The sequence below is a fragment of the Solanum tuberosum genome, unplaced genomic scaffold (assembly GCF_000226075.1).
Source record: "Solanum tuberosum cultivar DM 1-3 516 R44 unplaced genomic scaffold, SolTub_3.0 scf00004, whole genome shotgun sequence".
NCBI lineage: Eukaryota > Viridiplantae > Streptophyta > Magnoliopsida > Solanales > Solanaceae > Solanum > Solanum tuberosum.
In genome coordinates this window covers 2,909,179-2,972,941 of record NW_006238930.1, presented here as the reverse complement: position 1 = coordinate 2,972,941, position 63,763 = coordinate 2,909,179, and the positions used below count along the sequence as shown (strand labels likewise).

The following is a 63,763-nucleotide window of genomic DNA, read 5'->3' as shown; positions in this document are numbered from 1 at the left end:
TAATAATAATAATAATTATTATTATTATTATTATTATTATTATTATTATTATTATTATTATTATTATTATTATTATTATTATTATTATTATTATTATTATTATTATTATTATTATTATTATTATTATTATTATTATTATTATTATTATTATTATTATTATTATTATTATTATTATTATTATTATTATTATTATTATTATTATTATTATTATTATTATTATTATTATTATTATTATTATTATTATTATTATTATTATTATTATTATTATTATTATTATTATTATTATTATTATTATTATTATTATTATTATTATTATTATTATTATTATTATTATTATTATTATTATTATTATTATTATTATTATTATTATTATTATTATTATTATTATTATTATTATTATTATTATTATTATTATTATTATTATTATTATTATTATTATTATTATTATTATTATTATTATTATTATTATTATTATTATTATTATTATTATGGTGGGGCCCACTTATATATTTTATATAGTAAATATTGGACATTTGTAATGATTTTATTGGAACAATGGTAGTAATCCTAGACTCTTCTAATATATAGTAATTCTTCTGGTTAGTGGGTAGCCTGTTATACTCTATTTGGATCATTGTTATCTATTGTATTGTATTATATCGTTACTATACATATAATTTTTGTTTTGATTGTTACTTAAAATGTATTGTATTGTATTGTATTGTTAAATTTCGTTGTTATGTAACCATGAAAACTCCTATTTTATGGAATAATCGATTTAGTGTGTTTCCATTGTTACTTAGTTTCTTTTTCCAATTATATCTTTACATAATATTTCAAATTACTATTTTACCCTTTACCTTATATTATTTAATTTGGAAAAACTACCTAGTTAGACATACTTTAGTATCATATATACTTAATAATTTACCTCTAGTTTAAAAAAATTACGCACAATACCACTTTTATTTTTTATACCATATAGTTTAAAATATTTAATTAGATACACAAATCTCTTATATATGATATTAAATAATTATCTTAAAATTTAAACTCATTAATTAATGGTAAATTATCAATTCAAAAAGTTTTTCTCTCACTTCGATCTGTTGCTCCCTCCCCAAATCCCATTACCTTCCGTATCTCTCACCCCCAGCCCACCCCCCACGATCTTCAAACACTTTCACCATCTCCCTTTCTTTCTTAATCCTCTCAATTCCATGTCCCTAATTCAAAACTAAATCTTGATAATCACAAGTATACAAAGATGTAAATTACTTTTTTTTCATTATTCTAATGTATCTTGGTTTTACATCTTATTTATGTATCTGAAATAGAGTTCATATTTCTCTAAAGTTCTATTGTATAAACTTTTACAAATTAGGCTACGAGATACATGCTCGAGATACATATAGCATTATTAATGGAGAGAAGCATCATCCACCTTTGTAACGAAATGAAACTAGCTTGCACAAAAGGTAACAGCTTTTAAGACTGAGATACATATTGATACATGTATCTGAGATAGAATTCATATTTCTCTGAAGTTCGATTGTATAAACTTTTAAAAATTAAGCTACGAGATACATGCTCGAGATACATATAGCATTATTAATGGAGAGAAGCATCATCCACCTTTGTAACGAAATGAAACTAGCTTGCACAAAAGGCAATAAAGAACCTTTTTGGTTGATGCATATGACAAGGATTTTGGTCGTTCAGCCGAGATCAATATCAAAGGAGAAAACTACATGATTCTCTGTACTAATTTCATTCTATTCAGTTCCGTTATCATAATTAGACTATTTTAAATTGCACCTCAACCTACCGATGTATTCCTCTTTATATGTGTTTTAAAAAGTTGGCGTAGGATTCAGGCGGATACAAAGGAAGGAACCGATGAAGAAGATGAAGAGTACAATAACAAAATTATTTGGGTTTATGATTTCGTTATTTTAGGAAAACTTGTTAGAGTTAATACTCAAGATCCTGTAAATCTGTTGGGTTGTTAATTAGTCAACAATCAATCCTTTAATAAAGGAAATAAGTTACACCCCTTTAATTCAAATTGATAAATTATTTATCTTAGCTTTAAAAACTGTTGGATACTTGTATCTCTGCCCTTAATGATACATGTATCTCGAGGTCAAAATATGGTATAAAAAGTAATATTACAAACTATTGGGATTTATAATAATTAGGATCTAAATTAATGGGATTTATGTAAGATGCCCATTTAATTTTAGTCAAACCTCCTATCCTAGAATAATTAAGGATATTTTAGTAAATATATAAATTATAATACAGTACATATAATCAAACCAAACAATTAAAATGTTATTAAACAACAACAAACAATATAGTCTAGCCAAATATTGTATCTATCATACAGTACAGTACAATAGAATACAATACAATACAATACATTATGAAACAATGGATAACAATGATCCAAACAGAGTGTTAGAATTTTAAATTTATAGATTATGAACATTAATTTTATTAGATTATTAGATTTGAAATTGGATCTCAAATTAACTTCTTATATTTTTTTTTTTATAGTTTTTCCTATTTTGATTTGATAAAAAAATTAAAATTTAAAATTAAAAATACCAAATATATTAAGATGCATCCGCCCCTGTTTGAGCGGGTCTATTTTATTTTCTTTTTCTGGCTTTTGGCTGTATTGTCATGCATAAAGCACCTTTAACAATGTTTGGCACAAAGGCTTGCTTTTAAGCCTAAGCCAATTTTATTGTTTCTAGTTCAGATTTTAATTTTGTTATTAATTTCGCAAACACTAACTTGCAATCAGAACCTCTTTATTTGCTAAACATGTTCACTAACAAACATTGTCATTCTAATTTTTTTGTTGGTTGTGTGTAAACACAAGTATAAAGGAATCGCTTATTGTTAACTATTTAAACTCTTACTTAGGTGATTCTGCGTAATTCTAATATATTATATGTGAAATACTTATTCTTTTATAAAATTTTAAATAAATAATAAGAATTAACTAGGTAAATACCAAACTTATTGCTTATACTATTCATGGATGATGAGATTCCTCCACTCTTATTTAAAATTTTAGATTTATGTTTTGAGAATAGAGAAATTCATGATCAGAAGCTTTTTTCCGTTTAACGACTACATATTTTTGAATTAATTGGGTTAATGTGTAATGAAAATCTACGATACTTCAAATATTTATTTAAGGAAGTCATTTTCTTGATTTTTAAGCTAAGCAATTTGGGAGTAAAAACCAAAACAATAAATTAACACACTAGAAAAGTTGTTTAGGGCAATAAATAGCGAGGGCTGTACATTGCTAGAATGATGTAGAAGTAATGTTTATGGATCATGGGTGTATCTAGGTGGGCTTACCTTGTGAATCTATATATGTGTGTATTTTAAAAATTACTTAACTATAACTATGTGCAAGTCTCAAAGTACCACGCAATGGATGAAGATTAAATGTATCTTCTAATTGAGGTTAGAAATTTTAAATTTTATAGTTATCTTTTTTTTTTCTTTTAAAATTGTGTGGCATCTTTCTAAATAATTATTAGTAGCTCCTTAAAAAAAATTAAGTCTGTCACATTGGAGATTCCTAAAAAATAATAATATTACTATAATTTTTTTATATAATTAAATTAATTGTCTATATTTACAACTAATACTACTCGATTCTATAACATATAGTCAATATGTTAAAGCGATCCTAACACCCATGAAATGAAAATAACTATATTTATTATTTTTAAAGATAAATATTAATTTTGGACCATAGTGTTTAAAATTAATTAGATTAAATGATAAGAACTTAAAAATCAAATCGATCAAATTTATATCTTAAACTAGTGTACTTGGCCGCGCTTTGTGCGATTATGAAAAGAATTAAAATAAAGTTACATACTAATATCAGTAATATCTTTAATAAAAATATTTTTTTATTAATCACATAATATCATAGAAGAGAAGCTGTGAAAAATATTCAGGTTAAATATGAAATTCATTAAGAAATCAATATATGTGAACTTCTGAAAGGTAAATATTAAAAATAAATTTCATAGAGAAAAAGAAAAGGTAATATTAGAACTACTGGAATGTAAACTTGAGATGGGGTTGTTTTTTTCTTTTTTATTTGGGATCTTTTTTAGCATAATTTATCTATTTTTATGTAAACTTGAAATCTGATCGTTCTTTTCTGCTTCTTTGTAATCTTTTTAATTATATTCTTAGTATAATTTTTCGTACAATGTGTAAACTCAGATTGCCATTAATAGTTATCATCCATGACTACATTGTTAGCCAACACTATTCTTAATCATTATCCACAATTATTATTACTTGTCGTCATCATCACCCAATCATCACATATTTTAATTATTTTTATTGTAAAATATTAGATTAATTTAATATTTAATTAATAACTTTTTAATAATTAAATTTTAAATAAAAATAATCTTACATATTTAAATGATGAAAAATAACAATCTTAATTAGTTAGTTTCCATATCTTAATATATTATTATTATTATTATATCTAGGTTGAGATACCCAATTATTTTTTGGGACAAGTTATATTAGAAAAACAAAAGAATGTAAGAAAATAAATTTTAAAATGAACATAAAAGAGAACAAAAGAGAGAATTCACTACGCAAAAAAGATTCAAAAAAATGACACATGCAAATTCCTATTTCTTTTAATTTTGCTTGGCTTAAACACAGAAATATTAAAAAGTATATTTGACATTTAAATAAATATTACATTCAATATAATAAATTCTAAGAATAAAGAGTCACAATAATTAAGAGGATTAAGAATGTGGCTTTGGAGTTGTTTGTAACATAATAGGAGTAATATTTGTTCATTATTACACTAATGAAGAACATTAATTATAGAAAATGAAAAGACAATCAAATTAGAGCTATTGAGACAAATATTTTATTATAAGTAACTAGAAAGCAAGAAAATCAACTGTATTTTTAAAATTATAAATTAGTCGCAATTTTTAAATAACTTGAGAACTCCTAGAAAACAACAAAAATGAAAAATATAAATACTGCAACTTGACTTATTAATAAACAACTTGAAATCTCTTAGAAAACAACAAAAATGAAAAATTTAAAGACTGCAATTTTACACATTAATAAATAATTTATTTTTAATAAAACAAAATGTATTTTCAAAATTATATATTAACTTTACATTCTTATGTTCTATCATTTTTGTTAATAAAATTTGTTACACCAAATTATGGAAGTATATGTACGTATTTCTTTAAGTAGCATATCGATATCCATTGACTCGTTTCCTGCTTCTATGTTTTAAAATATTATAGCCCACAAACACAATAAACTAATATTATCAACAAAAAAGTGAGAGATAAATTTATTTGAACAAATATTTTTTTGAAGAGTGTTATCAATATAATATAATCAAATTATCTAAGAATTACATAGAGGTCTAAAGATAATAAATAAAATATTTTTTAAAAAAGAACTCAGAATTTATATCTTCACGAACACAAACAAATAATATTAAATGTATGATTTCAACAAAAAAAGAGTTGTAATTATATTAGACATATCAAATTATTTTACCTTGTAAAATCAAATTATGCAAGAATGTCTAACCATTTTCATTATAGATATATCTCCTATAATATGCAAAATATGATCAAATAAGTTAAAAAATTATATAGCAAAAAAAAGAAAAAGACAAAGAATAAGGAGAGAATTGCATTTAATCATAAGTCCTGTTACACATCTAATCATTTTTGACAAAACATAAATAATTCAAAAGGAAATAATATAATAAAAACACTACTTCTTAAGCCCCTAAAAAAATAAAGAATAATCAATCTATATAGTGCAAAATCCATTAATCTCCATCTCTGGATGATTTCATTTCATCCTATATACAAGAGTCAAGAAAAATAATAACAAATTGTTAATCCTAAAATGAATCTCCATCTTTATGGTTATAAAGAAAATCATAAAGATGACAAATCAAAATAATTTATCCAGAAAAAATAAAAAAATACTTTGACATATTAGCCTTACTTGCTAATTAAAAGTAATATATGAAATTATACTTGGAAAAGATAATGCACCTCAAAGCTTAAAAATATTGTAACATATCTGCCACTAATTCTCTAACCGAAGATGACTACAAAATAACACACAATTTTAGTGTGCTTTTATAGTGTTAATATAACCTTCTACATTAAATAATTAAAGGTTATGAATATAAAAGACTTGAGAGGTTATGAATATGAAAGGTTTGGGAGTTATGAACATTATATATAGATATATAGAGATTCCATATACGCCTATCATACGTAAATAAATGATGAGTAAGCTAAGTCGCCGCCAAGTACCAAAAAAGTTATTGAATGTTTTTACAAATAGAATCCTCCAAAAAACTTTTCAGAACATTAAGTGTTTCGATTTTATTTTATTTTTGAGAACGTCTTGCAAAATGTTCATTTGTAAGTTTAATTTTCCTTAATATGTCAAAATTATTATTGAAAAAACATTTTATGAGAAGAAACAATTAAGGTTTCTAATTGAGTCACGTGTAATGACCCTCAACAACCAGGTGGTTGATGAGTGCATTGACAGATAGAATGGTAGATGTTCACTAGGAGATCTATACCGAATGGAAAAACGTACTTTTTTTTCTCACATTCTCTGGCCGGAGTTATTATTTCTATTAAATATATAAAAAGTTGAATATTTCATATATAAAATTGGGAATAAAATAAATGTTAAAAAGTAAGCAAAAAATTGAGGAGGAACAAAAGTGCACCAATATTGCAAGCATGAAAGACTATTACTGCTACATATGAAAACTCAATGATGACTTTGAATTTTAACTCAAAGATAATAGATTATTTTGGGCTTTTCCCTCTGCGGGGAAAATACTAAGACCAAATGATCTACGCTGAACCAAAGTACTAGTACTTGCATATTAGAAAGAAAAAAAAAACTTTCACACCTTTATATCAAATCAATAAATATATATTATTTATTTTTATTTATATTGTACTTTTATCACATAATGATAATCATAACTAATTTACATAAATTGTAATGAATTAACACAGTGTTAATCATTGAATGCGGATAAGATTTTTCGTGTATAAACTAATAATGGCCTGGAAAATACTTCTCTTTTCTTAATTTTTTGTCCTTTTTTTTTTACTTGTCCCTTTTTATCTGTCCATTTGACAAATCGAGGAAGTAAATTTTTTTTTATCTATTATACCTTCAATTAATTATTTTGAAAAAAATAATTTTTTTAAAAAATCTTAAACTTTTAATTCATCAATTTCATAAGCAATAGTGGTGAAATAGTAAATTCACTGTTAAGAAGTCTCACATCGGTAGAGGGATGGGAAATTGGTCTCTTTATATGTACTTGGACAAACCTCCCTCAAGAGCTAGCTTTTGGGGTTGAGTTATGCCGATGTATCATATCTTTACATGGTATATTATATTAATAATTATTTTTTTAATAGGTATACCAATTTAAAAGTGGGCAACTAATTAGAGACAGAAGTAGAGTTTGAAAGGAAGCTTTTGAATTGCTCACAATCTTTGATTGTTTTGTCTCTTTATAATTCCCACTTGAAGTGAACGTGATTGTTAGCTGACAGCGATTAGTCATATGGGGGTTTCTTGTTGCTTAGTTGCGAGTCATTTTCATGTCATCCTCATCATGGGGGTTAATGTTAACGTGGCATCAAATGCTCCTCATTTTTACTTGATTCAAAATGTGTACAAGAAGAGCCCAGGTCTTTGTTATTTACAAATTAATTAGTTTTGTGACAAAAAATATATTATAAGAGCGGTTAAAATTTCACATTGGTTGAAGAATAAATTGACGGTCTTTTTATATGAATTTGGATAATTCTCTCTCATAAGCTAGCTATTAAGATTGAACTAGATTCAATATGTAATATCTGTATAGAGTATAAGAATCAGGTCCATTCATATTTGAGCTCTCGATCCACATTTCATTTGGGCCTTTTGGACGTGACGTGTATGTGGAGGTGTATGTTATAGAGTGAGTTAATATCGTACATTGATTGAAAAATGGATTAATAATCTACTTATATGAACTTGAACAATCGTTACTGAGCTACTATTTTTTAGAGTTAAATTAGACTCAACTGTTATTATCCTTAACCAAGATATAAGGTGATTTGAGTTTTGGACTCCCTTTGTCTTTTCCTTTAATCCATTTCTGTTGTTTTTATTATTCATTATTAACACACACACGAACAAAAACCGAAAAAGAAGAGGCAAGAACCATTTTGATTTACACAAATATCCATAATATCCATTTAAGGCTATTTTTAGAAGTCCTACAACTATTGCCCGTTGAAATAATAAAGGAAAGCATTAGAGCCCATTTTGATTGGCTTAAAAGTCGGTCAAATTTATTTTTAAATTAATTTTTGACTTCTGAAAGTGTTTGACAAATATAAGGCCTGTTTGGATTGATTTTTGGCTTATGACTTATAAGCCAAAAGCCATTTTTGTTATTTTGGCTTTAAAATAAGTGCTTATAAGCACTTTTTGACTTTACCCAAACACTTCAAAACTGCTTAAAAACTATTTTGGCTTAAAAGCACCTAAAATAAGTCAATCCAAACGGGCACATAAAAAATGACTTAAAATAAGTCAAAAATAACTTAAAATGAGTTATGAAGTGTTTGACAAGGTAAAAAAATGACTTAAAATAAGTAAAAAGTGACTTAAAATAAGTCAGAAATCAAAAGTATTAAGTCTCCCCTACTTTTGATTTTTTGACTTAAAAGTTATTTCAATTTGACTTTTTATTTTTGACTTAAAAATTATTATTTTTAAGCCAATCCAAACAGGCTCTTAGACTGACGTCTTAAATTTTCTTTGGTTATCCCTTTAGGATATCTATTTAATAAATGTTCCTTGTTTTTTTCTCATAATTTATAAACTTCTAAAACCATATTCTAAAGTTTATTTTTGATTAAATTGAAAATATTAGAATATAATCTAAAATTTTGTAACTTACTGTAAATATTAAACGACAATATAATATTTTATTTGTAAAGTTGAGCAATATATAAAGTGTAAACAAATAGTATTTTATAATTACTATATTTTTAATAAATTGGGAGTGGGGAAGGGGAAATGGGAGAGAAGATTACAATAGTAGGATCAAATCCTCACCAACAAAATGAGAGATCAGGTAGCTAACCAATTAAACTATTAAGATTTCCCTATAAACAAATATTATATCAGAGTCTAACGTACAATTTTTCAAGTTATATTTCCACAGTTTTTAAAATTGGAGGAAAATTTAAATAGTAGCCTAAAAAGAGACAATTGTGTAAAATTAGCCGAGTCCCTCCACCCCCTCACCCAACTTGGGCCTATGCATCCTAAATGGGTCAATACTTTGGGCTTTCACCAGTTATCACCAATTGCGAGGCCCAACTGTTTCGGTACCCGGCCCATCAATGCGACTCAGTACTTCTCCCTTTCCATCGCCATTGCTAGTCTTCAATAACACGCCAAGCTCAGAGCCTTTCGAATTTACCACCTCCATTTTTGCTTAAACCTCAGTTCTTCCAGGTATTTACATAAACCCTAATACGGAAAATGGAAAAATGAAGGGGAAAAAAAGCTATTACGTAGACAAATTGGAAGTTCTTTTCGTTTTTTCTTCTGCTTTTAGGAACCTTTTTGTTAATGTGAATTGTTTTTATTTTGTAAGGGGAAGAGGAAAGGAAGCTATGGAAATCCCAGTCCAGCAGAAGAAGCTTTCACTCGATATTAAGGCATAACTCAACATTTTACCCTTTCTTTCACATTGAAATATTTCTATTTTTTTGTAATTAGCTCTGTTGATTTTTGTGTAATACACGATTGTTTGAATTTTTATGGTCTGATTAAGTTGTTTCAAAATGAATGTCAAATCAAAATTTCCAAAAAAGGACTATATTATGGACATAGTTGATTGATTGATTGATGTATTTCTCCGCATTTGATGAAAAAGAACAGTAAAGCACAACCATAATTAATTAAGAGGAAAAAAGAAAAATTCTGCAAGGGTGATCGAGTTGGTTTAGCAGCTGATCTCCCAAATGATTGAAAATCCCCTCCATGCTTTCCTGGTGGAGTTAATCACACATGTTTGCATAGGTGGTTTAACTATCATGTGTGGTTTGCAGGCTATTATACTTAAGTAGGGTTTAACTTGTGCGCATTTGAAGGGTAGTGACTGCAGGTTACCTTATCAACAAAAATAATAAGAAGAGGAAAAAGGAAAAAAAAGTAAAGTAAAGGGATCTTGTGATGGGAAGTAAGAAAGAGGGAGGACTTGGAGTGAGAAACCTTAGACTTCACAATAAAAGTCTTCTTCGCAAATTCGCTATGGAGAATGAATGATGGGAAAGAGACTTTGCGGAAGAATGTCATTGTTTATAAATATGGTAGAGACGGGTTTTGTGAGCCCGGATCTATAAGCTCTCCTTATGGAATTGCACGATAGAGGTATATTGCAAAATATTTCTCGTTTTTCTACTCTCTTTTGAGCTAAATCATCTTTCATGTATGCAGGGAAATAAAACAGATGTAGTCATATGTGCCTATGATGACCATTTTATGGTAAGTCAGAAACGCCTGATTTGGTTTTTGCCACATATGAGCATTATTGAGTCTTAATTGTTATTTTCAGGTTATAGCTACTCAAATAGGAAGCATGGGTACAATATTGCAGGCCAGGTATGAATCGTTTTTGTGAAGCTGTTCTTGCTTATATATTGGTGTTTTCAGATTTCTTATGATGAGCATGGATTTGGTTTGTGCAGAAAATGAACTTCTAAACTGAAGCCTGTAGATGCTATTTATGTGATCTATACTATATGAAATCAATCAATCAATCTATCTTTAAGTTGCTATTAAGCCATATTTGCTTTTGAGTTTCACTTGTTCTGTCTATTGTTGTACTCTGAGCATGACTTGAGAGATCTTATAGCTTGTAGTTGATTTGTTTTCATAATTGGATCTCCTCACTCAGTTGGAAAGAGTTTTGTCATATAAAAGAAGTAAGGTATGTAGTCTTGCTGTGCAGGAAGGAGGAAGGGGTGTCGATCCATCCAACCTTTAGTGTTTCTGTATTACTGGGTAAACGCGATGAGGTATTTTATAATATACTGCAGTAATTTCATGTCGTTTTGTGTATAATTATAAACTTGATAAACTGCATTTTTCTCTGCAGCCCATGCTGGTTGCATGTGCTCGGCAGATTATTGAACACATAAGGTACTTATGGGAACTGAAATTTATTAAGATTTCGACTCTCTGTGAGGGATGATACCTGAATCAGATACTGATATTTCTCTACTAATCCAAACCTTGCTTATTTGCAGTAATGCCGGATCTTCTAGGTCTTTGGTTTTATCTCTTGGACTACGCGACCATTCTCTGGTTAGTAACATGCAGATATTTTACTCTCTTTGCACGTAGAAGTGTTTCTTCCCTTTAATTCATTGCATTCTTTTTATATGCAGCCCACTTTGAAGGGTATCGTTTCGGCTGTCACTGAGAACTGCCTTTGGTGACCTATACTGTCAATTTTGGATTGTTCATAGTTGTAATAGCCAGAAGAGAGAAACTTAATGATTAATTCAGTCCTGTGAAGTGTTTATGCTTACTCCTTAATGATGTTCTATTATCAGCAAGACTTCTCTAGACTGTAAAAAAAGTGTTTCTATTGGTGTCCTTATTGAAAGAGGGGCTTTACGACTCGTCTTTATAAATGCATTTATTGTGATCATTCTAGTGTTTTGGTGCAAACGAAGATCGCGATTTGTTCTCTCTTTTTCAAGCAATTCTAACGAGGATTATCTTTTTATGGTGCACAAACCGTAAAAAATTACTTTCATGTCAAAGAAAAGATGGAACTTTTCAATACATTTGCGCCACAAGTTTTCCCTATCACTGGTTATATTATCCAGTTTCACGCATGAACTTATAAATAGTTATTTGGCCATGATTTCGAATAATCAAGTGTTTGTCAGAGTAACTCATTATTACAACTTTAAGCATGAAGTATAAAATTTGGTAAACACATTTTAGAAATTTTTACCCACAAAACTTCAACTTGTTTATATCCATATGTGACTTCAACTTTCAAATAACCATTTTTCGATTAACAATAGTCTAATTTTTTCTAAAGCAGATGTTAGACAACAATGTCGTTGTAGTATAGTGGTAAGTATTCCCGCCTGTCACGCGGGTGACCCGGGTTCGATCCCCGGCAGCGGCGTCTTTTTTGATTTTTTAAACAATCACGCCAAAAAGGATCTTTGATGGACTTTTGGGAGTAACAAAGGAAAAAAAAACAGCTATCTTTAACATAAAAAATAAAAATCTGACATATAAGTTACATAATCAACAACTCAAAATATCAACACTAGGAATATCAAATGGACCAAACTCCTCCATAGAGGTTTATTTCGGAACAAGGGTCTGGGTTTCGCAAGGGTGATTTACACGAACTGCATTTTTTTTGCTCCTAGAATTTCAATTAATATTGAAGGACAACTTAAATACAATACCCAATTGGTATATTACAATAGATAATCAAGATTCTGACAATGAATAGCATCTCAAAATTTGGGTGCCTACTTTACATTCACACATATGGTACACAAAAAATACAACAACCCACTCGCCAAGTAACTTAACGATGTGCCCCAGCACAAGCATGTGTAGTAACTTCACCAACCATGTAGTGTAGCCTTCATATCCTCTAGTTTTTATCAGCGATTCAATTTCTTTTCCAACTGCAAGCCAGAAATGACAACTTGAGAAAAACATGTCATCAATGGTTTCTTGGAAATTTTATAATAACAGTGCAAGAATAAAGCAGCACTGCATTTTCATTTTCCGTTTTCAACTTTGTTCTAAAGAAATCAGATCTTTGGAAGAAAATAAAGGAAAGGACTTCCCCGACAATTGTACAGCACATACCTGAACATTTTTCATCTTTTGTCTCTGCAACTCTTCCACAAGACTTCCAATGCTGAAAATTGATGAGCCTTCAGTTTTCCATAACAAGCAACCAAGTTCAAATTTGTCAACGAATATCTTACCTTTGTTGCAATTGAATGACCATTGATTGCAGTTCTCTCTCCCTAACAGAAGTAGCAGGCATCTGCAGAATGGAAGTGCTGATGTTAGGAGGATGCAGGAGCGTGACATAATTCAGACATACACCATGCATTTCTTTTACACACTCATGCATGGGATAGGGCACATCACCCCAACCCCAACCCCTTCCTTTAGTAAAAAAGTTCTAACTTCTAACCCCTTAGGCCTTCATGGAAAAAGAGTCAAAACTCAATATAAACCCCACTCTCACATTATAATAATGGTCAAAGGGATAACTGGTATCCCTACAACACTCTATTTCCTAATTGCTTGGTCTTATCTCTTTTAATAATTAAAAATACGTTATTTTCAAAACAACTTGGCACCATTTCTAGTATCATAGTACATAACAAACAAACAATTACCTGCGGAAGATCACTGGTCCCAGCTTCAGCCAAGTCTATAGGGTTGACTGAAACAGATGTAAATAACAAGCCGGTCAGGGGCAACACATAAATATAGTTAACATTCATCATCGAAAGGAGAAGTGGTCAAATGTGGACCAAATGTAAATAGATAATTTACCAGATCCTCGCTCTGCGAACTTGATCAGCTTCACTAATTCCTCCTAACAAGATGCAGAACAGATTAGCAACAGGCAACAGTGATGCACAAAATTTTGATGTAGTAGAAATTACCCTTTGCAAAGTATTCTGCTGTAGAATGCATTGCAATGTTGGAAGTAGTGAAGCAGCTGCTAGACCTAGATTAATTGCACTAGTAGAACCTCCCTGAACTGGGTTAAAGAAATAGCTTGTAGGTTCCTGAACAAGTGAAAAAAAAAGAGGCAATGGTTACGAAGCCATAGCCTAAAGTGAGATAGCTAAGTTTGATACTTACCATGAGAACACCAAACAGGGAAGTCAATGCTGAAAGTGAAACTAAAGAAACCCATGCAGAATGAAACTTTATTAAGGAAATAGAAAGGAGACAGAAGCAGAAAGAACTAAAAAGCAAATTCCCTGACAAATCATTTTATGCTCATGTCACAAAACAAACGGTCTTAACTCTTTACATAGAAAGTTTCACTCCTCTTAATTAAGAGATCTTTAATAGAAAAGCTCAGAATCCGACAAAAACCAAAGAACAAATTTTTCCCAAACCAACCTGGAAGGATTTTTCGTTTCTTTTTTTATGAAGAAAAAAATGATTTTATTGGATAAATCATGAACAAATATTGCGCTCTAAATGCACTATAAACTCAAGTATGTGGAAGGAAAATATTGCCACTAAATGCTAAACACAATGAAGGAAATTTTTTTCTTGGTGATCAACAAAGCGGCAAATCTTCAGCTTCACTTATATTAAATGGGATTTGGCACAGGTAACAATCACTTAGAAAGGTATGAGGAATGCTTGTAACAAGAAAACAAGGCATGGTCATCAAAAAACACAACAGTCTAAAGGTTATCCACAGTCTACCCCCTAACCCAACCTTTTCCACTCTTGTTGTTCATATCCTTGAATAAACCAATGTTTGTATGCACTAGTGATTTGTGTGTGTGTGTGTGTTTTTTTTTAAAAATTGCAAGTGATTTGGTGTTAATTAACATGTATTATAGACGGAATCTGGTCACTGAAGAAAAATCCCCCTCATAATGCATTATTATAGCTGACCTGACAATCAATTCAAGAAGGCACAGTATATATACCTTGGGACTTAGATCTGCTGATGTGACTTGAAAACGTCCCTTGCGTTGGACAACAGCTCCTTCTGATGAATCTTCTCCTGCGACAAGCATTATCCAGAGACTCAGAAGGGAAGGTAACAAAACAAAGTCATTTAGAAAATCAGAACTCATAATAATCTGGAGGAATTTGTGTTTTTTAAACATCACCCAGTCTAAATTCATTGTCAGAAACCGGATTACCTAAATCTTTTTTATGTCGGTACTGCAATGGGCCGCTATAGTTTCGCTCAGACTGGTACTTCGGATGTTGATATTCCCTACATATAGAACTAAACAATGTAACACAGCTTGAAACAACAATTTACTGCTCGAAATATGGAAAATGTAGACTGAACACCATTGCCAATCATTGCATGTGATTTTAAGATGACACGGACTCCAACAAAAAGTTCTACATGCAGCTAACATCAAAACTCGAACCATGTAGGTCGTAGATGAAGTGCATTCTAGAAAAACTATCATCACTGATGTCAAAATTATAAGTAAAATTGGCAGGAACTTGAAGCACCTAAGTACTCAAACAATTCACCCGCATTACACAATTAGAACACTCAGAATATTCAGAACCCATAAAGCACAAGAATCCCACTACTTCCTGGTTACTGGTTAGTAATCTTTGCAGATGTTTTTTTTTAGAAAATTTCAACTGAATAACATTTACTTCAGGAACAAGCATCGACTAACTTGGGGTTGCGCATTTTCAATGCCCTTCCTTTCTTTTTGAGAGAATACCATGATCTACTAGCAAATTAGTAGTATTACCATCCTATAATAGCTATCTTCATCCATATTGCAACTGTTTTTTGTTTTCAGAAAACGTTGACCAACTCTAGCAGTTCAATTGTGAACACAACAAATAAATATACCTCTCTCCATCAGTAACAACTTTTTTCGGTGAAAGAGCGTTATCCTGTAGCAGTGAACCACTAAAAAACTTTTTATGCCCAGGAATAACAGAACGTGGCAAGGAGCTACTCTGTCGCAGATTCTCACCATCATCTTTTCCACCATCTTGGTCCTCAATTTTCGCTAGTGACAGCATATCATTCTGCTGAGTAGACTCTGATTGCATAGTATCTTCCCAACTTGGACTACTAGCAGTTATGTCATCTTCACACATATCAAAACATCCCCTGCATTGGTACAACATTTTATATACACATAAATTTCACAAGGAACAAAAAACTTACAAGTCGGAAATATAATAGTTCCACTTTTTCCTTAAAAAGGATTATTAATAATAATAATTCCACAATTTCTGGAACTTTTTTGCTTAATTGACTTTCCCTTTTCTTCGACAATGATTCCTTCAACAAACTTATCCTCACTTTCTACTATGTGAGCAGGTAACTTCATTCATCTGTTAATCTGATGCAAGCATGCTTTCAAGTCCAATCACAGGAGGAGGAGCTAGTTGAAAGATATTCCAGACAAAATGAAGGTTGGACCACATTATTTAACTCAACGAGAACCAAAACTTTTAAATCTTTCACATAGGAAAATCGGTAGACCTTGATCATAAAACCAACTGGCTAATTCTGTACCTTTAACTCAATTATTGGCTAATTTTATACACATTTAACTCAATTACTAGCATGACGGCTATGCTAATTCTATACCTCGGATCATTATACCCACAGCACTTGAACATCAAGAAAGGTTTTAATATTTCAACATCACTTTCCTTAATGTACCAGACTCAGCTAGACATACCTATAATGCAAACAGGGTTGTGCTTCCAAGGAATACCACATTCCAAATAGCAAAATATAACTATATATGTAAATACACACACACACATCTGGATAATGAAACCAACTGGTTATAATTTGGGTTGGTGATGATGGATTTACTATCAAATGCCAATAGAAGAAGCAGAACCAGGAGGAAGACAAAATTCTTACTTGAGTGCTTGAAGAGGCTTAATAGGAAATGCAGCAAGTGAACCATCCAAATCATGATTGTCATTCATCTCATCCTGAATGGAGATATCAACAATCATAAATTTGATAATGAAGGACACATTTGAATAACTTGTAAAAATATCCAGTCCAAAGAGATATCAGACTGGAGGCAATTGAGTATGACAAGAATTTTAGAAGGCTTATATTGCAGCATCAATCCATCGAGAAGGAATAGTATACAAAGAGAAGTAATATAGTTCTTCAACATGGTTAATATGAATACCTCGTGAGATAGGACACTCGACTGATTATGCCTTTCTGCTACAGAACCAACGTCACCATTTCCCTCCCTTAGCTTCCCCCTGGTACTTGAATCTTCAGCATCTGGAATGTCGTCAAAATCTGGAAGCTACAGACACCATAAAGAAAGGATAAATAAATTTAATAAACACTAGACATTGTTACCTAAAATCAATTGTTCTAAGTGAATGGACAATAAGTACATACAAGAGCAGCTTGGTTCTTCAGATCCTCCAGATTGAAATTCCAAGCACTGATACCACGAATATACTCTTGCTGCATCAGTGAATATACAGAATTACATTAGGATTGACCTTGAATATATCTTTGTGTGTATATTTGCATAAGCTACACAAACATCTGATGCCAAATTTGATTTCTCAAATACGATGGAATAAAACACATCAAGGTTCTTTCTCAAATAGGATCACTCGCCTCAATCTGTAACATAGTTGGTATCATCTCTAAGAATCATATATTTCTGTTTTGCTCTATTCGGGCCCATTTCGTGCTAATAATAATTTTTTCTTACTTAAAAGAGCTAGAAGTATATTTACAACAAAACACAAAACAGTCATTTGTGTACTTTGACCTCCCAACTAAAACAGAAATAGCTATTTTAAGTGATATAGTTTGTGATGGAATTATATCCGGTAGCAATAACAAGCCTCCCCAAACTCATTGAAGTCTTCTCAAATTTGTATACACATTCTAGCATTCTCTCAACTATACAATCGTAAACAAGGTTACAACTCTGGGTGAGCTTTCAAATACACACACCACTGCTAACTATGGTTCTCCAAAATCTTGGTGAATGTATGAGAAAAAAGAGGAAAGAATACAGCCTCTCACCTTGCTTATTATCCAGATTTGCTGTATACTCGAATAATAGTAGATATTTTTGACACACTCTATGTATGTGTATAATAATAAATAATAATAAAAATGGAGGAAGTAATAATAATTAGCAACAACGATGATGATAATAACTTTTGTTGTAGTCAGAACTACTAGGTTACAACATTGTTATGAAAGTTTCCCAAAAAAAATTAAGAGCGAATTAAAAATGAATTCAATGGGATAACACGTACAAAATCAAGTGTAGTTCAGGACCTTCCTCTTATCATTTCTAAAGTTCTTGGTAGTTAGAATAAAGGAGGCATTTTTTTGCTTGCTTATTCAAAAAAAAAAAAAGGAGAGGAGGGGAGGGGGAATTTTTCATTTTCATTTGATATACGAAGTAAGCTACTTTAGAGGATTGAAGCTTAACAAGTATAAATATAAAATACAGACTCGCAACCAATGGCCAAAAACCCAGAGCAGAAAAATGCTTTAATTCCAGCAATGAAACACAAAAAGATGCTGTGGACACATTTGTGAATCGTGAGATTTCTCTACCACGTTCTGCAGTTTAGGCACATTCAGTTTTCACCTGTGACAAATGGTCCTTGTCCTCATACATTGCCTGGTTCTGTAAAAGATAATCTGCTTCTTTAGCCTGATAGAGCAGTTCAAATTGTACAAATCAGAATCACATATGATTTCCGTATAATTGGGAAATGCTATCAGCCAGAAAAGCACAGTATAAGATGGGCACAAGACCTTAAGCATCCTAAAACGATCACCTAGAGGTGGAAGGCCATCAAGGATTGTACGTGCCAAATAATCATGTCCTCGTGCTTGTTTAAAGAAAGGGTGCTTCAAAAGCTTCTCAGAAGATGGACGCTTCTTTGGATCTTTTACTAAGCAAGCAGCAACCATTTCTTTAAAAGACTGCAAAAGCACCAAAAATTCAGAACCAAACTTCAAATGAATGAAAAGTTTGTCAAACACACAAACCTTAGAGAATCTCTTGTCCCGTTCATAGTCCAGGCCTGGAGGTGCATTCTGTAGGGTCATCAGCAGAACCTGAATTACAAGGAGAAAGAAAGGATCACAAAAGAACGAATTTTCAGAAAACTTGAAACCACTTCCTTGATTGTTTTGTATAGCAATGAACATCCATCAACCTTCATGGGTGGGTACTTGGAGAATGGTGCATGGCCATGAGCAAGTTCAAGGGCTGTTATTCCAAACGACCATATATCTGCTCTGTTAATTTGAAACAATTATTTGAAGGCATGAGACGTGACCTAGAACCAACAATAGAACAGATATGCAGATCAGATACTTACTTAAAATCATATCCATGCAGTTGCTGCATCACTTCGGGAGCCATCCTATTTAAGAATTCAAAAAAAAAAAAAAATTGCAATTACAAGTAAAAGAGTTGGTCCCTATAATGATGACACTAACAAATAAAAATTACACCTCACCGCAGCTAGGGAACTTACCAGCATGGAGTTCCAACAAAAGTATTTCTTGAACGCTGCCTATCACCAGTATCAAACATGCAAGCAGCAACTCCAAAATCTGCCAATTTAATAGCACCATTTGAATCAATCAAAATGTTCCCAGCCTGCAAAGAACACATACCAAAATATAAGTCAAAGCTGAAAGTGGCATCAGTATGCACGCTGGAGTCAGGAAAATGAGAGTAGCTCAGATAAGATTAGTTAAAAACTATTCCCATGCGCTAATAACTTTGCCAATTTGGTTAACAATGAAGGAAGAAAATGTTATTGATGGGGAGAAAAGAAGTGGAGGAAGAAGGGTGAAGAGAAAGAGAAACTTAAGAAATTTGATCTAGACCACATGTGAATTTGGATTTTCTGCAGAACATAACACAACTTGATATCAAAGAGGCTCAAAATCCTAGACTAAAAAACATAAGTACAAAAAAGAAGCATCATCTCTCTTCTTCAGCAAACAATTAGTAAAGAATGCTTAAACTGTTATTCCACAAAAGCAGATAACACAGTGATACCTTTACATCTCTATGGATGTGTCCATGGTAATGAAGATATACAAGGGCTTTGAGGACCTCGCACAATAATGTAGCAATTACAGGCTCTTCAAAACCATCAGGATAAGAAGATTTCATGATATGAAGGCACGATCCTCCAGCCATGAATGGCATGACAACCCAAAGACTGTGACCTGCAGTGAATGAGCAGTGTGCACGCAATACATTTGGATGATCAATCAAGATCATGGTCTGGACCTCTCTCCGGATTCCATCCTATTCAAATCACAAAAAAATATTCTGGAAGCTTCAGCAATTGAAACGAGGCATACATTAGGCCCACGAATGCTCCTTAAAAGAGTTTCTGTTGAAAGGAGTATTAATTATGAATAAATGTGGCACATTCTGCCAAAATAATTACTGGAGATGATGTACATTCTGCACAAGTGAATGTCATAACTTTAATTTCTATATTTAATTAGATTAATCTGTTTAATAAAAGATGATAAAATATGAGAAAGACGTATGTAAAAACTAAAAGAGTCGATGGTCTAAAAGCAGACAGTAGAATATAGTAACACACTAATGTAACCCTATCTTCATTAGAACTAGTAATACAAACCTGAGAACACTGTGCTTCAACCTTTAATGCATGAACAAGATATTTACTCAAAAGAGTTGGGGCTTTATTAATAGTATAGACTAGTACAAGTCTGAATCTATAGTAGACAAGAGTCTAGGAGACTTGCCTCCTTATGTAGATGGATCAAATAAGTATACAATCATGCAACCTTCAAACAATATACCCAATTCCTTTTCAAGAAAAAAGATACTTCATAAAAAATAACCAGGTAACAAGAACATATCTAAATCAAAAAGGAGGTTCGCAACACCAGCATTCTGACTTCTGACCATATTCAACACCAGGGCGTTTTCCATCTAGCGTATCTCAAAGACATATATAGATAGCAGACTTACCAGATCATTGTTGCACTTCTCCAAATCTAGAACCTTGATTGCAACAATTTCATTAAGAGGAATGCACAGAGCCCGATACACAGTTGCACTGACACCATCTCCAACTTCCTCATATAATGTATAATCTTTTGCGTTGACAGGGAACTTTTTCTCTGTTAGCTGTTCCATCATTGCTAGTTATATTGCAATATAAAAACCATCAAGCACTGTAGAGAAAAGAATGTGAGGCTTCTTCCAGTTATATAACATTTTGCTTGTGATCCACAAGATATTTTATAGCTCCAGCTACCTCATGAGATGAACTTCCCCTACCAATAACTTCAACAGGAATAAATTCCTAAAATGCACTAGATATAATTGGTCGACTTTTATCTCTCAGATTGACAAGTTTTATAACCCAACAACCTTGATCATAATGACTTGCCTTGATCACCTTCAAACACAAAATTGCCGTCAACGATTCTGAACAATACTTGAAAATGTCCGCGAAAATAAGACAACGAACCTTGGCCAATATATTCAGTGAGACCGCTCACAGAGATAATCTAATATTCAACCTGAGTACAATCCAGAAATGCAGTGGAGTACCAAAATAGTCGAAGGCTAGATGCAATCTGCCACTAGGAGCTGAGGCCTGAGTACACTCCAGAACTGACAAAGCAATCTGCTGGGCCAAATGAATGAAGATAATGAAATGAAGAAACAAGAAAACTGAAATAAGATGAGACACACAAGAGTTTGTGTGTGTGTGTGTGAGAGAGAGAGAGAGAGAGACAAAATAAAAAAATGAATAAATTGGTCCACAGTTCTAATCCGTGACCTATAGGTCACACGGAGACAACTTTATTGTTGCTCCCTTCCTCAAGAAAGAAATTATAAAATGCCACTAGGTTTTTAGAAACATTTTGCTTCTTCAATTGGCGGTGTACCCTATGAGCTTCAATATGTTAACAAGAATAAAGTAAGGACACAAGCATTTTGGCTGGATAGATCCCAAGTGAACACTATCGTCATGTAAAATAGCAATAAAACAGAAAGAAAAGTTGAAATATGCAAACTAGTAAACAGAAGAGAAAAACAATAAAAAAACATAGAAATTCATGTGATACGAATTAGTTCAGCTAACATAGCAAATAAGTCAACATCTAAAATCATGTATCACAAAACAAGTAGAGTCGGAATAACTTCAAGTCCAATGCAGCTGAATTCAATAAATCGTCTCAAAATCTAACACTTAGGTATCACATCATGGAATTAACACTAAACGAATCCAATACACAAGCAAAGGAAACAGATATTGTACTCTCGCGAATAAATTTGATCTTGATCAAACTATAACAGCTATAAATCTGGTATCCGGAGAATTGCAACAACAAATTTCAATCAGAAATGAGTACAGACCTAGGGTTCCGATGCGAGCTGATATGCAAAAGAGGAATTTCGAGGACTGAATCTGACTAGACTTTGACCGGAAAATCCAAATCCAGATAAAAACGGCGACGTTTAAGGAAGATGAATTTGGGGATGAAACGATTGGACTACTCCGCCATTGATGATTAGGAATCGGAAGATATTATAGTTGTTACGTTGCAGTTAGTCGTCCCCGGCTACTCTGATCGAATCTTCGCCGTTTATTGAAGAGAGAGAAGGGTAATTTATTTATACATTTATATATAAAAAAAAAATTATAGTAAGTATTTTTTTTTCCTTTTTCTTTTATGGGAGAAACAAGTTTGACTGCACGACAGTACATTAATGGACTTTAGTTTTACCTTGGATGAAAAAAAGTAACACATCCTTTTAGGGGGAAAAAAAAGGAACAGATATTTTGACAATAATGTTGAAAAGGCACTCGGAATTACAATTTTTGCTTTATTTTCCATTTTCTTTGATCGTCGTTTACAATTTTGCCTGAACAAGACTTTTGACATAAATTTTGGCGACCTTTCGTTGGTAGCATTGAGAAGTAATCTCAACGACAATAACAAATTAACAATAATAAATACGGGAAGTCTAATTTTATAAGGGATAATAGAAAGAATAGAATATACACAGATCTTAATCATATTTTGTAGAGATAGAAATACTATCTCCGAGGACATATTAAATTGAAACGGAAAGTAATTTCATGTATATATATATATATATATTTAAAAAAGGATATCATATACTCAATATTTGATTCTTATTTTTCTTTTCTCATGTCATTAATATGTGTATTATCTATTGTAAATGTAGTATTAGATTCTTATTATTTTTTTCACTCATTAATATATGTATTATCTATTGTAAATGCAGTATTTGAATTTTTTTTTTCTTTTTCACGTAACTAGTATATCATATATGTATTATCTTAGCTATATTGTTAGAAAGTTTAACATTTTATGTGATGATTTTTTCTTCCTAATTTTTGTTTTTAGCAAACTGATAAAAATCATAAATGATCCATTTTGCAAGAAACTACAAATCCAGCAAACTTCCTCTACTGCAATATTAAAAGTTGTTTCACCTGTTTCAGACTCAACAAAATTCTTAAATGTTTAAACCTTTTCTAAAAATAAAATAAAATTGATATTTAGGAAATCTCAAGTGTGGAGAAACAAGAACATCAACAAATATTTTTTTTGTGGTACATAGGAGAACTAAATTGATTTCTTAATATTATTCCGTATCTGTTTGGATTGATTTATTTTAATATTTTAAAATCAAAGTAAATTTTTAAGTATTTTTACAGTATTTAGGTAAAACTAAAAGGTGCCTATAAATACTTATTTTAAAGCTAAAATAACAAAATAAGGTAAAAAGTTAAAAGTTAGAAAATATTAGAGAAAAAACATAAAGTCACCACTAAAGTTGTCCCGTATTTGCGTAAAGACACCTTAACTTTGGAAGTGTCCTATCATCCACAAAACTATTTAATATCTTTGTAAATGGGCCATTTTGACCCATTTTCTCGTCTTGGTTGTTACCACGCACATGAGGCGCGTGACCTAGTCTTTTCACTGCCATTAACCAGTTTTAAAGTGTCATGTGTCGTTTTATTTCTTTATTATTAATTATTTAATTAATTTACATCATCTTCCTCATTATCTTCTTCACCCAAATTCAAAATCCAATTATCTTTTCTTCATCTACTTCAACTTAGAAGATCATTTACTTCATCCATTTTTATCACTTTTTTTCTTGTCTCTTGCTTTTCTTTGTTTCTTTTTCTTCTTTTATCCTCTTTTTAAAAAAAAAAAAAAAAAAACAAATGTGAACTCCATTGATTAGAGAGTACTATGAAACTCTATTTTTTTTTTGGTCTCATTACCCTGCTTTAGTAACTTGAGAGTTGAATTGATTTTTTTTAGTGATGTTTTAGTGACGGAAATAGTGTTGTAACAGGGAAGCATCATGGATGCTACGTTGAAGGCGACAATGGCTGCTACTTTTGGAGGATTTACAACAAAGAACAAAGGATTTTAGTTATGAAGATTTAAGAAGAAAGAGGGAAAAAATGAAAATAAAGTTAATAAAAATAGAAAAAATGAAAATGAAAATGAAACTAAAAATTAAAAATTAAAAGAATTTAATACGTGTCAAACAACAATTGGTGCGTGATTGCACCTCTTTTCTTGCAATTGAGGTTGGGTGAAAAGTGGATAATTTTAACACTCTTAAATTGTTCAATGAGGAAATAGGACACCCACAAAGTTAAGGTGTCTTTTTGAAAATTCGAGACAACTTCAATGGTAACTTTATGTTTTTTTCTCAAAATATTAACTTATGTCTTACAAGTCATAAACTAAAAGTCTATCAAAGCATGCTCTAAATCTACCGGAGAATAAACAATATATCCTTAGTGTGTCTTTTCAAACTAGTAAATTTGTTGCATGTTTGTAGCTTTTGTTCATCGAAAAATCTGCACATTTATTTATCTCCCTCCAAATATATGTGTTATGATATTGTTCATTTTCAATAAATATTGACAATTTTTAATAATGACCTTAATATATTCTCCTCTTCGATTAATTTGACCACAAATAGATAGTTTATTCCCCCTTCCAATCCTCGATAGCCCCTTTCTTTTGTTGATTATAGACCTTGTTTGATAGTCAATAATTCCCTTGTGAGACTTGATGTATGTTTTTTTTTTTGGCTTCTCGATTGATGTTTGATATTTATATTGGAGTTCGATTAAATTCAAATACGCGTCGAGAAGTTTCTATGAGGTAAAACGCTATCTACAAAAGCGACTTTGTACCGAAACTCAAGACATCTGCTTAAGGATGACTCCTACATTTACTTTGGTATAGCTTGAAAAATATTAAACAACAAAGAACAATTCAAAAGGGTTAGAAAGCATTGAAGAGAAACAATGGAAAAGGGTAAACAAAAAAAATTATATTATGTGAAATTGAATAAAATGTCATTAATTAATTGTGTGAAATTGAAGTAAAATGTCATTAATTAATTGTTTAGTCTCAAAGTATTCTTACTGGTAATAGTGATTAAAAAATGTCCTATTATTCTTTAATAGGTAAAAAAAAAAGTAATTTTCCTGATAAAATTATTAGTATTTTTTTCTTTTTAAAATTTTATATTTCTAATAAAAAAATTCTTATTAAAGAGTTCAATTCTTTTTTTTTTTTTTAAATCACTTTAATGTATAATTAAGTAGGAAATAATTTATTCCCGTAAACACTTTAACAATTAATATAAAATAACTCAAATAACTTTTTCGTTGATAATATAATTCGTATATATAAGATCATAGCAAATTCATAATTAATTTTTATTTAGATAATGATAAAAATAATTATAATAAAATAAGATTTATTTTTTATCTTTTCAGATTGAAGTAGAATAAGTAATAAATCGGGACATTTCCGCACCAAACTAGTGACGACGAAGACATTTTAAGATCAAATTATTAACTAAAGGCATTTTAGTTCAATTTTTAAGATCATTTTTTATTATTACATGTGGAAATAATCTCAACATTACTAAAACTAGTAAAACTAATGCCAACATTATTAATACACCATATTCAGTACTCCCTTTGTTTAAAAAAAAACGACCTAGTTTGACTTGACATAAAGTTTACGAAAATAAAAAAGACTTTTTAATTTTGTGATCCTAAATTAAAGTTATGTTAAATATACCAAAACATTCTTAAATTTTGTAACTTTAAACCTACCACGTGAAAATTTAAAATTAAAATATTAAAAAAAAAAATCATTCTTTTTTTAAATAGACTAAAAAATAGATTGCTTGTCCAAACGGTTACAATATATAACGTTGTCCTCCACAAAAGTACATTATAGTCGTCGCTAATCTTGACCCAAATTTTACATCAATTTATATCAACCGCCACATGTACGGTAGGATGAATTACGATATTTAGTCAGTCCACGTAAGTCAAAGTTCCGATAAAAGCATCGCTATATCTAGTACTAGTACAATAGTTCCACGGTTCATTCTCTTATTAGTACTCTCTCCATTTCATTTCATGTTAATTTTTGAGGTATTTTTTATTTTTTAAATTAATTTAATTGTTTAATTTTTAAAATTATTTTTAAAGTGTTTTTTTAGTTTTATCTTTTATTAGTTAGTATTGGAATTAGTGATTAATTAATATTTAGTTATTTTAATTATAAATTTGATAATATAAGAATAAAAATGGAAAATTAGATTTAATTTATGTCTTAATCTATTTTTTTTTAAAGAGTGTGACACCTCAAAAATTAACTTAATATGAAATGGAAGAAGTATTTACTTGTGGAAACAGCAAAACATAAAATTGACACATTTTGTTGGCCAACTAGAAAGTCCTTATTTCTTTTTTTCTCTCCTAATCTTAACCAAAATCACTTTCTTGAAAAATTTATGGAAACAAGATTGTCTGTATTCCATTTTGTGGATGTTTCTAAGTTTCTTGTTCTTCTTGCAAGTAAATGTAAGAAAAAGTTGGAGTTTAGATCATATTTGTCATTTCACCGACAGTGGAACTGTGCAAGTAAGGGATCTTTAGTAGTAGTAGTAGTACTAAAGAACAAAGATAAGAATTTTCAGGAAAACTAATTGTTAGGGTTTACTTTTCTTGAAACCCCATTATCAGTTTTGGTATTTTGCTGGATTTTTATGGCAATTTTAAGTTAAAAACATGAGAAAAGAAGGATCTTGATGATAATAACTCTTCCATTCTTGTTTTGTCTCAGTGGCAAGCCGTAAGCAGTACTGGTTCAAATTCTTGTTTTTAGCTTTAGACCCTTGTGGTTCGGCCTTTCTTGAACCCCTGCATAGTGGGAGCTTAGTGTATTGTTTTTTTTTTTTTAACAGAAAATGGCAGGTGGTAAGATGAAAATATGTTTTAGTAAGATATATAGTTTTTCGTGCATGAAGTGTTCGTTTAAAGAGGAACATGGTCAAATTGGGAAGAGGGGTTTTTCAAGAATTGTGTATTGTAATGATCCTGATAATCCAGAACAGGTCCAGCTAATTTATAGGGGGAATTATGTTTCTACTACAAAGTACACAGCAATTAATTTCATACCCAAATCATTGTTTGAACAATTTAGAAGGGTTGCAAATATATACTTTCTTGTAGTTGCTTGTGTTTCATTTAGTCCTCTAGCTCCCTATACAGCCAGCAGCATTTTAGCGCCTTTGCTGGTTGTGATTGGGGCAACGATGGCCAAAGAAGGGATCGAAGATTGGAGGCGCAAAAGGCAGGTATATGCTTAATGTATTCTGATGCTTGAGAATCTTTTGTGCTAGCTACTGGTTAATCCTCTTTCATAGATTTTTATGCTCTGTTTTCCTCGGCTGGGATCAAATAGCTCCCTGGTCACCAATCACGATCAATTCTAGCTAGGGTGAAAATTAATCACTAAAATGGTTTTGCTTTTATGAATGGTTAAATGAACTAGGATTTAACTTGGCCAATGTGGTTTAGCAACTAAGGACAATGACTTTGGGGGGGTGTTGATTTCATAATGAGGCTGATAGACATGTTAAGTAGATTCTTGTAATATATTTGTAATGTGTCTAGGCAACAATGCTTGTGAAAATAGAAAACAAAGAGATGTGTAGTGACACTTTTTTACTAATAGTAGTGAAGCAACTTCAAAAAGAAGAACCTATTTGGAATAAATAAATAAATGCAGTGCCTTTCTTGACGCTCGGGTTCATTGCCTTAATGAACATGTTCTATAATTGAGCTTCCCAAAATGACTCGTAAATACAAAGATATTTTCTCAAGCACAAACGTTGACTACTTGATACAATTTTTTAAAATGAAATTTATTACTTTAAAACATTTTGTTTCCCTATTGGTTGAACACAAGTGTTTCAACTTTTTTATTTCCCTGGTGAAAAAGATTCTTTGAAAAGGATAATTTACTTAGAATAGTTACTGTTTGTTGCAGCATGTATCTCAGGTGTAAAATCAGATGTACTATAATGTGAGTGATCTGGATGTCATGTCGAAAAGCATCACTAGGACTTTCTGATGTCTTTAGTTGTGTAATTGCAAGGTTGTGCTTTTACTTTCTGATCAATAGTTTGCTCTTAGTCTATGTTGGCATGCCTTTGGTTCTGGCAGTCTGACAAAAACAAATGTTGGCAACTTGGCATGCTTTTGGTTAGTTGTAAGCAAGTTCAAAGATATATTCAATGGTCTTTCTTTGTAAAATTTTAGTTCTTTTTTATGCAATCTTTTTCAGGATATTGAAGCCAATAACCGGAAAGTAAACGTATACACTGAAAATCATACTTTCCAAGAGACTAGATGGAAAAGTTTACGAGTTGGTGATCTTATTAAGGTGTACAAGGATCAATATTTCCCCACTGATTTGCTTTTGCTTTCATCAAGCTACGAGGATGGGATATGTTATGTGGAAACCTCCAATCTTGATGGAGAGACTAACCTTAAGGTGAAGCATGCACTAAATATCACATCCTCCCTGCAAGACGATGGTTCTTTTCAAAATTTTAAAGGTGTTGTTAAGTGTGAAGATCCAAATGAAGATCTTTATACTTTCATTGGAACTCTGTATTATGATAATCAGCAGAACCCTCTTTCAGTGCAGCAAATACTTCTGCGAGGTTCCAAGCTACGCAATACTGATTATGTTTATGGTGTGGTCATTTTTACTGGTCATGACACAAAAGTCATGCAGAATTCTACAGATCCTCCTTCTAAGAGGAGTGGAATTGAGAAAAGGATGGATAAAATAATATATGTTCTTTTTGGTACCTTGATTACAATAGCTTTTATTGGATCTATCTTTTTCGGGATTGAAACTAAAAATGACATTTCTGGTGGGAAACTAAGGAGGTGGTATCTTCGCCCAGACAAGACAAGTGTGTTTTATGATCCCAAAAGAGCTACACTGGCTGCATTTTTCCATTTCCTGACAGCCCTTATGTTGTATGGGTACTTGATTCCTATTTCGCTATATGTGTCTATTGAAATTGTGAAGGTTTTACAGAGCATATTCATCAATCAAGATAGGGAGATGTACTATGAGGAAAGAGATAAGCCAGCTCATGCAAGAACATCTAATCTGAATGAGGAACTTGGTCAGGTTGACACAATACTCTCAGACAAAACAGGCACCTTAACATGCAACTCCATGGAGTTTGTTAAATGTTCAATAGCAGGTGTTGCGTATGGACGTGTTGTGACAGAGGTAGAGAGGGCCCTGGCAAAGCAAAAAAGAGATGGAGCACAGGAAGTAGGTGATACTTCCAATGACGTGAAGGAATCAACTGACCCTGCTGTTAACTCGGAGAAGTCTATTAAAGGATTCAACTTCAAAGATGAGCGTATAATGAATGGCCAATGGGTCCATGAGCCTAATCGAGACATGATACAAAAGTTTTTTAGAGTGCTGGCGATTTGTCATACTGTTATTCCTGACGTGAACAAAAAAACAGGTGAGATCTCCTATGAAGCAGAGTCACCAGATGAAGCTGCCTTTGTCATTGCAGCAAGGGAACTTGGGTTTCAGTTCTTTGAAAGAACACAAAACAGAATTACACTGCATGAATTGGATCATCAGAGTGGCAAGATGGTTGACAGGTAAATCTTTGATTTGGTTTTTCCTGTATTGGAATCTTGAATATTCAGAAGTTCTGTTCAAAGATGTGAAAGTGGTTTGCTCATCCAGTAGCCAAGATTACATCCACATTTCCCTATTTTGTCCTTTTGGGATGTGGTTTATCTACTCTGTTTATTTCATCTCTTTTAGTTGTGTGGTGTTGAAGAATCCCTGGCAGGGCTTATTTCTGTTGGTTGATATTTTCTCAGGGATTAAATACTAGTTTTGTGGCCTGCCAAGTGCCAACCAACAATAGTAGCTTTGTCCTTCAGATTTGTTGAAAACATAATACAAATAAATAAGGTGGCAGTTGTTTCAGAAACAGGCGACAAAAGTTCATTTGAGAAATGTTTTAAATTTTTTTTAAAACATGAAAAACTTCTCTTCAATCTTGTTTGTTTGAAAAAATCTTTATAGAGAAGTTGAAAAAGTTTTTTGACAAGAAATTTCAACATCTTTTGAAACCAAGCATCAGAAGTGTCTTCTGTATATGAAAGATCACATGTTATCAGAGTAGAAAGGTCCTTGGTCCTGAAGAAAAAAATCAGACCTGTACCTAAAGGGACATGTTGAGGACCTAATGTAAATAAATGAAAGTTTCACCTTTCAAACCTCTTGTGCTTCCTTCAGAGAAAAAAAACAGCTTATGTTTTTAGATAAGGCGATCACACAATTCAACAAGAATTATTGTCTAAATTCCAAACTGGGATGCTATCCTCTTCCTTACTCTCATCCCCTAATATTCTCAACTCAGATGCTTTTGCTTCAACAGCAAAGCAAGATTCATTGTTTCTATAAACCAGTTATGTTTAATCTGCTTTGATACTGAGATAAAATGATATATGAATAATATGCTGCAACTTATACAACTCTACGTTTCTTCAGTTTAAAAAAAATAAAATGCTGCAATGAACTTAAAAATTATATCAGGGCGTCGTCAATTCTTTACCTATCAATTGGTTATGGAATTATTTGTACCCTTTTCCTTTATTAGTTTTATTGCTTTCTGCATGACGTGGTCTTCATTTCAGATCATATCAGCTCCTTCATGTCTTAGAGTTCAGTAGTTCGCGGAAGAGAATGTCTGTAATTGTAAAAAATGCTGAGAACCAGTTGTTGCTCCTCAGCAAAGGTGCAGACAGGTCTGTCTCTCCGTGCACTGCCCTTGCATGTGTCTAGTTTTTCTTATCAAGTGATCAATATGATTCAAATCCTCCGATTCTGTTTAATTTAGACTGATATCTTCTTGCTCGTAATATTTCCTTTTGTTAGTGTGATGTTCGAACAGCTTTCAAAAGATGGGCGGGTCTTTGAGGGTATAACAAGGGAACATCTTAAACAATATGCTGAAGCAGGATTGCGAACTCTTGTTGTAGCTTACCGTGAGCTTGATGAGAAAGAGTTCCAATCATGGGAACGAGAGTTTTTGAATGCCCAAGCTTCTGTAACAGCAGATAGAGATGCTTTGGTGGATGCTGCTGCTCAGAAGATTGAACGGGACATAATTCTCCTTGGTGTTACTGCTGTTGAGGACAAACTTCAAAAAGGGGTGAGCTTTAATCTTGTGTTGCACATTGCATGCGATTCAGAGTAGCTTGCAACCTCCTTTTTTCGCTTTGCGTTGTACATGACTTGCTCCAATTCCAAACTGATTGCTACAGGTCCCTGAATGCATTGATAAACTTGCAAAAGCTGGAATTAAGATTTGGGTCTTAACTGGTGATAAGATGGAAACAGCTATCAATATTGGGTAGGTTTTAATAGTAAAATGATGCAACTTCTATAATCAAACGGTGAATGGAGTTCTCATCATCTTGCTGAATGTCCTCTAGGTATGCTTGTAGTTTATTAAGACCAGATATGAGGCAAATCATAATTACTTTAGATTCTCAAGACATATTGGACTTGGAAAACCAAGGAAACAAGGAGACTATAGCAAAGGTACAGGATTTTGGATTTGTTTTGCCTACAATAACACAATTTTTTTTTTTAATTCTATGTTTTTCACCAAGTTCAACTGTCTTAGGCTTCACATGATAGCATTACAAAGCAAATACGGGAGGGAATGTTACAAGTAAGCTCAAGCAGAGGAACTACTGCATCATTTGGTTTGGTCATTGATGGCAAATCATTGTCATTTGCTCTTGACAAAAAACTAGAAAAATCATTCTTGGAGCTTGCAATAAATTGTGCATCTGTTATTTGCTGCCGATCCACTCCTAAACAAAAAGCTCTTGTAATTACTATCCCTTACAGTTTTGTATTTAGAGAAATTTTTTCATGAGCTGTATACAAAGTTTGTTCAATATTTCATTTTGTTGGCCATTTGAATAATCTGACAAAAATATTTGAAGATATGCAGGTTACCAGACTGGTGAAAGTTGAAACACACCGAACTACATTAGCAATTGGGGATGGGGCAAATGATGTAAGCATGCTGCAAGAGGCTGATGTTGGGGTTGGCATCAGTGGTGTTGAAGGAATGCAGGTTAAATATTTTTGTCTAGTTCTTCCTCTTTTGTATTATCCTTTTTCCTTCCTCCATTTCTCAGCATTTGGATCCTCCCCTTCCCTTTTCTTCGTTTTCCCACTTCACTTACCTTTTCCTTGTCAAGGGTGGATATCTTTCCTCTAGTGTGGGGGTTTGGGTGAGGGATTAGGTAGTAGCTTTGGCTGTCCTGTTTTTTCTGTACATATTGCTGTATCTATTCTCCCTAGATTGTGAGCACATGTAATTTTGATATCTTTTATAAGGTCTGTTGGAGGCCTAAAAAGCTACTGAAAAATGAGGATGCAAGTACATCATGCAACTGTAATATATTTTAAGGAAAAAAACATGCAGTGTAAGATCCACCGGTACATGACTGTTTGATTATATAATGTAGTGTTTTGCAGCAATCTACTCTTTCTGTTGTATTATTTTTTCTGCAGTTAATTAACTTTCTGAGCAGAAACAAACTTTCTGACTAATGAACTTGATAATTGTGTCTTCTACTTGGTGTGTTGCATATCCACAAATTTCAAGTTCTTAATGTAGGAATTCTGCTAGCCTAGTAGCTGCTTATGATTGGTCTGCATTATGGATAGTCCGACTTTACGCATTGTAGCAAGCTTGAATTTAGTACGTTTTTAATCATCATTAGTCATAGTTCTGGAGGATTAGGAATTGATAATCAAGGAGTCAAGACTTATTGAAGTTTAGTGAGCTATTTTGGAAAATGGAGAACAGAAGTAACGTGAGGTACTTTAGTATATGTTAGCTCTTTTGTGCGAGACACTTTTCCTTTTGCTGATAACTGTTCCTCTGAAGCGCCTTATAACTGTTTCATGTTCGGATTTGACGAATGGTTTCTCAGTGGACTCTTCTATATTTTTAGATTAACATATTATTTTATAACTGCTCATGTGAATTTTTTTTTATGCTTCTACATTGATGTGAATTGCAATAGCATGACAAATTGTCATTTGCCCAAAGATGTACTGGCTTTGTTTCTCATTTCAACATTCTGCCATTGATATGGATTTTTGACTTAGCAGGAGCTGTAACACTGTTTTTCCTCTATCAGTTGCTGCAGTTTTTTTTGGCATAAATACTATTTACGAAGTCGGTCAATGCTTACAGTCATAAGATTTTTGCTGAAGACGTTCTCTCTTCTTGTCTCTCTTGATAGACTCTGATTTCTAATTGTGTAGTAGGCAATATGAGCACATATGCTTTCTGCCAAACAATGTCAATGTTTTAGAGGAGTTAAACTGATGATTCTGCAAATCTTACTAGGCTGTCATGTCAAGTGATTATGCAATAGCTCAATTCCGTTTTCTTGAGCGCTTGTTATTGGTCCATGGCCACTGGTGCTACAGGAGAATATCGATGATGGTAAGTATTCGCTATCTGTTCTTGGTGAAAAAAAAATAAAATTGGATATGACCAGAAACCACATCAGGCATTTTGTTCATCTTGAATTGTACCATTCTTTTTTTACCTTATTTGTACAAACTGAATTGGTGTAATTAACATTTGCAGGATTGAGTTGAATATTTTTATTTAAGCAGGCGTCCAAACATAATTATATAAGCAGGCTTACAGTTTTTTTTAACCATTAAGAAATATGACACACTATAAAGTGAATAGCCAGTTTCATGTTTGGTTTTGAATTAGAGACATTTATGATCTTCCTGATATCACCTTGGCATGGTTGCAGCTATGCTACTTCTTTTACAAGAACATCGCCTTCGGGTTGACCCTTTTCTGGTTCGAGGGCTTTGCTTCTTTCTCTGGCCGACCTGCTTATAATGACTGGTATATGTCATTATATAACGTGTTCTTCACATCGCTTCCTGTGATTGCTCTTGGTGTCTTTGATCAGGATGTTTCTGCCCACCTATGTCTCGAGGTTTGTCTCCTATTTTATACTTCCTTTTAAGCACTGCAAACAAATTATATTTATTTTAACAAAAAACTATTTCATATTCACCTACTTACAGCTAGACAAAAGCATGATAAGGAAGTTAAATAAAGGAGTGGTAACATTTACATGGTTGTGAATGCATAAATCACGTACATATAAGTATGCACTTAGGATTAGGCAAAAGCACGACGACGAGGTTACAAAAAGGCATTACATCGTTTCCATGTTTTATGTATTCTTTGATCTCTTTCCCAAGTGGACACAACTATACAAGTGAGCAAGAGAGCCTCAACCTTGAAAATCTTTTTTCTTAATTATTACTTTGCGGCAGGAGGTCTGATAGAAGTGAAGAATCTCTAAGGGATTACCAACAAGGGATAGAAGGTTTTGTTAGACGAGGCACGTGAAATGAATTATGTGGTGCTTTCATGCTTAATATTCTGTTTATGTGAAGATGTAGTTGGATGATTCAGTTACAAGATTTAAATGAATAGCTTAGTATCTATGAAGCCCGTTCATCTGAATTTTTGCTCAAGTTACTGATACATGCAAGTCGAGAAGGATTTTCGATTTCTTTATATCTCTCATAGCATCTCTTTTGCAGTTTCCTAAGCTCTATGAAGAGGGAACGAAGAACATTCTTTTCAGTTGGCGTCGCATTTTAGGCTGGATGTTGAACGGTGTTATCTGTTCTATGATCATCTTCTTTGGCACCACCAATTCACTCGTGCATCAAGTATTCCGGAAAGATGGTCAACCAGTTGACTACGGAGTCCTCGGAGTGATGATGTACACGTGTGTGGTGTGGACAGTCAATTGTCAAATGGCAATCTCTATCAACTACTTCACTTGGATTCAGCACTTCTTCATTTGGGGCAGCATTGCCATATGGTACGTGTTTTTAGTTGTTTATGGCTCTCTTTCGCCTATAATATCTACAACCGCGTACAAAATTCTTGTGGAAGCTTGTGCTCCGAGTCCTTTCTATTGGCTTGTCACACTTGTGGTTGTCGTTGCCACTTTGTTACCATACGTTACGCACAGGGCATTTCAAACAGAGTTCCATCCTATGTATCATGATCAGATTCAAAGGAATCGATTCGAAAGTTTAAACAGTGACTTTGCTGAGGAGTCCAGTGATAGAGGCAAACAAAAAGTACATCTTTAAGAATAGTTTGTAGTTTGTCACATTACATAAATGACTGTTCAATTTGTAAAGTTAATTAAGTTGTGTAAAGTAGATATATTTAACAATAATGAGTGAATGGGGCTAGGAAAGTAGAAACTAACATTTTGAGGTGTCATTTTTGGGGTGAAATTTATTATCATTGTAACATTCTAAAAACATCCCCTTTGGTAAAGGATTTGATTAAGCTATCATGATCTTCCTAAGTCGTATTAACGAAAAAGGGTCAAAATTATCCTTGAACTATCTGAAAAATGAAGTACATATATCCTTCGTTTAAAGGAAAAAAAGGCTCTTTATTTTTCAGAAATTCGATAAAAGGAGACTATAATAGCTCATGTGATCCAATTGAAATTAATTAATCAACATCAATCAACGGACAACGCAAGTCATCCGGGTGCTTTACGACAATGTTCACACTTTATTTGTTTCAAAATAGTTATGTCTTGGTTTGAAAGTTAATTTGATTAAAATTTTAAATTAAATTATATTAGATTATTTTGATATTTCAAAATTAAAATTTAGATATTAAAAAAATATACAAAATAATATTATAGATGTATTTTTTTCATGTTAATATAATGGAAAGTTGACCGAAATTTCCGTTCTACACGCATATAGTTAGATGATTTTATGAATTTGGTGTACTTATTTAGTTGATGTTGATATATACTATACCTATGTTTGTCTTATTTCCTTTTCATCACTGGTCGTTTCATTAGTTTGTTAATTTTCCTCTTCCCCGAATTAATTGTATCTTTATATTACTATTTTCAGTACTTATTTTTAAATGTTTGACACACTGAAACTATGTGCATTGTTAATTTGCTTAAATTCAAAGTTTTCTATTCCAATTTCAATACTGACATATTGCCGACTTGCCTTAAGTGCTATGCCGGCCCCCTTTGAAACAAACTGAGATACAATGATTAGCCTCTCACGAATGTTTAATATGATTCGTCCAAATTTATCTTTGAATATTTACATTTACATCATCAATACATAAAGAATAAGTTCAACCGATTAATAATTGCATTTCAGAAACGTAATTTATAGGATATATTTCAGTTATAAATTGTGATTCAGAAACACAACATATAAATTGGGACAAATGGCAAATTGCATTTTAAAAAATCAACTTATAAATCACATTTCAAAAGTTTAGCTGCGATGCAATCGACACACATCAAATGATGCATTATTGTATGTTATCAAATGACAAATTTAGTGCTGGAAAATATTATTATTATTTTGCAACAAAAGGACATTAGTAATACCGAATAATGAAGAAAACACAAGAAAAATAGGCCAAGGAGATGGCGTTTAAGCGGCATAAGAAGGAACTAAGCATTACATTAGCACATTTGGATGTAATTTGGGGTGTTCAACAGAAAACCCAAAATTGGAGTAAACCGCTTTGATAAAAACAACATGTATTAGGTCTGCTATTGTTAGAGTATATCTAAATGTAAATGACAAAATGATCCTAAAGGTACGATGGTTAAGAATATGTAATTCTTTACTATATGATATAGTAATCATTTTAGTCATAAGCCTTAAAAGTGACGATGCAAATAAGAAAAATTATTAAGTTTAACCAACAACTCACAACACAGTCAAATATTTGATTATTATAGGAAGTTATGCTTTTATCGATTTGAAAAAGAAAAGCTTGCAACCAATTTTTTCATTAGAAAAGGTTGGGTTTTTGCCTCTCGCGCCCATAACTAATTTCTTTGTTTCTCTATATCTATTTTGTTGTATGAACGGATAATGCGTTATAAGAAGAACAAGAAAATTATATACTTTATTTATGAATATCGATGTAATATAATTTAATCGAATCGACGTAATATAATTTACTCGGATGATATCTTTGATGCCCGCGTGTAAAGTGGATTGTCATCAAGGAAAAAGTTGCACCTTCTCAACTAAAAAGTAGATGCCCGAAAAGAAACGAACATCGCGTTTTGTTTATTAGTGAAAAATTGACACATTCGAGTTACTTATTCATAGAAGTTTCCAAAAATATAAATAAAAATTGAAGTTAGGTAAAAGGCTATTCAAAAGTTCTATGGTTATAGATTTATTTCAGAGAATTTATTTTTTAAAATCATAAATTCAAAATTTTATTAATTCGACTAATTATAACTTATTTTTAATACTCTCTTGAAAATTTCCTCCTTAGTTGGAACTAAAACTTGTTTAAGGAAACTTATATAGTTATTAGATATAATAAGTTAATCCAAATAGTCCTTTATTTCTTCTTTAGTAAATTTTCTTACCACGAAAAAAAAGTAACTGAATGAATTTACTTACAGTTATAGTAAGTTAATTAATTATACGTAACAGTTTATTTATGAAGAGGAACCTAACATAAGAAAAGAGAGTAAATATCCTGCTTCAATCAGTAATTACAGAATATTTATTGTATTTTTTCTTTACATCAAATTAAATTAATTTTAATTGTTAAAAAAATAAAATCATATTTTACATTTATGTTTTTTTTTTCTTCAAAAAGTTAAATATTTCTTGAAGTAAAAAAAAGCCTCTCGTTACAACTTGCACAAATACTATAAAAGTGCAGCTGGAAACTGAAACAGTCCGTCTTCCCTGTCATAAATAATTCTCTCTCCATTAATAAAATCATAACCTACAGAGACAATAAACGTGCACCAGAGCGTTTATGAAATTACAACTACTCACATGCAGGAAGAAGAATATTTTTCTCCTAGCTTTAGCAGCTACTCGTCAAATAGAGTGGCTGAGATTGCCGGAAAAATCTCCGATGAAATTAAATGTGATTCTGAGTTGATAGAAGAGAACGTTGACGGTGCTGAAGGAGATGAAGATTTTGAATTCTCTTTGGTATGTGAAAATCCAGAGGATTCGGTCGGTGTATTCCCCTTCGACCGTCAAATCCAGCCTATTTACCCCGTTTTCAACCGCGATCTGTTACTAAACGACGTTTCTTATGACGTAGATCGCGAAGGTGTTAACGGTGAATCGTCGGAAAACGTCAATAGTTCAGTTCAAGTTTCGTTAAAGGATTTATTCTTAGAAGAACGGGAACCGCTGTCGTCATCATCTTCCGAGGTCGATGAGTTGGAGAGTGTACCTCCGGGAACGTATTGTGTATGGAAGCCGAATATAACCGAGCCTTCACCGAGCAGATGTAAGAAGAGTAATTCAACGGGATCGGCGTTTAAGCGGTGGAATATTCGAGATTTGATGCGCCGGAGCAACAGTGACGGTAAGGACAGTTTTGTATTTCTGACACCGGAAAAAGGATTGAAAAGCGAAACGTCCAAAGCAAAGGACTCAGCAGAGGCGTCTAAAGTTGCCGGAAAATTGAAGGCAAAGGGCAACAGTAGCAGCGGTAACAAGGCATCTTCGATGACGGACGTTTATTTACGGAACCAAGCGGCAAAGGAAATGGATAAGAATAGGCGCAAATCATATTTACCATACCGGCGAGATCTGGTAGGTTTTTTCGCAAATGCCAGCAATATTGGTAGAACTTTTCCTCCTTTTTAGCAAGCTTCCATTTTTTAATAAATTAATTAAGTGTTTGTAAATATCTTAAATGAAGAACATGTGCGACGATTCCTGAATGATTTAGTTGTTATGGCTCGATTTTGTTTAGAGGTCGATTATTCACATGGATGATGAATCGCGATGAATTTTCCTAGAAATGTCTTCTATAAGCCTTGTTTAGTGTGTTTATGAATAAATCGAAAGGAGAGGAGAACTTTCTAGCTTAGGACCTAAAGTGCGCTACGCTCCACTTCATTCCTACCTGCCATCATATTATTTGTATTTTGTTGTTTAACACATTCTTTATGAAAACTTTAACTAAAAGTATATTTTAGTAAGTTATTTTTATTTTGGAATTTTATTTTAATTACTGTAATAAATGTAGTAACTACAAGTAGAAAAAGCTTTTTCCAAAGAAGTGTTTTGGCGTAAATAAATAGGCATATAGATTGCTGTTGGTTGCATTTAAGTTGCTTGGTGAGAGTTGGGGACTCGAGGAGAGATCGTGGGGGACTTTATTGTATAATCACGAATAGTCAAAAACCGCGCCAAAAAAAAAACCACACTATTCATTATCATTATTTAATAATCATGACTCATTTTCTAACCTTAATTATCAATTCCAAAACCTGAAACACAGCTTTTATTAGTGTTTCATTTGGTATGACTTATAAGGTATTTCCTCCGTCCCAATTTATGTGACTTACTTTTCTTTTTAGCAAGTTTAAAAAAGAATGACACATTTTTATATTAAGTAATAATTTAACTATAAAATATTTATTTTACCCTTAATGAAATGATTTACGGCAACACAAATTTCTATTATTCATTTTGGACCACAAGTTTTAAAAGTCTTCATTTTTTTTAAAACTCCATGTCGAGTCAAACTACCTCACATAAAATAGGACGGAGGGAGTATAAGATATGACAATTTCAGCGATATAATAGAGGACTATTTCATTTTGAGTTCGATTGGAGATATTAGGTAGTGTTGAAATTATTTATTCAACTATTTAGACCTTAATAATAGGGTAAGTTATTCCATATATATGGTGAAATAACTTATTCTGAAATAATGAATCACAGGATAACTTGTTCCCAATGATCCCCAAGGCTAAAGCCAGTTCTCTGGCTGGTTGTTTGGCTATGGAAATTAGCTTGCTCGATTTATTGACCGAAGAAAAATAAAGTTTCCTAAAATTTGAGTATCAAAACAGGGCATTGTATGCCAATAAGAACATGTCACTAGCTAAGAGCAAAATATTAATTTTCTAGTTTAAAGGAGTTTTCAAACACAACTACTGTACGCCGTTCTTTTTAAATTAATGGAGTAATCGAATAAATGAGATAATACATGAATTATTTATTAGTGAAATGCACATGAGCCTTCTAATCATATTTTACCTGGACATGCGATATGAAATTAAATGATATGAAGGTAAAGTTTGTATGCACATGTAATTTAGATTTTTTAAAGTTGAAAACTATCAAAATTTCTTCAATTCTTACCTAATTTTACCAAACAAACAAATCATAATTCATAAACAAGCTATCAGAGTTGATGTTCTAAGACACGGTATTAATAAATCACATAACTCCATGATTCTCTCATACATAAATGTTTACGATTATAAATTTTCAAAAACAAATAATTCTATAAAAACAACTATTCAAATACACCTATAATATAATGAGTCTTATTTAACAAGATTTAAATTTATGGATCAGTTTTACATTCAAAAAGTGAAATTATAATTTGGAATTTCTAATCATAGTATTTTTATTTTTTTTGGAGATTTCAAATTATATGACCAAATATTTATTAATTTAAATATAATTAAAAAATTATAGTTTCATATCGCAAATTTAATAGCTCCAGAACTTTCACTTTACCTGTTGTGGCTTGTGGGATTCGATTCACATTACGTCATACTTTATCATTTCCGGCTTCCTTGACCTACCCCATTTAATAGGGGGGGGGGGGGGGGAAATCCCATCATAATTCATAAACAAGCTATCAGAGTTGATGTTCTAAGACACGGTATTAATAAATCACATAACTCCATGATTCTCTCATACATAAATGTTTACGATTATAAATTTTCAAAAACAAATAATTCTATAAAAACAACTATTCAAATACACCTATAATATAATGAGTCTTATTTAACAAGATTTAAATTTATGGATCAGTTTTACATTCAAAAAGTGAAATTATAATTTGGAATTTCTAATCATAGTATTTTTATTTTTTTTGGAGATTTCAAATTATATGACCAAATATTTATTAATTTAAATATAATTAAAAAATTATAGTTTCATATCGCAAATTTAATAGCTCCAGAACTTTCACTTTACCTGTTGTGGCTTGTGGGATTCGATTCACATTACGTCATACTTTATCATTTCCGGCTTCCTTGACCTACCCCATTTAATAGGGGGGGGGGGGGAGGTAATCGCCTGAATAGTTTATCTTCCACTTGTTGCTTGCTTCATTCCTCTCTCCACAACTTAATTACTATTACATAAATAATTATGCACGTTCTAGCTAACCAAAAATAGTTTGCTACAACACCAACATAAATTAAACTATTTCCAACTATATAAAAAGAAAAAAAAAATCATATATAATTGAATCTAGAGGTTAAATGGGGAATTGAGCTGAATTTGGAGAGGAGAGAAGGTTTTCAAACGAACCTAACTATTAATTAATAAACGAATTATTAATCCGTTCAAAAGTTACTTAAATTAAAATAAATCAAAAAAGAGGTCATAACTCAATTCATCTAATTCTTACTAAATTTCAAAATTTTTTTAAAATAATTTATAATTTTTCCCTTTATTATGGCACACTAGACATAAATTAATTGCTAAAGAGCCAAAAAAAAAAAACTCAGCAAATCCCATAGAAGAATTACAAGATGACAAGATAATGATGTATAGAAGGTGAATTGTAGTAATGTATCTAATAAAAAGAGGAGAGAAATTAAAGGTGGGATAGTAGTAGTAGTGTTAAAGTAATAGTCATATTGACAAGTAGTGAAGGAAAGTAAGTCCTTCACATGCTGCTTTCATTAATTAGTCAAAAGATCCATGAAATCTGCCATATCCTTTGGGTTGTGCAATCTACTTAGACCACCTCCTGCCTAAAATTATCTTTTTCTACTGTCATTTGCCTTTAAGTAACTGAAAATGATTGTTTTGCATACTAAATTATGGTAGTAAATGTAAGATTTTACCTGAATTCGATATTTATATCAGTCTAATATAAGTGAATTATTGAGGCATGAGTGTGATATATTCCTTAAGAAAGATATTTAAGGACATAAAAGGATGATTTTTCAATATTTTCCTTCACAATCAATGTAATTAATCTTCTAGAAAATGAAAACCACTTTAAAAAAACCTCTTCTAGAAAATGAAAACCATTTTAAAAAAAACCTCATTTAAAAAAGGAAAATTTTGGGAAAATAATAATAACAATATACTCTTGAACTTTGAAAAACTCCCTTATTTTAACTATAAAAGAGTCTTAAAACTTCACTTATAATGCACTGAGGAGAGTAGTTAATTAATTACTTACACATCCCACATTTATCACTAAATAAGTAATTAATTACTATGTATTGTCATGTTAATAAATGATTTAACCATGATATATGAATTATTATAGTTTGATGTAAAATCTAGATGCGATAAAGTCTTAGCAATCGCTAAAGGTAAGAAGTTTAATGTCGTAAAAGTCTTTTTCCTCCCACTTGAATAGAAGAATGAAGGGAGGAAGTCAATTGCCCCTTCTCCAGCTAACCGATAGGGAAATCCTTACACAAGCCCAAAAAAAAGCATGGATCTAATTCATACATCGTGTATATGTTTTGTATATTTGAATTTACACACATGATTAAATTGGGCTGACGGGCCAAGAAATATGATAGATGCCTTTGAATATTATTGACGGGCCATATATGTGCAGCTTGAGATAGGCTCGACTCAGGGGCCCAAAATTTATTACATATTTTATAGGGCATCTTACATAAATCTCACTACTTTAGATCCCAATTACTAGGATTCCCGATAGTTTGTAATATTACTTTTTATACCATATTTTGGCCCCGAGATACATGTATCACTGATGGCGAGATACATGTATCCAACCTATTTTAAAAGCTGAGATACATGATTTATTAATTTAAATTAAAGGGGTTGTAACTTATTTCCTTAATTAATGGATTAATTGCTGACTAATTAACAACTCAACAAATTTACAGGATCTTGAGTATCATCTCTAACAAATATTCCTAAAATAACGAAATCATAAACCTAATTAATTCTGTTATTGTACTCTTCATCTTCTTCATCGGCTTGAATCATTAATGGCGAGATACATGTATCCAACAGTTTTTAAAGTTGAGATACACGATTTATTAATTTGAATTAACATCTTCATCTTCTTCATCAACTTAAATCATTAATGACGAGATACATGTATTCAAGCCGAGATACACGATTTATTAATTTGGATTAACCTCTTCATCTCTTCTTCATCAGCTTGAATCATTAATGACGAGATACATGTATCCAAGCCGAGATACACGATTTATTAATTTGGATTAACCTCTTCATCTCTTCTTCATCAGCTTGAATCATTAATGACGAGATACATGTATCCAAGCCGAGATACACGATTTATTAATTTGGATTAACCTCTTCATCTCTTCTTCATTTATTAATTTGAATTAACCTTTAACAAGAATCATCTGATTTTGTAAACAGTCAACCATTAAAATAGTTGAGAAACAACAAAAACAAAATAATGTAAAAACCTGCACATGGCTTCATCGGCATCCAACAACTCGTCGGAGTAAGGAGGAAGTATTTAATGTAAATTGAACTGAAACAAGTAATTGGATGAATTACAGAGAAGAAGAAATGCCTAAAAAGTAGAGAACAAAGAAGACGTACAGAAAAATCTTGTTTAGAAGGGTGGTTGCCTTTTTGCCTTCTAAAATGTTATACCAAAGATATAATCACACTCTAAGCAAGAAGATAGTGCACAACATTACATTCATAATGCGGTTATATGAAAACGCAAAGTTTTGTCATTTCCGGAGTTCTTTTTCAGATTGAGGGTGGAATCCGGTAAGGGCTGGGGTGGGGGAGGGGGGAGAGATATTGTTGGGGGAGGAGACTGAAGGAGGTTGAATTGTTAAAGCACCTTTAATTAAGGGATTTAAATTTTAGGATAATTATTCAATACCATATTTAAGGGATTTGTGTATCTGATTTAATTTTTTAAAATATATGGTATAATTATTAAAAAGTGGTATTATGAGTAATATTTTTAAACTATAGGTAACATATGTATATATAGTAGTTAAGTATGTCTAATTATGTAGTTTATCCTATTTTATAGAGTATATAATTAGTATAATTTATAAATAAAAAGAGTACTATTATAATTATAAGCACACTATTATAAATTCCTTTTGGTCTCCTCGATTTATTCAAGTCGAAGCAATTGAATGTCTAACGATAAATTGTACATGCTAGTTGTAGCAGAAATGTAAATGAATTCGCGGTATTGAGCTTTCACCCATCTATTTATTATCCAATTTTAACCTTGTATGAATTGAGCTAATTTAAAGGTATAACAAGCAGGTGAATTAGTTTTAAGTTTTTAGGTAGTTAAGTGAAAGATGATAGATCTATAATTATGATTTATGCCTGCACATGTAAATAATTTTACTGACGCCTCAGTTTGTTAATTAACAGAATCATTTATTCCACAATCTATAAATACAGATATGAGAAAGCGACTTAAGGTAGAACATTTTTTGTCCTTCGCAAAATTCATTCCACTTGTAATATATGGCAACAATATGACAACATTCTTTCAGCTTCTCTTCAGTCAAATTCTTTTCCATTTCGAGTTATGAAAGGTTGCTTAACTATATATAACAATTAAAATTTCAACGATATATATAACTTAAACTCGTAACTACGATAGAAAAGAAGGGGTGGGGTCCTCTGGTATAGGGTTTGATGTGTAATTTGACAATCTGACCTATGTGCAATTATGTGCCTAATATGTCGAAACGATGAGTAGTGATATAGACATTCTCAAATTGCCTAAAGAGGTTTGAGGAACATTTGCATGGACTTAAAGGGGCCAAAAAATACAGAATTTTCATTCTACCATCCATTGCCTATATTAAATGAAACATGCATCATTCTCTCTACCCTTTCCCAATTTTGTGGATTCCTTAAGATTATGGCCTCAGACATCCCTCAGAAAACATAGGTCAATGAGTCTTGCAATCTGCTAGGCTTTCATCTCGATAGGTTTATTATTATTATAGTATATATTTTCAACAAAATATTCATGATTAAAACGATGTGAAAAATTCAAACCGAGAAGCGTCAGGGGAATTTGGGGCCATCAGGAGGATATAGTTTCTTTTTCATTTCGACAGACCACAGTAGTTGGTAAAAGCTATAGCAACTTACAATTCAATTGATTCGGAAATATACACCACAACGATTGGGTAGGGAGTAAGATCATGCCAAAAATCATGTTCTGCACTCTATACAGAGAGAGTGTAATTGGGTTTTACTCTATATAGGTGCTTTCTTCATAATTGTGTATGTCTTGGTGGACAAAATTTCTTAGGAGATAACAAGTATGTGATGTAATAGTTGAAACTCACACAAATTAGCCAAAGTTCTAAATCATCTAAAAGGATCAGCAGGGAGCTTGTGGGAGACAAACAGGTATATAAATCAATTTACAAGCCAAAGTGCAATGGGGACTTTCAACATTATCCTAATGCAAAGGTGAGAAATATCATATCTTTATTCTAAATAAACTGACACTCATTTGCAATATATGGGTAATCTAATAAGTAAAGTTGATGCTTGTGCAACAAATTCTTTTTGCTAGTCACTATTTTATAAACTGAATAGGAGTATCCCTTAAATTAGCCAACCACATTTTTATGGCCCCCCCTTTTTTTTTCTTTCTAAACGGTAGATATGAATCGATAACTTTTGAAAAATAATTAACTCGTTGGATACATCGAATGAGTAAATAATTTTATAATGCCGACAAATATTATTTTTTAATTCAAAACTCATCTATATTCCCCCCACATAAGGAGAATTAGGCCATACTGTTGCAGAAACACATATGGTCCATAGTGATAATAACTAAAAAGTTCGACCACCAAATTGATAATTGAAGGAGATAAAAATTGAAAGAATGTGAAGCAAATGTTGAAGTACAACCACAAGTAGCATTAGATTGAAGATAGGACCTTATCTATTCTCATCCACTACCTTTTCCTTTTATCTTTCATTTATCTTCCTCCATTCATTTTTTCTTCTTCTTCCGTACGTAGATTTTTCGTTTGAATTTGAGGTAGTCATATATTTTTGTTTTTAATATTGACACATGTCACTTCACCACTTCTAATCGTGACATGTGGCGAGCATTGATCGGATAAGGGATATTTGGTAATTTGTTCAAAGAAATTAATGTTAAGTTAATTGAAGGAGTTCAAAAAAATTGCTTTGGATATTGTATTCACAAATAGGTACATAATATCATCTTCCATGCATACACGTATTTAGAGATTTAATCCCTCTAATATAATTGTGTAACGTTTATTCCAAATTAATTCTTGGATATATTGGAAGGGATACAATGGAAAAGGATCAACAACTTTTGAGTAAGTAGGAGAGGTTGACCGGAAAGGATGCAAGTCTGGTGTATCAGTTATTGTACCCATGGCAAACGTTGGGTACATAGCACAGTGCGAAGCGGATAATTGCTTTGCTACGACGAGTAATTTCGTTCTGACTTCCAAATTAGTAGTAAATACTATTCTGACTCTAAATCTGATGAATTTGGTACTAAATTGAGATTATGGCCATAATTGTTACTCTGGCGAGGCGAATGGTCATTGCATATATATGCATGTCCAAATTATGAAAATGACCATACGACAACCAAATAAAAGAAAGAGTGCAAATGTAGGTGGGAATATAATTTGTACTGCCCTACAGAAAAGAATAACATTGTCCATTATTCAACGGTGGAGTCAAAATTTTTACTCAATCGATTCAAATATAAGAAGTAAACACGCAACGAAGAAGTCAAAGAAAATTCAATGACATCTACTGCATATACATTAAAAAAAAAAAAGATTTTAACTGTCTATGTGCAGTTTAATTTTCTGAAAAGAGACAGAACCCTTCTTCCTGGCCCCATTATCCTATTTCTTTCCTCCACATCCCTTGATTAATTTTTTCTAAAGAAAAAAAAATTAGCTTCTTGAAATGTAAGGTTCTTGGCTTCTTAGCCATATGATTTTAAGGCAAAAGTAAGATGCAACATTGAATCTCCAACGTACAAACCTCATCTACAATGGATTGAAGCTCTAATTTGCTTAGCCATCACTTTCAACATTGTCTATTGAATTGGTTATATGTAAGAGTCCTAAAGAAGCAATAATCAAGGACCCATCCACTAGCTATAATATTACTAGTGAGTAACAAAGTAGTATAAAGGGCAAGCAAAAGCCAAAGGAAGCTCATTGAGAAATGTCAACTGCTTCCATTAACAATTGCCTTACTATCTCCCCTGCTCAAGCTTCCCTTAAGAAACCTACTCGTCCCGTTGCCTTCGCAAGGCTTGGCAACTCTTCTTCTTCTTCTTCTATTCCAAGTCTCATCAGAAACGAGCCCGTCTTCGCTGCCCCTACTCCCATCATCAACCCCATTGTGGTACGAATTTAACTTATGTATTTTAACCTGTTATAACAAGTTATTTACATTTGACGTTACTTTGTTTTTTAAGCAATACATTTTTTTGTTTTATCGTATTGGTAACGACTTATGTGTCCATGCATGCTAGTTCACGTGAAAATTCTATATTGGCATAGTTCTAAACTTTAGTTTCTAGCTACTCTAAATAATTAGTGTTGTTATTTTTGGCCATGAATCTCCTGAAGTTAGGTGAATTGATGTCGCTCTGAATTGTACACGTCTATTGCCTATACTCCATGACATAAACCATATTCTTTCCGTCCTAAAATAAGTGTTATTTTAATTTGTTTCACACTCATTAAAAAAAAATGATAGTTTACTCAGTTACTCTTATTTATTACTCCGATATTTCTTGAGAATTGAGCACTAATTTTTTAATATAAGAATATAGTTGGGAAAAAACATACTAATTTTTATTTTGAAATTCTAAGATGACACTTATTTTGAGAAGGAGGAAATAACATATTAAACTTGAAAATGAACCAAAATAGAGGTGGCAATTATGTAGAGGTTCTGGCAAAATGGAAATTAAATTCGTAGGGTCGTTTGTGAATTCTGTGGATAGTGTTTTTGCTCTCTATTTTAATTTTTAAAAAATAATTATTACTTTCTAGACAAATTCAATAATCCAATGGGTATCCTCGTATGTGCCCATCCTACAAGTGATAACTACCAGTCTACCATAAGTTTGTAGGATGGTATCTATTTATTACGTTGTTTTTGTCTTAATTTCTAGTTTTGGTATCCACCTAAATCGAAGATAACCGACCTTCTTAATACTCCATTGTATTAATTATTTCACGTCTTCTTTTGACATCTCCATCACTTTATAATGTGGTTACTACTTGCTATAACCAAACTTACTTGCATTTTATTTCAACTTAAAAGTGAAAGCGAAATTTCTCTTAGTCTAAATTTTTTAAAAATATATAATCAACAAATATTTAAAGATAAATTTTCAAAATCTATGGTCAAACATTAACTTATATATATTATATATACGTCTTCCAATATGCTAATGAGAATTAGAACTTGCAGAGAGAAGAAATGGCAAAAGAATCCTACGATCAGGCCATTGCTGCACTCGAGAAACTCCTCAGGTTTGTACTCTCTCTACGACTCTACCTCTAAATCACAATACTTCTTTTTTCTTGATCAAGTGGGCTCCAAAAAATATGCATACATATATACGTAGATACGTACTCAAAAAAATGTTAAAATTTGCAAAACTGCCGAGAAAACATAATCATGCAATGTTTATTCGTAAAATTCAATTTCACAGCAACAGAACATGTTAATTGGTTTCAATTTCTCCAGATAAAAGTATTTAGTGCGATGTGCTCAAACCACAAGTCATTTTTTCTACCTGAAATATCGCTTCAATAATAATAATAATGGTCTAAATTATTTTATGCAATTACAGTGAGAAAGCAGAACTTGGACCAGTTGCTGCAGCAAGAGTTGACCAGATTACTGCTGAATTGAAATCAGCAGATGGCAGCAAGGCCTTCGACCCTGTTGAGCACATGAAAGCTGGCTTTATTCATTTCAAAACTGAGAAATATGAGTAAGCAAATTCATCACTTTCTTCAAATTAAAATTTCTGCATATTTGATGTTGTAACATTAGTGCCTGATAATTTTTCTTCTTTTCTATTAATGTACCAACAGTACAAACCCAGCCTTATATGGTGAACTAGCAAAGGGCCAGAGCCCTAAGGTACAAATTCCTTGTTAATTTGTTATCTAATTTTATTGTACGGTTTCTGATGAGTCTATTGCCCAAAATATGTAACAGTTCATGGTTTTCGCGTGCTCTGACTCGCGAGTGTGCCCATCCCATGTCCTCAACTTCCAACCTGGTGAGGCATTCATGGTTCGTAACATTGCCAACATGGTCCCTGCTTATGACAAGGTCAGTAACAAATCAATCAATTATGCTTCAATCCAAAGTATATACGAGTCGATTATTTGGCTTTGGAGTTGAATTTTTAAAAATAAAGATGGGATTGAATTTGAACAGGTGAGATACTCTGGAGTGGGAGCAGCCATTGAGTACGCTGTTCTTCATCTTAAGGTGGAGAACATCGTTGTCATTGGCCACAGTGCTTGTGGAGGTATCAAAGGTCTCATGTCTCTACCTGAAGATGGTAGTGAATCAACGTACGTCACTCTTTAACCTTTTCTACAATTATTCATTCAAAAAAACTTATCGCTAACAGATCATTGATTAATAATCTAATAAACGCAGTGCCTTTATTGAGGATTGGGTGAAAATTTGTTTACCTGCCAAGGCCAAGGTTCTGGCCGATCACGGAGATAAAGAATTTGGACATCAATGCACAGCTTGTGAGAAGGTAAAATTCAAATTTAACTTTTTGAATATCAATTAATTAAATGTATAGCAGTATTTTATAATTTGACGATGATGAAAAATGTTGCAGGAAGCTGTGAACGTTTCACTTGGAAATCTGCTTACGTATCCATTCGTGAGAGAAGGATTGGTGAAGAAAACATTGGCATTGAAGGGAGGTTACTATGATTTCGTGAAGGGAGGATTTGAGCTGTGGGGACTTGAGTTCGGTCTTTCTCCTCCTCTTTCCGTATGAACTTAATTCAATTACCATTTGGCCCTCACAATTTCCTTCCTTTTTTTTCGCCTGACAGTACTTTTGCTTTGCTTATGTAATTGCTTCGCAAAATCAACTGTGTATGTTGTTTGTATGTATTATGTATGTATCAATCAAATATGGAAGAGGCACTCGTTTTTATATTTCTGAAATAAATAAAATGGAGACTACTTTTGGTTTGAAAAGTTGTAGCAAGGTATAAATACGTTTGTGGTGGGCTTTGGTAGGTAAAAGATGTGGCCAGTATACTGCACTGGAGGCTCATGTAGAGACAGAGAGATCGTCAAGCAACAAGAGGATTCCCAGATTTAATCTGTTATCTGAACCAATTCTTGCTCATGTAGACCAAAAATTGGCCATAATAATAATAATAATCATCAAACACTCTTTTCGGCTACAATTATACTAGTTTTCCACTCTAGTTTAACTTCCATGATGTTTCCATCATTTGTTAGTATCAGACAACAATCCATTACAAAGCGGAAAATTTGTCTTAGTTTGCAAACAAGAGTGACCCTTTCACTCTTAACCAGAGATTTGAGGTTTGACTCTAAAATTGAAAAGTTTGAATTAGTTGAAGCTAATGGATTGTGAATACCAAATAATAATCTATATAAGAAAAAAGAAGCAAATCAACAAAACTTACACATAATTTTGAAAAATGACAAGAAAAGAAAAGGAAGGATTTGAAGCAAACTTCAGAAAAATATCTAGTCTAGTAAATGAAAGAGCTAACATCGGTCGACACTACTAAAACAAGCCATAGCAGCAAAGATAAACAAGGAATTTAATTCCTCTTTGGTACTGCATCATCATGGAATATTAATAACAATTCTGATATGAAGTCGAGCCTGTTTAGATGGACTTATAAACATTTGGCTTAAAATAAGTGTTTGAAAGTTTATTTTAACTTTAAAATATCTAAAATAAGTCAATTCAAACAGACTTTTACGTTAGCTGAGGTATTCAAAATGATTCATGACTACAACCTTCAGTTGTATGAATTGCTGAAAAAGTACAAATGATGAAAATGTCAAATGGTCTATGACATCTGCACTAGTGTTTTGTTGCTCTGTAAATTTAACGTCAATAATAATATAAATTGACTATCCATATATTTAAATAAAAATTGAAAAATGCAATGTAAAAAGTATAGTTGGATTTGGAAATTTCTAGGAAAAGAAGACAAATAGCCAAATCGGCTCTGTTTTTTAACTGTCGACCGGCCGTACCTTTTTATTAACCAAAGATAGCGGAAAAACTTTTACATCCATTCGTTACTTGGCTCCACTCAAGGCTAAAGACAGAAGATTAGAAATGCATTTTGGGGCATCTAAAATTTATAAAATAGGTCCAATTAGCTAGTGATTTTAATAATTAAGATATACTAGGATTATTTTGAATTTTTCATTGATATGAGCCGCTCTAACTTAATTTTATTCATTATTCTTCATGTTATAATTTCCATTGAGTCACGACCACAAGGCAAAATGGGCTTAGACGCTCTAGTAGCCCATTTTTAGGGCTGCTATTCAAAACATAAGCAACTTTTGCAACTGTATTTAAAATATAGTCAAAACTTAAAAAGAGTAGCAAGACCTATTTCTGCAAACGTTAAGATGGTAGCATGAAGTTTAGTTCTTCCAATTCAAACTTCAAGCCACTGTCCTAAATATACACCACGTGCATATTTATTTACCGACTTACCGTAAAGATAAGGTAAGAGCAGTGTATATTCTATCCTTTGCCGTTCTTAAATATAGGACTATATTGGATATGTTGCTGTTGTTCACCACACAAAACATTATTCAAATCAGAAAATAATATCAGCCAACAATTATCATTCACTACATGGATAAAATGATTTTGCGAACTCGGATGGATATTCAGTTAATTCATAATGACATTGATGGGTCTTTTCTCAAAAGAAAATGGTATATATAAGTCAAACTTTTAACGTAAAACATAAACAAGTCTTTTTTAAAAGTTTGATGACATATTTGAATCTTTTTCTTATAAATAAAGTTCTGAATATCTATAAATTCTCCGTGTATTTATTTTTTTATATTTTAAATACTCTTAGTAAAAATTATAGAATGTATTTTAAACTGCAAAATGCAAAAAATTAGAATGTGCTCATGCTATCTAGATTGTGCCATTGTGGACAGACCAGTGTAGAACGTTCCATGGGCCTGACTTTGTTGTAACGGATTGAAACAAATCATAGTCAGACCTGATTCGTTGATCAAAGAGAGGGGGCATTAAGGTGCAGCGTTACTCCTGTGGTGTGGCATACACATGAGCAATAGTCACGTTGAGAACGTAGATCACACAATATTAGAAAGAGCACCCGAACCGAAGAACCAACTAAATCGGGTCTCTGCTCTACTCTAAACAAGTCAGCTCTCGGCAGCTGTCTTCTTAACAATGGCTGCATCTTCACACTCCTTAGCTTCTTCTGCTTGCTTCTCCACAACTCCGACACGGAAAATTTCCGGCTCAGATCGATTTCAACTTGCTAAGTCTATACTCTGCCGGAAAATACCTGGTTTCGCCGGCAGTGTGGTCTGTGCTCGGCGTATTTGCTCTAACTATGCCTCTTCCGATGACCAGTCCAACTACAGGAAGAATCTTATGGATAGTATTTTTGTGGCATGCACTTCCGTTGCCTTGTCTTTTTCTCTCTATATAGCAGACGTTGACCCTGCCTCGGCTTTTGTAGTCACTTCACCCAGGAAATTGCAGACTGATGAACTTGCTACTGTTCGCCTCTTCCAGGAGAATACACCTTCCGTTGTGTATATTACTAATCTTGCTTCCAGGTGATCTAACAATGAGGATGATTTTTTTTCTTATATGTTGATTTACGAGCATTTAAGTTTGTAGATATAGTGCTTGATGAAAGTCTGCTAGATGTATTTCCTGTTATTGTAATTGACGTCCACCTTTGATTTTCCGGTTTGGTTAATTTGAATTCCGTCTGTGATATTATAGGCAGGATATGTTTACATTGGATGTATTTGAGGTGCCTCAAGGGTCTGGGTCAGGCTTCGTCTGGGATAAAAATGGAAATATTGTTACTAATTATCATGTGATTCGAGGTGCTTCTGATCTCAGGTGAGTTAATTGGCAACTGGCAACACATTTTCTGTTTAAAACAAGTTTCTATTTCATTTTTGTATCTGCCTAAATGGTTTCAGGTGTCAAGTTCCTTGACACAGTCGTTATGTTATTTCAATATGCTAGCTGATTGCTCTTATACTAGCATAATTCTAAAACTTTGATTGTCTTAACTAAGGGAGAATTAGGAAACCTGCAATTTTTTTCATGATATGAATTTCGTTGGATTGGTACGTGTCTTAGTTGCTTAATTTTCGTTTTACGCTCTAATTGCTAGTACTAATATAATCTTAGTCTTGCTCAGAGTGACTCTTGCTGATCAAACTACTTATGATGCAAAAGTTGTTGGATTTGACCAAGATAAAGATGTTGCTGTATTGCATATCGATGCACCAAAAGACAAGTTGCGACCTATACCAATTGGCGTATCTGCAGACTTGCTCGTTGGTCAAAAAGTATTTGCTATTGGAAATCCAGTATGTGACGAAATACAAACCTGCTAGAGAATTCTATTCATGTAATAATAGTACTTTTATCTGGTCTGTTGTCCCTTCTCTAAACCTAGTTTGACCCATTTTATATTCAGCTTTCGCTTTAGAGGAAAACAATTGTCTTGCAGGCGTTCATGAGCATTACAACTATTAGAAAGTATAACTTTGCATATAGAATGCTAGTGCATTTTTGTTATCAATAAAATTTGTGCAAGTAAGAAAAAAACCAACTGATAGCGAGTACAACTTAGTTCAGTCTTCTGTTTCAAATGTTTGCTCGTTAGCCCACCTTCTTCTCCAGCTAAAGAATCAGTATCTGAAAGTTGGCTATTACTTCTGAACATTTATCAGCCTGCTAATATTCATAACTGCTTCTTTTCCCATGAGTTTAAAGCATAACGATTCCCCCCCTACAGTGCTCCAACTTCTGCCAAAATGTGTCACTGACTTACACTTAAATCAAGGTACTTGTTAAGGGCCCTAGAACAATTCTTGACTTACACATTGGAAATCTCTTGTTGCAATGAGTACATGTTTCTTGTATTTAGGTACCCCCACCACTTCACACCTCTTTTTCCTCTTTATTCATATAAATTTACTATAAACATGAATATTTTACTTCTCTTTTATGTTTCATCTGGAAACACATGATGACTGATCTTTAATGTAAATATCTTTGCAGTTTGGACTTGATCATACACTCACCACTGGTGTTATCAGGTATTTAGACATTTCATTTATGGTGCACAGGGTCCTAATGTTCAGATATTCCAGTGAAATGGTGCTAATTATGTTGAGTGAAGATAAGAGATAAAATAAATGAATCCAGACACTCAAAGTTGTGGTAAAAGGCTTGTGCCATCAATGACTAACGAAGTGAAGGAAGTAGACGAGAGGAAATAAAATAAAATGACGTTATCTTCTTTCCTTTGTTTAAAACGGAGATGAAGTAGAGAATTTTGTCTAATCTTTTCCATTATTTCAACTGAAAGACTAGCCTTGTGATGTTGATGTGGTTGTCACTGTTGAGTGCCTTGCACCCATAAAATCCAAGAAGCAAACATAAATATTAACCATATCTCATGGTAAATGGATACATATGCATAAGCAAGCTGTGTTGGATATGGATTAACTTAACGCTATGGATCATACATATTCTTTAATATCACTGATTAATTTATATGTTTCTAGTGGCCTTAGGAGGGAAATCAATTCTGCAGCTACTGGCCGCCCAATCCAAGATGTTATTCAGACAGATGCAGCAATCAATCCTGGTAACAGTGGAGGGCCACTTCTAGATAGTTCTGGAAATCTTATTGGAATAAATACTGCTATATATTCTCCTTCCGGTGCATCATCAGGTGTTGGATTTTCAATTCCAGTTGATACTGTAAGTTACTGTTTGTCTTTCAGAATTTTATTATTTGCTATGCTAAATGAAACTTTTAGGTTCAACATACTTCCCCATTTAAAACAAACTGATTTATTTCACCCTGCGGTTCAGAAAGTAGCCCTTGCTTCTACTAAGAGGTGGTAGTCTCTCCCCTGAAGATTTTGATTTTTACCTATTCAGGTCAGTGGCATTGTTGATCAATTGGTGCAGTTTGGGAAAGTCACAAGGCCAATTTTGGGCATAAAGTTTGCACCTGATCAGTCCGTTGAGCAACTGGGAGTCACTGGAGTACTTGTCCTGGATGCTCCTCCAAATGGTCCTGCAGGCAAAGCAGTATGTTATTTCCTGTATCTTTTCCCTTCTCCTTCCTTTTATACACTACAATCATCAGCAGTTTCCACCAGTTATTTCACTCAACCTATTTTCTTTCATGTGATTGTTTATACAAGCCAGTTTAAATTTGTGACTAACATGATGAGAAACCGAATATGAGATGTTAAATCTTGTACATGCAGGGTCTTCTACCTACTAAACGTGATTCCTACGGAAGACTTATTTTAGGTGATATAATCACATCTATAAATGGAAAGAAGGTCTCTAATGGCACCGACTTGTACAGAATTCTTGACCAATGCAAAGTTGGAGATAAGGTAATTCATACATCTATTGCGAAATTTTGCATCTTTATTGTTGGCTTAGAATTCATATGGAGTACAGAGCATTTCTCAAGCATATGCCAACTCACAATGCTTTTAGATAAACATTATATTTGGAATTGCACCTTTGCTTGCATAGAACTTTATTAGTTGATCTTCCTTTTTATTTCTGCAACTTTATTTAAGTGATCTTTAAGAATATGAATAGTTAGTATGTCACCTTGATATTGACAGTAGTAAGGTTTTCTCTATAAATTCCTATGAATCCTGCTAAATATTTTGTTTTCCATAAGTTTGTTTACGTGCACCTACTTTTTCATTAACATTTCCATATTTCCATTAGCTTTTCTCCTTCCAGTATTTGTGAGATAATTGGAAAGTATTCAGTGTGGGAAGGTAGTGAAACGTGGAACTACATTTGTGGGAATTGTAGTAGCTAAGCTTACGGCTGATGTTATGAACAGGTAATTGTGGAAGTGCTGCGTGGGGATCAGAAAGAGAAGATCCCTGTACTTCTGGAACCAAAGCCTGAAGAATCGTAGTTCCTCAAGTGGATAAGAGTATGTGTTAATATGCATTTCTTGGCGAACAAGCCCATATTATTAGTGCATCAATTGTTGAATGGTTGTGTATATACAAAAACTACACTTAAAACTAAGGTGCAAGCAATATAGTTGGGAGTCTTAACACTGCTGCCTAAATATTTCTAAAGTATTAGATATCCTCAAATTGTATAATGTTAGGCAAGATGGGTGTCCACATAAGTCGGGATGACAGAACTACATCAATCTGGTGAAATTCCCAATCCTAAATCAGATGAAAATGACGAACTAGAAAATTATTTGGTTAAACTGTAAGCATGAACTGATTTGCCTTGCAAGTTCCTTAAAACTTAAACAGCTAGATGTGACAACAAAAGGATAGCAAAAGTCCAGCATATTCTATTTACATTCAAGATACAGAAAGACCAAATTGATAAAGAAACATTATCTACTCTGACAATGAAATTTGAAAATTTTAGTCCAACACTATTATATTTACATTCAAGACATGGCAAGATCAAATTGATTAAGAAACTTTATCTGTTTTGACAATGAGAATTGAAAACTTAAGTCTACCATTATTCTATTAGCATTCAAGTTACACCAAGAACCACCCAATGTATTAGTGGAATGGATAGTATTCCTCCACCCTTAATCAGAGGTCCTAAGCCCTGAATACAGATTAGTTGGGGTCGTCAGGGAGCTGAACACATTGATACAGAAAGAACAAATTGATAAAGAAATGACTGACTAAGAAATTGAGAATTTTAGTGTACCATTATATTAACATTCAAGATACACAAAGAACAAATTGATAGTGAGACTTAATCGACTCTGACAATGAAAATGAAAAGTTTACATTCATTTCTAGTACAAACCGTATACCACAAGCAGGAGGATCTCAATTCCTCATTGCCCAAGTAAGACAATTTTATTTTCCTAGTTTGTCTTATCCAAATGTACAAAAAAATAATGCCCCAACATGACAACGAAGACCTTATTCGTTTATCTTTCTAGTATATCAATCTCTTGATCCTTGAGGAAAATATGAGACATGTTACCAAGAAGTGTTTCCAGGGATCTTGATTTCCTGCTCCTCACTCTCCCTGATTCTCTTAATAACTCAGTTAATCTCCTCTTCTCATCATCCACATCAGGATTTGCTGTCCCAAGTTTCTCCTCCCTCATTCCAACGACGAATTCTAAGATTTCAATTGCATCATCCGTCCTGCAAACACAATTAATGATGATTATATTGTTATAACGAAGAAAAAGCAAACGTAATATAATAGTAATATGACAATCAAAGACAGCAATTACCTGCCCATTGCATCATAAGTTCCAGCAAGATTGCTGTATATTCCTAATGTATCTGCGTGATACGGTCCACATTCAGTCTCTAAAATTATCCTTGCTTCTTCAAATAAGTCTGCAGCTTCGTTAATTGCATAAAGTTGTACACAGGCAAGTCCCATTTGGTTTAAAGTAATACCAAAAATTGCAGACTTCTTCTCTCCAATTTCCCTGAATTTCGATACTGCAGTTTTCAGGGAATCGTACGAGTCCATATACTCCCCCAGAATATAGTACAGGACCCCAATCTGGGCTTCAATTCCTGCAATAGTGCTCTGTTGTCCTGGTGCATTTCCATACGCTTTTATGGCCTTCTGAAGCAACTTGAGCGCCTGATCAGGTTCGTTCATTGACTCATAGATCACAGATACATCGACAAGACCACTTGCAATCTCTTCTGGATGGCTTCCAGGGACGGCCTTCGTATAAATCCGAAGTGCATTTTCACAGTAAGATTTGGATTCCCTGAATTTTCCAATCTTATTGTACAAATCAGCCAAACGTACATAGACCGATGCAACTGAGGGATGGTTCTCTCCTTTGGTAGACTTGAACATAGTAAGAGCTTTTTGGTAAGCACATATAGCCTCATCATACCGTGCCATAGATAAATATGCATCGCCAATGTTGCAGTCAATGGACGCTACTTCAGCTTCCTGGCCACTAGCTGCCATGGCCATGCCTGCTAAAACATAATGCTCAAGAGCAGCCTCGTAGTCTCCCTTTGAATCGTAGATAAGCCCCAAGAGTCTCCTGTCAGCAGCTTCTTCAGGAGAAGCTGATGAATTATTCTCCCTATGAATGTCAAGTGCCATTTGACAAAGCTTCTCAGCCTCATCAAATTGCATAGCTTGAACATGTGCTTCAGCCACATACCTACAAGTCTCGCCAAATCTCGTGTCTTTCTCCCCAAGAACTTGCCTTTGAATTTCCAGGCCAGCAGTGTAGCACAGTATCGAGTTCTCTAACTGTCCGAGCATTGCATATGTATCACCTAACTGCATGCACCCTGCAAATTTTGCGAGTGCATGATTTTGTCCCACATCCAAGTCAGGAATTTCAATTGATCGCTCCAACAGTGGAATTGCCTCGTTGTACTTCCCTAATCGACAATTTAACGCTGCTACAACGTGCAAACACATAACAAACTCTAAACTGTTCTTTCCCTTTGAAGAACTCTCAAACGATTTCATGGCTCGAAGGGCTAGTTCAAGAGCCTTTTGAACATTTTCTCCGGCCGTTGAAATCATATCCCTGGCTTGTTTAAGTAAATAGGGTCCTAAATATCCTGCCTTAGATGAATCCTCATTTGCATTCGAATTCTTCTCATTCTTCATGGACATAGTTGCATTGAGCTTTTTCAAATTCCCAAATCTTTTGGGAGAAGGCTTTTCATTAAAAGACTTACTCCTTGATCTTGGTGGCTTGTTAGATATTGGAGAATCAGTTTGCAAAGGAGAAAACTTCTTTCCCTTTGCCGACCAAACAGAGTTGGGACTTGCAGGATATGTTTTAATTTTTCCCAACTTCTCATCATTGCGTACTTTGTCATGCTCAGAAAGCCCCTTCTTACTATCCAATTCACCAAAATCTACCCCTGCAAGGTACCTTAACTCAGAGTCAATTCTCGATTCCTCACCATATGATAGAAAGCTCCTTCTCGAAGGAGAATAGTCGGAGCTCTGCATTTCATACACATTATTGTATAGTTGCTCAATTGAAGTATCAACACCTCCATTTATATCCAGATCAATCGACTCAGTTTCGCGACTATGTGTACTCAACGGACTCCTCGGAGACCCTTGATCGAAAATTTCTCTGTGAGGTAGAAAATGGCCATTAGGTTCTTTGTGATTTCCATCAACAATTGATTCATCCATGGCAAATTCAGGCATTGAATCTCTGTTTCTTCTACAGACAAAAGGGAAAATAAATTAATATATTTTCGTTCAAAGTGACAGAAATCCTACATAATCATAAATAATTAACTTTATAAGCAATAAATCACAAAGCAACCTTTGACTCTAAAAGATTTAACCGCACACGAAGCATTAAATAATATTTCAAAGTGCAATATTCAAATAGGGAATTCAATTTATAACTCTGCCTTTACTTGTTAATTACTCCTTTCCCCTGTTTCAAACGTAAGAATGTTCAAACGCATTTCGAGATCATATCCGCATTCCTTCAATATACTCTTCATAAATTAATTATATTTGATCATAAAAGGTAAACAAACATAAAATTTCGATGTCTACAACCGCAATGAAACAGAAGAATAAAGAATTAAAAAAAATCGTGTACCTCGAATTCCCTTAATCTTTGTGAGGAAAATGCAGAGAAAAACTTGATAGATGAAGAATAAGAATGTAACTGTTATATATGGAATTAACGTGTTTATGAGTTATATAAAATTTATTGGTCGATGATGATGGTGGTTACAGAACAAGGAAAGGAAGTAGGTACAGAAGAATTTGAGAAATTTTGATAATGAGAAATTAAGATAGAATGTTGAGATTAAAAATGGAAGAAGAAAAAATAAAAGTGGGGTTACAGAGAGGTTGGAACGTAGAAGCATGAAGATGACTTATCATCTGCCAAAACTTTCCCCCTTCAACCGCCCAATTCCCCTTTCTTATTTACGCCCTTTTCTTCTCTCTCTCTTATGTATCCCTTCTTCTTATTTTTGGGGATTTTTTAAAAATATTTTCCAACTTATGCTTCGCTGTGACTTTGTCATACATGGCGCCATTAACGGTTTTTCAACGCCATCGATTTCATGCACACACACATATACGCACAATAGACAGATAGTGCCAAAGATATTTATACAATCAGTTAATTTCTACGATTTAATAATATTATAAAGAATTATTACACAATTAAATCATATTATGTCTATTTTATTTTTAACATTAGTGATCTCACATTTGAAGAGACTTAATTTGTATATATCCTTTGATGGACGATAATATGGTAAGAATTCTTATTATATACATTAGGCTACACTAATATATCTTAAGTTCATATATTATGTACATAAAATAAAACTTAAATAATGACTGTGTGAAATATTTTACATGTAATAACAAATTATGTATTTTATTTTATCAATTTATGTGAATACTTTTCATTTTTTGAGAATTAAAGGTATATTTAGATAACAAATACGAAAGTACTAAAATTATCTTGTGTATAAAATGAGAATTATTGCCCACAAGTTAATCACATGGAGCAAATATTGAAGGGAAGTTCATTACACAGCCTGTCACGTGTCACCTTCAATGGTAACGTATTACGTGGCATCAGATAAGTGGTCCCCTTAAGTCTACGATGGAAATAGGGACCAGTTCCGCGATAATCAATATTTTCTGATATGGCGGCTTGTTCTGTTTCCCTGTTATGTTTTTAATTTTCGAAGAATTTATGAATTTATTTCAAACAAAACAAACTTTTGAATGAGAAAAGTGGTTTTTGGAGAAGAAAGAAAAATAACAACTCTTTTAAAGGAATTTATTTATATGAAGATTCGCGAAACCCATCATTATATTCGTTAATAGTTTTTGAAAAACAGTTTTTGTTATTTCCGTACTTATTTTTCCACTATAAGTTGCGAGAAGAATTTTACTTTCTCTGTCCAATAATAATTTGTTTACTATATTATTTTTTATTATCTAACAATACTTGTTCATTTTATGAAATCAATGGATAATTTTACACTTAGTTCTTAATTTATCCTTATCATTAATTATAGTCATTTCCTTACAAGTTACTGTATTACATTTTTCAAGATATTGTATTCTTTATATTTAAAGGGTGATATAATAAAATTACCCATCTATTTATAGTTTCTTAAGGGTATGAACACTACCTGAGAGTAATTACTTTGACACATTTGTATGGCTCTTTCTTCTTTGTTTTCTCTTTTCTATTTTTTTTTAATTTGTTGGGCAGATTTTAGCAAGGATTGGATTTTACCATTGTGTGGACAATGATATGACCAACGTTACATTGTTTAAAGACAGTTCGATTGGATATTGATTTTTAGATTCTTTTATCCAGTAGAAAAAGAGATAAACTACTAATTTTCCTTTTAAAAAATCTAAAATTCAATAAATAAACATTTTTTTCTTTCGTTTTTATTAACTTTCTCAGCTTTTATCAATATTTCCATAAGACAAATATAGTTTTTTTTGTGTATCATTTTATTTTAATTAGAGATCACATGCCATATCTTGTAGTTTCAACTTACACATGCATCAAAATGTACCTAGGAAGTCAAATCTGCATCTTGATTTATACTCCTATAAACTTTTAAATAATTAACTTTATTTTATAATGTCTCGTTCTCTAAAAAGAGCTGGCAACTCCCATATTTTTAATTTTATTTTTACTTCCAAGCAACTAATACACAAAACTTGAGATAAATTATTAAATTAATATGAACATCAAATGTGGATAAATTTTAATTTCAAGTAGTCAACCAATCAGAAAAATCAGTGTAACCATAAGGACGGCTAGACAGTCATGTACCGACCAAAAGGGTCTTCAATAAAATGTTGACTATATCAAAAACTTGTAAGTTCAATGAATGATAAATTTTTATTATTTTTTTCCTCTTAAAATTGATGCTATTCTCTTAGGGTTAAAGAAAAAAAATCTTGATATATTGTCACGGAATATCTTATACAAGGGACCATCTTTTTTCTTTTTAAGTCTTTATCTACCTGAAATTGAGGAAATGATTGAAAAATTAGACCAATTTTCTTTGTATTTTCCAGCTTCCAGAATTAATTAATATCATAGATTAAACAGAAATGACAAAAGTAGTTCGGTGGAATATCATTAGTCCCACGGACGCCTTTGAAAAATAATAATATTTGGTCCTCACAAACTATCGACGTCATTGGACAAATTTAATCATTAAACTAAAAACTATTGGTAAAATATTATCTACATCAAATATTCTTTTTATAACTCTATTTAATTTTTGTTTTGTATAATCAGACCATATTTTGATGGTATAACCTCTTGCTGGGTGGTCGTGAGGCTTATGGACCTACACTTACTATTCCAAATACAAAGCACACGACTAAACTTTCGTCCTTGTTATATATATACCCTTGAATATTAATTTAAGTTGAATAATTGTACATGACAAAACTCTATCTTAAAAAAAACATAAAAAATCGTAATATATGAATGTAACCATATTTTTTTGTCGATTGTCTCATTTGGAATAGTTGTTTGATAAATTATCAATCTTTTTATTTTTCTTGTAAGGACCTTTATTTTATTTTTAAAAACAGTCTAGATATTATTATTTAGTAATTTGAAAATTTTATGAAAAAATATTACATCACAGTCTCACATTATGTAAGCATATATAAATATTACTATATATTAGAAGAGTCTAGGATTTACTACCATTGTTCCAATTAAATCATTACAAATGTCCAATACTTACTATATAAAATATACAAGTGGGCCCCACCTCCTTCCACTTAAATAATATTTTTCAACCTTATCATGGTAAAAGTTGAATTTATTATCCTTTTCATTTAATTTTATATGATATTATTTTTTCCTATAAAATCAT

The 63,763-nt window shown here is 32.4% G+C and overlaps 7 protein-coding genes and 1 non-coding gene across 12 annotated transcripts; 6 read left to right on the top strand and 2 right to left on the bottom strand.

Moving 5' to 3' along the window:
- Positions 1 to 9,537: 9,537 nt before the first annotated feature.
- Positions 9,538 to 11,836, top strand: LOC102580791 (uncharacterized). Its single transcript, XM_006338731.2, has 8 exons — positions 9,538 to 9,630; positions 9,773 to 9,836; positions 10,618 to 10,665; positions 10,736 to 10,782; positions 11,132 to 11,198; positions 11,279 to 11,322; positions 11,430 to 11,487; positions 11,571 to 11,836. Exons 2-8 carry the CDS (start codon positions 9,792 to 9,794, stop codon positions 11,619 to 11,621), a joined length of 360 nt encoding a protein of 119 aa, XP_006338793.2. The 5' UTR covers positions 9,538 to 9,630; positions 9,773 to 9,791; the 3' UTR covers positions 11,622 to 11,836.
- Positions 11,837 to 12,256: 420 nt separating this feature from the next.
- Positions 12,257 to 12,328, top strand: TRNAD-GUC (transfer RNA aspartic acid (anticodon GUC)). The gene has a single exon. It is a non-coding gene; the product is annotated as a tRNA-Asp (tRNA).
- A 261-nt stretch (positions 12,329 to 12,589) lies between these two features.
- Positions 12,590 to 22,587, bottom strand: LOC102592715 (serine/threonine-protein kinase BLUS1). 3 transcript variants are annotated; one of them, XM_006338503.2, is made up of 22 exons: positions 22,335 to 22,587; positions 21,439 to 21,597; positions 20,934 to 21,366; positions 19,977 to 20,231; positions 19,444 to 19,568; positions 19,285 to 19,329; positions 19,120 to 19,201; positions 18,950 to 19,018; positions 18,713 to 18,883; positions 18,543 to 18,608; positions 17,318 to 17,386; positions 17,094 to 17,219; positions 16,811 to 16,884; positions 15,773 to 16,039; positions 15,087 to 15,163; positions 14,868 to 14,944; positions 13,854 to 13,979; positions 13,741 to 13,783; positions 13,581 to 13,627; positions 13,158 to 13,219; positions 13,036 to 13,087; positions 12,590 to 12,848 (listed from the first exon to the last, which is right to left on the bottom strand). In XM_006338503.2, exons 3-22 carry the CDS (start codon positions 21,102 to 21,104, stop codon positions 12,825 to 12,827), a joined length of 2,028 nt encoding a protein of 675 aa, XP_006338565.1. In that variant the 5' UTR covers positions 21,105 to 21,366; positions 21,439 to 21,597; positions 22,335 to 22,587; the 3' UTR covers positions 12,590 to 12,824. The 3 variants fall into 3 exon arrangements, with proteins under 3 accessions (XP_006338565.1, XP_006338566.1, XP_006338564.1); XM_006338504.2 differs by having other exon boundaries at positions 20,934 to 21,600; XM_006338502.2 differs by having other exon boundaries at positions 20,934 to 21,597.
- Positions 22,588 to 26,723: 4,136 nt separating this feature from the next.
- Positions 26,724 to 35,808, top strand: LOC102592374 (probable phospholipid-transporting ATPase 8). 2 transcript variants are annotated; one of them, XM_006338501.2, is made up of 11 exons: positions 26,724 to 27,650; positions 28,643 to 30,003; positions 31,054 to 31,164; positions 31,295 to 31,571; positions 31,684 to 31,772; positions 31,855 to 31,963; positions 32,049 to 32,258; positions 32,385 to 32,510; positions 33,801 to 33,899; positions 34,225 to 34,416; positions 35,036 to 35,808. In XM_006338501.2, exons 1-11 carry the CDS (start codon positions 27,261 to 27,263, stop codon positions 35,597 to 35,599), a joined length of 3,528 nt encoding a protein of 1,175 aa, XP_006338563.1. In that variant the 5' UTR covers positions 26,724 to 27,260; the 3' UTR covers positions 35,600 to 35,808. The 2 variants fall into 2 exon arrangements, with proteins under 2 accessions (XP_006338563.1, XP_015162795.1); XM_015307309.1 differs by lacking the exon at positions 31,054 to 31,164.
- Positions 35,809 to 38,199: 2,391 nt separating this feature from the next.
- On the top strand, positions 38,200 to 39,425 carry LOC102592047 (uncharacterized). Its single transcript, XM_006338500.2, has one exon. It carries the CDS (start codon positions 38,324 to 38,326, stop codon positions 39,152 to 39,154), a length of 831 nt encoding a protein of 276 aa, XP_006338562.1. The 5' UTR covers positions 38,200 to 38,323; the 3' UTR covers positions 39,155 to 39,425.
- An 8,098-nt stretch (positions 39,426 to 47,523) lies between these two features.
- Positions 47,524 to 51,009, top strand: LOC102591490 (carbonic anhydrase, chloroplastic). Its single transcript, XM_006338498.2, has 9 exons — positions 47,524 to 47,938; positions 49,019 to 49,080; positions 49,404 to 49,547; positions 49,651 to 49,699; positions 49,778 to 49,894; positions 50,003 to 50,142; positions 50,231 to 50,336; positions 50,424 to 50,582; positions 50,837 to 51,009. Exons 1-9 carry the CDS (start codon positions 47,756 to 47,758, stop codon positions 50,876 to 50,878), a joined length of 1,002 nt encoding a protein of 333 aa, XP_006338560.1. The 5' UTR covers positions 47,524 to 47,755; the 3' UTR covers positions 50,879 to 51,009.
- A 1,955-nt stretch (positions 51,010 to 52,964) lies between these two features.
- LOC102591161 (protease Do-like 1, chloroplastic) lies at positions 52,965 to 56,998 on the top strand. The gene is made up of 8 exons (XM_006338497.2): positions 52,965 to 53,431; positions 53,604 to 53,726; positions 54,034 to 54,205; positions 54,903 to 54,940; positions 55,412 to 55,610; positions 55,794 to 55,946; positions 56,129 to 56,263; positions 56,734 to 56,998. The coding sequence occupies exons 1-8, from the start codon at positions 53,037 to 53,039 to the stop codon at positions 56,809 to 56,811; spliced, it is 1,293 nt and encodes a 430-aa protein (XP_006338559.1). The 5' UTR covers positions 52,965 to 53,036; the 3' UTR covers positions 56,812 to 56,998.
- A 624-nt stretch (positions 56,999 to 57,622) lies between these two features.
- On the bottom strand, positions 57,623 to 60,849 carry LOC102590808 (tetratricopeptide repeat protein 28-like). Of its 2 annotated transcripts, none has more exons than XM_006338496.2 (3): positions 60,469 to 60,849; positions 58,132 to 60,075; positions 57,623 to 58,039 (listed from the first exon to the last, which is right to left on the bottom strand). In XM_006338496.2, exons 2-3 carry the CDS (start codon positions 60,057 to 60,059, stop codon positions 57,817 to 57,819), a joined length of 2,151 nt encoding a protein of 716 aa, XP_006338558.1. In that variant the 5' UTR covers positions 60,060 to 60,075; positions 60,469 to 60,849; the 3' UTR covers positions 57,623 to 57,816. The 2 variants fall into 2 exon arrangements, with proteins under 2 accessions (XP_006338558.1, XP_015162786.1); XM_015307300.1 differs by having other exon boundaries at positions 58,132 to 60,072.
- Positions 60,850 to 63,763: the final 2,914 nt, after the last annotated feature.

Excerpts from the sequence above, each read along its gene's own strand:
- LOC102592715 (XM_006338504.2), bottom strand. The coding sequence starts at position 21,104 with ATGATGGAACAGCTAACAGAGAAAAAGTTCCCTGTCAACGCAAAAGAT. Across the intron at positions 19,202-19,284 it reads CTGCATGGATATGATTTTAA|AGCAGATATATGGTCGTTTG; the intron begins GTAAGTATCTGA and ends TCAAATTAACAG. Across the intron at positions 17,387-18,542 it reads ACAAGGACCATTTGTCACAG|CAAGAGTATATTCGTGGTAT; the intron begins GTGAAAACTGAA and ends TCACTGATGCAG.
- LOC102591161 (XM_006338497.2), top strand. The coding sequence starts at position 53,037 with ATGGCTGCATCTTCACACTCCTTAGCTTCTTCTGCTTGCTTCTCCACA. Across the intron at positions 53,432-53,603 it reads ATTACTAATCTTGCTTCCAG|GCAGGATATGTTTACATTGG; the intron begins GTGATCTAACAA and ends GTGATATTATAG. Across the intron at positions 56,264-56,733 it reads AATGCAAAGTTGGAGATAAG|GTAATTGTGGAAGTGCTGCG; the intron begins GTAATTCATACA and ends TGTTATGAACAG.
- LOC102580791 (XM_006338731.2), top strand. The coding sequence starts at position 9,792 with ATGGAAATCCCAGTCCAGCAGAAGAAGCTTTCACTCGATATTAAG. Across the intron at positions 10,666-10,735 it reads CCTATGATGACCATTTTATG|GTTATAGCTACTCAAATAGG; the intron begins GTAAGTCAGAAA and ends TGTTATTTTCAG. Across the intron at positions 10,783-11,131 it reads GGTACAATATTGCAGGCCAG|GAAGGAGGAAGGGGTGTCGA; the intron begins GTATGAATCGTT and ends CTTGCTGTGCAG.
- LOC102591490 (XM_006338498.2), top strand. The coding sequence starts at position 47,756 with ATGTCAACTGCTTCCATTAACAATTGCCTTACTATCTCCCCTGCTCAA. Across the intron at positions 49,548-49,650 it reads TTCAAAACTGAGAAATATGA|TACAAACCCAGCCTTATATG; the intron begins GTAAGCAAATTC and ends ATGTACCAACAG. Across the intron at positions 50,583-50,836 it reads GTCTTTCTCCTCCTCTTTCC|GTAAAAGATGTGGCCAGTAT; the intron begins GTATGAACTTAA and ends GGGCTTTGGTAG.
- LOC102592374 (XM_006338501.2), top strand. The coding sequence starts at position 27,261 with ATGGCAGGTGGTAAGATGAAAATATGTTTTAGTAAGATATATAGTTTT. Across the intron at positions 31,964-32,048 it reads ACAAGGAGACTATAGCAAAG|GCTTCACATGATAGCATTAC; the intron begins GTACAGGATTTT and ends CAACTGTCTTAG. Across the intron at positions 33,900-34,224 it reads ACAGGAGAATATCGATGATG|CTATGCTACTTCTTTTACAA; the intron begins GTAAGTATTCGC and ends GCATGGTTGCAG.
- LOC102590808 (XM_006338496.2), bottom strand. The coding sequence starts at position 60,059 with ATGCCTGAATTTGCCATGGATGAATCAATTGTTGATGGAAATCACAAA. Across the intron at positions 58,040-58,131 it reads ACTTATGATGCAATGGGCAG|GACGGATGATGCAATTGAAA; the intron begins GTAATTGCTGTC and ends TTGTGTTTGCAG.
- LOC102592047 (XM_006338500.2), top strand. The coding sequence starts at position 38,324 with ATGCAGGAAGAAGAATATTTTTCTCCTAGCTTTAGCAGCTACTCGTCA.